This window comes from Homalodisca vitripennis, chromosome 2 (genome assembly GCF_021130785.1).
Source record: "Homalodisca vitripennis isolate AUS2020 chromosome 2, UT_GWSS_2.1, whole genome shotgun sequence".
Taxonomy (NCBI): Eukaryota; Metazoa; Arthropoda; class Insecta; order Hemiptera; family Cicadellidae; genus Homalodisca; species Homalodisca vitripennis.
Window position 1 is genome coordinate 94,312,390 of NC_060208.1, and position 72,089 is coordinate 94,384,478.

A 72,089-nucleotide genomic window follows, 5' to 3' on the forward strand; every position below is an offset into this window, starting at 1 on the left:
AATTAATTAAAGAGTAGGGTATATAATAATCATTAAATAAAAGAGTTTCTTATTCAGGAGTTCATTTGGATGTTTATAAAGTTCATTAAACTTTAAGTGTTGCTTTTAAACTGGAGTAGCTCAAAGCGGAGTTTGTTCCACGCATTGGGAATTTTATGAGAGTACCAAGAAAACTGTAACAACCTCACCTCTATTAATGTCTATTCCTACTTTTTAGTACTTAGATAGTGTGCAGTATAATATTAAAATGAGTAAGATGATATTTGATAATGAAATAATGTTAGTTACTAATGATGGCTTTCAAGTGTAGGATCATCATATTTCGAGATTTTCATGGTGTTAACATAATGCCAATGAGAAACTTATATGATTATACCAACCGAAATGACAAATTGTCGTAAGGCCAAACAAGGATTCATTAACATGACAACATAATTTTTATAGGGCAAATGACACTCGCTGATTGACAGACAAGTCCTTCTTTACATATTTTGTGAAATGTGTAACTGAAGTTTGATATAAACTGTTCCTGTGTAAATACTTTTGTGTAATATTAATTCATTTTGTAGTAATCAGTTTTAATTATTACCATATATGTCCTCATGAATTGCTTCCTTTACAGTTTAGGATATAAAACACACACACACACACACACACACACACACACACACACACACACACACACATTGAGAGATTAAAATTTTACATCCTTTTTTACGGTTTTTTTTTAATATAGGAAGTAATCATCACGGACTACTCGATTGTCGAAAACTATAATTAATTTTACTGATACAGAATTTACTTACCACCCTATCTCATAAATGTTGGCAAGAAATATATGAATACATGTAGGCAGAAAAGCTAGTAAAAGAACTCGAATATGAAAATCCATGTATTTAAGGGGAAAATTGGTTTTATATAAAAATATACAGTTATTGTCTCATGATATGTGAAGATATGTGACAAGGGCAGATATTGTATTTAAATTACGCAAAAACTATAGAAGTAAGGAGATGGACAGTAAGACTTTACAATTTCCTATGATGTGATTACACTAAGGTTAAAGAATATCATATCTTAAAGAATAACGGTCATCTACTCTTAAAAATATGTAAATACACAGTGAACAATGCAGGTCAATTATTAGATTCAAATGGAAACAGTTTACAATACCTTCACGTATGGACACTGGAGTTGCCAGATATACCTGAAAATCAAAAACGAAAATTCTGCGTAAGTTGAAGATGAATTACGGACATAATTCATCTTTAACTTATTTTCACACACATAAATTGCGCATATTCTTTATAAATATACCATAATATACACCTAACACAAAATTGTGTTTTTAGTTTTTTATTATTTTTATATACAACCTAACGAGCAGCCCAACATTTTTTTCTTTTAAAATCTTTTATAATATAGCAAACTTACATATATATTTAAATCTTAATATAACACAAAATATGGAAATCAGGTTTTATAACAAGCTAAACCTTGTGTATACATTCAGTTAATATTTGCATTCAATTGTTCCTCACGGTCCATAGAACATAGTTATAAAAGAACTAAAACTATTGAAACTCTATAATATGAAAGATCATAAAGCAGATCTATGGGAAGCTATACCCTCTTTCAGAAAACATCCTGTACGATATGGTAATCTTTGTATTATATATACTCGTACTAAAATAGAAATTAAAAAATATTCGGACTATTTCCTATAAAAATCGTTTAGAATAGTTTAATAGAATACCACTATTGTAGACTGATGGCCTACTAAAATTAATACCACTCAGGTGGTTAAATATTTCCCATTCTTTGTAATGTTATTTTTATCTTGATAACGCAGAAACCACCATAAGTTCTGTGGTAGTATTTGTGTGTATAATCTTAGCCCGCAATTATTGGATTTACCAACATTGTCAATAAATATTTTCTCAACATATTTTTACTTCTCATTTCCACCAATAATCTTAAAATGAGCCAAACGGAGACAAAGCATGATCGATTCCAATTGCCTCTTACCAGTAATTACATTTAAGACCATAATTATATAAAAGCAAAGTCCTGTAGGAAAGAAAAATAGTTGTTATGATCATAGTATTTTTGGCTCATATTAATTGAATTTATGATCCTTTTAAAAAAAATGTTTAAACTTTAACTGTTACAATTGTCAATTATAGTCAAATCGCAAAATCCTGTTACTATGTAATTACTCCTAAACTAACAAAATGAATTGAAGCGCTTAGTTATCACAAAATAATTCAAACCTATATGGTGGAATACCGAGATTAGCTTTTACAGTTTCGCTAATTTTAATTGAAGCAGATATTAGCGTTAATGTACTGTTGGCATGTAAACGTCGTGATTTGAAATAAAAGTAATAGTTGCTAGATTTAGTCAAATTACATTTACATCCGTTGTATCAATGTATGTCCTTAGTATGTTATGTCATTTAAATATTATGCTATAGTTATGTAAAGACAACATACTTGTATTTATACATCCAAAGTTGGTTACATTTAAATGCTTTTTACGATTTATATTTCGATGTTTAGGATAAACAAATGTGCAAAAACGCTTCTAAAGGCAGACATTTTACCACAATACATCAATAATCTTAAACCACAAACTTTATAGAACGGATTAAAAATAATTTTATAGAGATTAGGAACTCATTTGATATAAACAAAATTTTTGGAACTTCCAATAATTGTAATATCAGACTCCTCAAAGCCTCTAATATTAACGGTACATCTTAAGTATTATGACACCTGAAGAAGATAAGAGATTGCGAACTTTCAAACGTAGTGTTCTTTTTTTGTAAGATCAATGATGGCATGTGCCTAATAATATCTTACTTTTTAAAACCATCCACGGCAGTAATAAAATTTAAACAAAAAACCCTACGTTATTATAAAACACGTTAATACAAAAAATATTTTGTAGGTTTCAACATTTAGAAGCTCATTGGTTGAGTATTAGCAAAGCTTGAAAAATTTAAAGTGTAACGGTCTCTCTCTCCCCCCCTCTCTCACTCTCTCTCTCTCTCTCTCTCTCTCCTCTCTCTCTCTCTCTCTCTCTCTCTCTCTCTCTCTCTCGACGAACTGACTTCAGAATGAATTTTTTCAATGCAATTTTGATTGTGCATGTCACTGCATAGCATTTGGCTTATCGTTAGAGAATACTTAAAAAATGGTATTAAGGATAATATATATATATATATATATATTTTGATATCAGCAACTAGAAAATACTAGAATTAATTATATGTAAATAAAGTTAGTACAGTCATATAAGGAATAACATGTAAATTATTAACTCATGAAGACTAACTGATATGTGATAATTTTTTCATTAGCGTGCGTAGAATTTTATTCATAGATTAAAATAATTTAGTGCAATGTCAATTTTAGATGTAGATAAAATTCAAATTCAGCGCACCCTCCACAGCTCACATAAAACTTTAACATAGAAAAATGCTATGCAATATAACTTAATGAACAATAAAAATAGAATGTATTATGTAATATGATACCTTGAGAAAGATTTTTTAAATTTCCAACCAAACGAAATTTCTACTATTGACGAGAATTACTTCTATGACGATGCATGTCCAACTAAATTGATTGATCAATTGAAACCTATCACTTAATAGGCTGAGTCGATTACTCTTTTGTCTGCGAGGATGTGTAAACATTTCTTTTCTGTACAAAATTTGAACTTGAGCTGTATGATTGTATGCCACTCACTATCTGTACGAAGGAAATTTCAAGAATGAAACGGGGTATAGATTAGACATTTCGCATGCAACCTCAGAGAAGCCTGTTACGCAACACTTACGTACACTTGTTAAGAGAAATAATGTACTGAAATGCCAGCCATATAAAAGTCATTATATATATACCAATGGAGTTTAAACAAATATTATTTCACATAAATGCTATATATTCAGTTTGATATTTTAAGACAAATGTTGAAGTACAAATTCTTGATATGATGACTGTTTTGGAAAAGTTGGTTCATCAGTCTATTAGTATTGCATTTAGCATAGTCGTGTGCGAAAACATGTGTCGCTGATGTGTAACTGAGTTTTTGGTTGGATACATGGTCACAAGCGGTTTGCTCAATACTTGCCGTTAGATGTTAGAGTGGTGCTGGTGAAGAATCTAGATTTGCCTCACTTCAATTACTGTGACGTGGTGATCAATGACATGATTTTTGAGCTTTCTATACAATTCAGCGTGCATAAAATTATTGTATTCGGTTCATTTTCAATTTAATACGTGATGATCTTAAATTGAACATGAGATCAATTATTTGATGATATGAGACTAATCTCTTTATTTTGAGCAATTATCCCTATTAAAATCCAAAGAACATAGAAATCTTCATTTACTTAGTCATGCAATAATCGATAATGGTTGTCCAATCTATTTGGGCCAAAATTTGTTTTCATGTCTGATATTAGTGTTCGTAGAACTCGTAGGGGGCATCTTTATTATCAATTCCAATTCATCAGACAGCCTTATATCATAAATCCTTTACTGTTTCCACATGTCGATTGTGGAACGCTCTCCCAGATAATATCAGAATTATTGACAAGCGCGATCGCTCTGGTGCTGAAGTTAGAGCCTGTCTGCTGAGGACCGGCGGGGAGTGACGGTTGGTGGTTCTTGTGGTCGCATTTTGGGGTAACGGCATGTAACCTGAGTGAATGGAGAATGAAAGAAAATAAGGATGGCATAATTCTATTGGTTGGTTATTGTATTAAAGATATATTTCTTTTAGTTCAATCAATATACTCAATTTTTAAATGTAAATTTTTATCTTGCTATGCATTTAATTATTAAATGTAATTTAGTTTTACATGCCAGTTACGATATTGTAATATATATGATTTTATTTTATTTTCATAATTTGTGTTTAGAGGTTGATTGGAAGAGAGGACTTTATAGTCCCAACTTCGTATCTAGAAATAAAGGCATATTTCATTTCATTTCAGTTGTTCACAAGGTTGGCACAGCTTGGAAGGGCGATCTCGTGGACAAGATGATATGACTAAGTCCTAGGAGTCCCAGGAGAGCCACGTAGAGATCAAGGTGGAGAGTTTTGACAGTTGCGCTTGTGAGGCCAGGCGGGGGTTGGTGAGATGGTTGAGATAGCAGACTTCCGATTAGCAGGCTACCAGGGCTGTCTACGCCACGCCGACGATCAGCGATTTTTGTGTTTACGTAAATCGAATTACGCCTTTATTTATTAACTTACAACTTATTTTTCGTATGTCGTTATTCAAGAGGCATACAATAAATGCTGTCTAGGAATTTCTTTTAACGTCTTTAATGTTGGAATCATGATGAGTTTTGGAGAAAGATTAAATTTTAAACAGAAAACCGTGTTTTCTCTATATTGTTGGTTATATTAATCCACAATAACACAAAACATTTTATTTTTCATGAATACATTGGTGAATATTAGTAAAATATTATTTCCAAGGTAATATATGTGTATATTTTAATGTGGTAGACGTTTCAAGTGAGATGTTTAGCGTTGAGAGAGGTCGCGGGTACACGGCTCCGTCAGGGGTTTACTTTTGAAAAACAAGCTTACTACTAGATATTTGTCTCCAAGACATCTCAGAAATGAAATAAACTTTAGATTTTTAATTTTGCAGGTAACCTCAGCAAGCCCGTTACGTGGCAAGTTTGGCCTACCGATTCCTTGTTATTAAATCCGGAGAATGTGTTTCAAGTTCATGTCTTTGTGAATGTTCTTGCAGGTTTGTACACACATTATCTGAAAAGTATTTGACGTAAAGTAAAGAGATTTAGCGCCAATGTCGGGGCCGGAAATATACAATATTATAGGTGTCTCAGTCTAAAGTGTGCATGTACACATATATAGAAATTCCCTTATTTTATGTAAAACTTTGTTGAAACTTACAAATATTTCACTTATCAGTTGGGGGAATATTGGTCTTTTAGGGTATCTCTCTTTTATAATTGCTGTTGGTTCCTACATAAACCCTGAAAAATACGTATCTAATGTACATGAAATATGTATAATTCAGATCCAAAAATCATAGTACTCAAACGTGTTACATCACAATTTCTTTTAATGAGAATTGCGGGGTTTTACTAGGCTTAATATATTATATATATATATATATATATATATATATATATATAAGTGTTATATCCTTGAAATATATTGAATTACATACATGAAATGTTACAAGGAAACTATTTGTGTCGCTGGTTAGTAAGTGCAAGTTTGAAATATGAATTCAATAATAATCAAAATCGAACTTTCATATAAGTATATTTACCCTAAGACTTTCAACACGAATAAAATAAATCAGTAAACATTTTTATAATGTTCGCAGTAATTTCGTACATTTCTTCTCTAAAACAACATATTTGTTCGTAGCTTCCCATATAAAACAGACATATTGTAATGTAAACCCTATAAAAAAGAACGAGAGATTTTAAAATTACGTAGGCGCGTTATAGTAGTGTGCAGCTCAGCAATGCTGATAAAATTAAAGGATAATCAACATTTCTGAACCTAAACTTCTAAGCCTTTTGCAGTGGGTCTCCCCTCATTTCCTGAGAGGAAATCACGGACGTCGTATGTCGTACAAAAACACCAGTAAGCCTTCACAAAATATATTTTGCAGGACTTTATTAAGTTACATTATTATTAAATATTTTATATGTTTTTTCATAAAAAATGGCAGTAATCAATATACCTCCATCTTCATACAGTTTTAGTTCCCTTACAAATAACTACATGAAGAATAGTATTAATGAAAAATTGCTAAGAAATCTCAAGTACTAGTTAATATGTGTGTATAAAATACTAAAAACATGCATTGTCAAGAATATGTTTACTGAATAAGTAAACAAATACAAAATTATATCCACTAAAGATATATATATATATATATATATATATATATTTATAATAGAATATATACATGTATATATATATATATTCTAACTATAAATTTAAGAAACTAATAAATTTTATCAGTGGGTTCCTGACAACACGTCAGGTAATATTACATGAAGAATAACCATTACTAAAATAGGATTTGCACATTTTAAATCCAGTAAAATAGGAAACAAATAAATAGTTCACATATGTTGGAAATACCAAAATAATATAGGTGTAATGAATGATAAAATATATTCTACCTCATCACTGTAATTAGACAGGTATTTCTTCTAAAATAAATTTTCTATCGGTAGTTTTTTCCTCAGTGTAATACGAATACAATAAATGTTGTTAGTGCAAAGCATATTAGAGCAAATTTATCAAACTATTTCGCTGTCTAAATAAATACTTAACCATCAATAACGTGTACGTATATTATTTGTACAAGATTAAATATAATATTTAAACGGTATCACCAAACATCACACTTCTCCTCCGGATTCATAGGATCTCCTGGTCCACACTGAAACGCCTTACTAAACTCCGGAAAGTTCATCAGAACTCCGTTGATTCGAATCTCCTCTGAAGGATGTTCACCTGTTTGTCTCATGCTGACTCGGTCACGCTTGCACCAAACATTGGCCATACTGATCATGAACATCTGGTCACTATCGTAATGTTCCAAGTAAGGCAACGCTGATTCCGGTTCGATTAACTCATCTGCTATTCGCTTGTACGCACGGTAAGCTAGTTTGAATCCATTAATATTTGCTAAGTTTTCTCCCTGTGTCAAAATGCCGTTGATCTGAAAATGTAAGTAAGCTATTAAAAATTTAGATAGATACTGACAAAATCAGATTTATGTATTTTTTTGTGTTTAAAAATATTAAACCGAATAACTTAACTTATTTTCCATGCTTACATATAACATTGTATAAACCTCTTAAGATACACCTAGATGTATATAGTTTTTATCATAATTTAAATTTATTTCATTTTAGTTTTTATAAGTTCCCTATCTAAAATAATGTTTGTTTTAGTAAATAGTGTTTTGAAAAGTGTATTAACTTGTATTTGTAATTATAGTTCACTGTTATCTACGAATGTAGTAATTAACTTAACATAGTATTCAAGAGATCATATCGTTTTCCTTACCTTACAAGGCGATAAACCACTTAGAGCCAGGTTAACAACTATTTGCATATAGACTTCTAGTAGTCTCTATAGTATGTTTCATAGGTCACATTGCATTGTAAAACAACTCAAACATTTTCAGATGTGAGATTATCCATTATTCTTAAAAAAAAAAACTATGTAATGGTAAAGTGGTTCTACATATAGCAACTGGTCCAAAACATATTTCCTACCTATTTTCCGAGGCAGATTGGTTCAATCAACTTAATAGTCAAAATGTATCGACTCCATACTTAATATTATGTTAAAAATGTTTGGAATATTATAAAATTAAGAATGGGCCAACTTGTGTATAAAATGTTTTTTAATGATTTACTTTTAGGAGATTTTTTCAGAAAAATCATAAAAACACTAAATGCAAAGCTAGCCATCTTTAATAAGAAACGGACTGGCCCCCACAATTTAGAAAGTTGAAAACGAAATTTTTTAAATTTAAATGCAATTTTGCTGTGTAGCCTACATCTGCAAAATTTCATATAACATTTTTAAAGCTCTAGATGTATTTGTCTTGCATGTGCTACAAAGTACTTATCAGAACATCCCTATAATATTAAAGTATAAGTCAAGTTAATATAGCCTTTCCAGTTTTCTCATAAAGTACAACAGAGCTTTTTCATCTAGAGTTTTTATAAAATTGACTATATAAAAATTATTTGAAATCATTTAAATGCAATTGAATATAACTTACCCCCAATCTATTATGTTGATTTATAATGCATTGAATTTTCTTCACGAAATTTTCCTTGCTCTTCTTATCCCACCAATCAATAAAGTTTCCTTGGAAGTCAAATTGAGCCCCCTGTGCAGAAAGAAAGTGTGTATATGAATCAAGTAAACTTCATGATTCTCAATTGAGCTGTTTATAGGGTTTCAGCTAACTTTAAATAGGCCAATCCATTATTAATTTGTCATATTATATATTGGGAAAAAGAAATTAAACCTTTATCCTTTAATACAAATTTGTGCACATAAGGGATTTTAATATTGAAGTTTAAATTATTTTCTACTATAGCACGTTGTCCTTCATGTTGTCCCTTATTATAGCTTTCAATTATACGATAAGCATGCACTAGATAACATGTTAGACTGTGCAGGATTAGAAGGCCGGACATAGACTGGTATTCGCGTCTCCGATATTGACCTTTGTATAACCACTGGACAGGAAATTTAATTCCTAACTGATAACCAAACAATGGTTCCTGTTATGTCACGCATAGTAGTTACCTTCCAGTTATAGTTAAGGTAAGGTCCGTGATGTTAGAGATCTTGTACATTATAAAGTATGTTTTCCCATAACCAGACATGGTGGCAAAATAAGTTCTCGACCATCTAAAAAGTACAGGAGTTCTGTGTTAAAGACTTCCTCCACAATTAGAAGAGCTATCCAATTCTTAAAGTTCAAAGATTACTGGACACAACCACCTAAACCAGACAAAAAAGAATATTACAAAGGACGACAAATCAACCAAGAGGGATCAGAGTGGAACCAGTGATGAATGGATACTGATACCTACTAATTTTGTTAGTAATTTGTAATAACCTAATGATTTTTTTAACGAGTGTTTTCACTAAATAAGTTGCAGCTGTAAAAAGATAAAAGTTAAATGTACGGGATATACGAGTTAGTATCAAAAGTAGTTAGTAAGTATCAAAATCATGTAACATTCTACATCAGACATAAACAATTGTCTATTTTATAAACTTCTTAAATACGTACTAAAGCCCTAATTATCACGATTGGAAGCTATCACCTGTACTAAATGATTTTGTCTAGGTCTTAAAGTTTAGTTTAAATTAGAGTACGCTGATCTTTCCCTGCATTTAAAACTGACGGTATACTTCGCATGTAATAATCTTGGATTTTCTGAACGAATTTTATTTAAATTATTTTATGTAAGTCAAGTTCTTTTTATAAGACTGAAATGTTGTCTCTTTTAATTTTATACAAGAAATTATTTGAGAATTGTTATGCGTTTCTTAATTTCTAAATTAAATCCTAAAACATAAATTTATACTACTCCCGTATATTTTATAATAGTCAAAGTAAATATATCATACTTCCAGAAAAATAAAATTACTTAATTCGTAAATGATTAAATAATATTTATTATCACATACTTTTACATCTGTGTGTCAAATTTGTACGACGTAATGTCCTTAACAATACTGATGTAATTCAGTCTTCAGTTTTGTGCTACCTATAAAAAGGCACATCGTAAAATACCGAAAGATCTGTGAAATTTATTTTCCAATTCATAAGTAACATTATTATTTTAGTAAATAATTAAATCTCTGTCATTATTACGTCACATTACTACAGGGAAACACCAGAACTATGGCCTAAGGAGACTGAGTTCCTAAATATTATTTAAGAAACCAAGAGTCCTCTAAAGTTTGGCCACGAAATAGATTTAGTAGTCTACGATTAGTTATAATCAAAGTTGATTTCAAACAAGGAAAAAGAATATAGTTATTTTTGTACTTGAAATGTGAATTGTGAACAATTTTACATAGAGCCTTAAAAAGGATTCACCTGTTTTGTATAAATACATTTTTCACTTAAAATAAAAAAAAAATTAGCTAACTTCGCAAAATCATGTAGAAGACCGAAACATTAGATGCACAAATTGTTTTATTATTTAAAACTAATGGGCAGAGGTATTACAATATAAAAATATTTTAATTGTCTGTTTTTTGTGCACGCCATTGTGAAGCCGCTCTTAAAATTGAAATAAACAAGCAAAACTACACTGGTTTATAATAGTTTATTTCACTACACCATTACCTGATCATCAAAACCATGAGTGATTTCGTGACCGATGATCGACCCTATCCTGGCGTAATTCACATACTGTGGTACATGGGTGCTGATAAACGGCTGTTGGAGAATTCCAGCAGGGATTACTGCAACAGACAGAGTAGGATTTACCATTGCAGCAATAGATTTATGATATAATAATATAATGTAATAATTAACCAGCTTATTGTTGTAACTCCGTAGCACTGCAGTCATATAATGACAGTTGGTATTGTTTGAAGTCAGTTTAAAATTCTCGTTACATATGGTTTATATATCTAAGTTTAAAACCTTTCGGCCAAGGTCTGACATATTGATCATACTTACAATAAGGCTGCAACCGGTGCATACGCGTTGAGAGTATTGTTAAATATTGCGCAGAGAATTTAATGACAATGGCATATATTGGCTTAATTTATCTTAACTTGAATTATAGATACATATCGTGGGGCTCCTGCACGAAAAATTATTTCATGAGGCCGTTTAGCGGCTAGGATTGTGGGCAGACTTAAAATTAGAGAGTCTTGTAAAAATGGTTTCAGGAAGTTAAACCTGCCAACTGTGGCCTGCTTGTACATTACAGAAAATATCCTTTTCTGTAAATTTAAATGCCCTACAAATGCCATCGTAGTAGGACCAGGTTAGCAGAAATCTTGCCTTCGAAAATTGTTATCAGTTTCCAAACAAACTCCCTTAAAGTAGTACAAATTAAAATAATAAAAACATTCGAAGGATTAAGTAAGGAACTTTATAAATCCAAGAATGTTTTTACTTCATGGACGAGTCACGTGATTGGCTGCATGAGCTATGCCCCTTGCTCATTATTTTTATTTTTTGCCTTTTACAATTTAACTAATTATGTTTTTACAAATGCCATTGTCGTATTGACGGTATATAGCGGTGCAAACACATGTGTAAAGTAATTTGTTCTGTTTCTGACGTTTGTTATGCAATGTGCATTGTTGCACATGTACAATTTATTTGTGGCACCAAAAATGTATTATTATTATTATATAATAACTAAAAGAGAAAGTGTTACAACACTGAGATCGGTGTGCTAACAGCAAAAGGTAATAGTGCCCACCAACCTGTGGCACGAGTATGGCCGAAGCAGAAATATAGAATCATAGCTCAGCGTAATCTGGTAACCAAAATGTGTACTTTTAATTTTTCTGTGCATACTAAACTGAATTTAGTCAAAATTTAATTTTAACTTTTTAAAATGATTTCGGAAAATTATAATTTGGAAATAAAAAATAAAACGTTGTGACGTTTTAACTTTTTGTACAGTTATGCTGATGCAATGATGTATACAATTTTACATGTACATCATTCTTAAGCTACATTATGCACAAGAAAATAATAATATACTAATAGATAATAATAACAATAGACTACTATAATAGTAGATTATAATAGTACACCTAAAATACCGCGCAGATACACGCCAGTTCTGATTATACAAAACACTGTAATTTGTCTATAGACTGTTCTGTAACAAGATTGCCAAGGATTTTGCTATCTTTGTTGTAAAGTATAAACTGTCCTCTAGATACAAGTATGTCAATGAGTACTCACTCATTGAATTCTCTTCGCCACTATAGAAGGCGTTGACCTCAATCACATTTCCATGGGACCTCCAATCCGTCCTGTTAACTTCCTTTCGTAGTTTGGAGAATTTGTAGTTGTTGAACCAACTAGTCAGATCGCCCATTGCCTCAAAAAAATTGTTTTTATTGATTTTGAGCTGAAAAAAGTTTAATAAACTTAACGAGTTTTGTATATCTACAAACTGTAGCCGATGAGAGGTTAGAGAATTTACTAAACTACAGTAAAATCTTGAATGGAAAACTAAAAACTTGTCATTAATATTTTTCGTTGTAGAAACAAAATCATAAATATTTTTTTAATTTTTAAATATGATTTAAAAATCTTATCCTACAAATTATATACAGCAAATATATATTTGTTAAGATACTCGTATTGATTCATGCGATCATTAGAAAAGAGTGGTATATTAATTTATAAGTTTAAAAAGTTTGAAATAAAACTCCCTATATGAAAAAGGCAAAGCCCTCATTCACTCTCTCATTCATTACTAACTCTCCAACTTCTAATTGTTTCAGAAAGTTAAAATTTGGCAAACGTATGGCGTATGAGTTAAAGATAAAAAAATGTATGTGTAAAAATTGAAATGTGATTGTAACTCATAGAAAAACTATATTTAGTTGTTAACTCAGTACTCTCTCTCTCTCTCTCTCTCTCTCTCTCTCACACACACACACACACACACACACACACACACACACACACACACGCGCGCGCGCGCACACATCAGGGTCTGGAGATTGGAATATTTTTCTTTGACTATCATGCATTTTTAAAGAGTGTATTGTAACGTTAAAAAAGATATGTATGTGAGGTATTTGTTATTCAATGGGAATGCCGCGGGTAACTATAGTAATGATAAAAACTCTACGTATTTTTATATAATGATAATGCCAATTGTACTATGAATTGCGTTTGTATTAATTTCTTTGTATTTGAATACAATAATTAGACTAGTTTTTATGTGTTGTTTTTGACACATTCACTTCATGTAATGAATGATTATAGTGTGTACAATCTGGTAATTGAAAACACCTTCTAATGCTTATCAGCCGAAGCTCTCTCAAGCAATGTTGATTAAATATCTTGTAAAAATCTCTTCTAATACTTTATTTAACAAGTAGTTTATTAGGGGTAACATGTATATTAGCAAAATAAATTGAATTTGAATATTTAAAAATAACACTTTGTTACTAAACAAAGTTTTATATAATTTAAATCTCAACTACAAATAAATAAAATACAGGATAGATAAATATCCTTAAAGTTTTGTTTAAAATAAAAATAATTGCAAAGTTTGGTGGTTTTAAAATTATTTTGGATTAATTATATAGGGTGACAGAAAATTAAGTTGCATGCCTTTAAATTATTTTAAATTATCTAAATTTTATCTCCATAAAGTTATATCATGTAAAATGTTAGATATGTTAAACCTGTTTGCAGCATTCTTACAAACTACAAATAGAAACTAATAATGATGAGTTTCAACATGTTACCGTCATATGCGGGGTAACTAAAAATGTTTAAGTAGTATTTATAGTCTTGTAAAATAATTTTGAAGGTTTTGGTAATTAAATTAAATATGTACAACAATTAGCAGCCTCCAACGTGATTAAGTTTAATTGTTAATCATAAGTTTGAGAATAATACGTAATTTAACAAATAATAAAAAATCAATTAGGACAAAACATATCTGGGTAATTGCAAATACGGATTGGGGTTAGGGGTGGGGGAGTAGTTTGGGAAACGAGTAACCTTTTTTTTATCTAATTCTTAACTTATGCAATGCACTTATCCAAAAATCTATGACATGTTTTTCCCAAACTGTTAACAGTTTGCTTGATAGTTCAGGCTTATTCAGTTAACAAGTGCCTAATGAGTTTCGTAGTAGTTTTTATTCAGAGTAGTGGGTACACTTTTAGTAATGATTTTGTCGGATGATTAAAACATTATTTTTTAAATTGAAGAAAGTGAGGAACTAGTCTTACTATATGAACAAGTGGGAACCTATGTCAAGTGTTAAAGAAGCCTTTGTTTAATGCCACCTTGCCCATACTATTATTAGAATAGCAGTCACTGAATTAATTTAGAAGTTGAAGTGAACTGGGGTGTTGCATTTGAGCCAGGAACCGATCGAGCTAGTATAGCCGATTCAGTTGAAGAAGAAGTTTTAGCAAAATATTTTATCACCCCACAACAGTCAGCTAGAAGTGTTGCGCGTAACCATAACTTAACTTCGTGGTCAGTGAACAAGGCATTATAGGTGCATAAGTTTTACCCTTATAAAATCGCACCAGTACAATAACATGAAGATGCTTTTGATAGAAGGCTACAGTTTTGTGAGAACATGACGCAGAGGCTTGAATCAAGGGAAGTATCTTCTTTTAATATTATTTTTACTGACGAAGCATTATTTAAATTTAATGGACAAGTTAACCGACATACCTGTAGGTATTTGGATACAACAGAACCCTCACTGGTGCCAGGAAATCATACCCAACACTACCATAAATTAAACATGTATGCCGGTATGATTGTTAGGTTTATCATAGGATCCTTTGTTATTGATGCCAACTTAAATGATGTAAACATGCTAAATACGTAGATAGTTCCAGCTCTCAACAACTTAATATAAACAACTATACCAATAGACGGTAATCAGGTTTTTAATAGAGATGACGTATTTCTTCAAGAAGATAAAGCTTAAACAAAAGTACGGCCTTAGAGGAAGTATCGAGTGGCCAGTAAGGTTACCTCACAGCCAATATGTACAATAAAATTCAATAGATTTTTTGTGGGGCCATTAAAATCAGTGGTATACAGTTCAAAGCTAGAATCTATTGATCTAATTAAGAGAACGAATGCAGAATGAATGGAGAAGAGTTAGAAATTAAACATTTCAAAATCCAAAGAACATGATTGAACAAAGGCTGTATTAATGCATGAAGATCTACAAAGTGCAATTTGAATACTTAATATGACGTATAGAAGAGATTATTTCTTAATTTAATTAATATTTACTGATTATTTTCAGTTTCTAGTACTCATAACTAATTTATTTAAAAAGAAGGTTTTTTAATTATTTTATTTTTTTCTTAATTTCAAAGTATAATAAAATAAATAAGTTCACTTCATACTCAAAAAGACTGCCGTAAGATTTCAAGCAGTATCTGCAAAAAAGTTAAGGAGATGCAAATTAGTTTTTAACATTACACGTTTGGGGCTCCCATTTCTCGTAGAGTGGTGTGATTTCAATTATTTAAGTGTATTTCCATTGACTAACCAATTCCTTTATAATGATGTTACATGACTATAAGTGCCATTTGAAAATGTTTAGTTAACCCTACCACCCATTCCCCTGAGCGTCAAACATTTGAAAATAATGAATATTAGTGTAGCTTTTTCTAGCTAATAAGAGTGCCGCAAACAGAGTTCACATATATAAGGCTACAAAAAAGTTGCAACTTCTTTTTCAGTCACCCTGCATAAAGTTCTATCTAGTAAGTAACCTGTCCTGCAATTACTGTTAAAATGTTTGTAATGGTGCATAAATGAAATAGTATAGCTCATTAAATTAATGTAGTAAATAAAATAAACAATAAACAAACACGATAAATCAACCGTCTATGATCATCATTGAAAAGCAATTAAGGCTGAATCTAATGTCTATTGTCATTAGCATGACATCGATAACAAATACCTTTTATTTTCATATTTCAATAAAGAATACTTACCATTGAAGAAAGAATTACCGTTATCATGAGTGGACTGTGATGGTAGAATTACGAACTAATCCTAGTAGATGTCTTAATGAAATATGAAGAATCAGAATCATCTAAGCAGTTTACAAAATATTTAGTTACCAAGTGCCTTAGCACGTGTGGCAGACACATGGGTTTAAAGTTATGAAACCTGAGTATCACCTTTACTAATAGTAGGTGTCAGCACACAGCAACAGGAGTAACCATCTTGACAGTGCGGATTCTGGACTTAATATGCACTTTCCGTGAACGTACATCTTCTAAACGTAAAGTCGTCTGTAAGACTTATATCTCCATTCCATCTCCTTGTTGATTCGTTTGGATTGTGGTTTCCTTTGCAGCTTTAGAGATCTCTGATGTTGTTACCCCCCTCGAAAAACGTGCTTCATTAGCCATCATTTCTGCTATTAGAGGTTTGTGAACAAAATCTCGGATAGCTAGTCGAGATATATCTGATTTTCTAATTTTAGTATTTATCGTAGGCGTTCTCTCATAATCTACCATTAGAATGTTTTATTACATTATTTTGTTACATTATTAACGTGTCTTAACTGAAACTGAAAATAAAAGATACTCGATAGTAATTTAAAGGCAGTTTGAGCCTTATGTATTTATAGAATAACCATTTTAATGTATGAAAGCGATAGAACTAATATAACTGTATTCCTGTGGATATTAGCTAAAGTATCTAACTGGCAGCCCTGCCGGCACTCCAAATTTTAAGGTTTTATTGAAAAGAGAAGTATATTGGAATGTTGATAGCTGGATATTATAAAGCAATATGGAGGCAGCTAGAACTCAAGATTCGTAATACATGCACAACTGGCGGAGTCACTGTTAATACAAATTGAACAGCTTAGTACCCTATTACTTACACCTTTGTAGAAGTCTTCAATACTGTTTTTATTCATAAACTCATCAGGATATCCAATATGTTGACCCATTCGAGATAACTTGTACTCGGCTTGTTGTCTGAAAAAATTTCCATGAATAATAAGTTAAGGCATTATTAATTATTATAATATCAATAAACTTTCATATATCAGCATACAGTTGCGTACAGATAGCGCTTCAGAGATATTTTCTGAGACAACCGAAAATTTATGAATATACTGTCTAATTTATCATAAATATTCCACCAATTTAGAGTAGAAAATATAAAATTTATTAAATACAAATCTTTTAAAAATAAACTAAAGTTGTATTAGATTGTAATCGACTAAAAATCTCGTAAAATACTGAAAAAGTTATATAAGAAAAAGATGTTAAAAATATTCTGTCTTCAATAAGAAGGATAAATAATTGAAAAGTATTTAATGCACAAAATTAGTTAATATACATCTTTATATTTAATTATAAATTTTGAAATTACCATTAAATGTAAATTATCTTAAATTTATATTTCTCGAATATTTTTATCATCCCAAACATTTAAATATTAGTTTAGAAAATACCCTGTCACATTTTCTAATCTTACAATTATTGTTAAACCAATTTAGTTTTATCTCTCAAATAAAAATTTTATATTTTATTTTCATTAATTAAAATTCTTGTATTCTTCAAACTTCGTTTCACTAACATTCACTTACATCGTTCAATTCTGCTAAGAACTCCATTTAACAGAAAAATAATTAGTTTATAAAGAAGCAATTCGAAATTACCATCTTTAATTCGAAGGCACAATGAATTGTTGAGAACTTTGTGTAGTGTGTGTCCATTCTGGGGTCTTTCCATTTATCACATTAAACTTCTACTAGATTATGCAATGATAATTTCCTACGTATATAGTTAAAAGCATTATTCAGGTGTTTGCACAACGCAGCTATTGTCCAACGTAAATAGTTGGGGGGCATTATTTACGACTTTTTTGTAAAATTTGATGGAGAGATATTTTTATGAAATAGTCTGGGGTGCTTGTAAGTTTATTGGTAAATAAATGAGATTGAAATTGTGCATCAACTAATTAGAATAAAGTGAATGATGATTTGGATGACAATGATTGAAGAATTAAGGAATATGGGAAGGGTTCGGCAAATAGTGCACCAACCACAGTTGTCAATACTTGGCTTGTTCTATAGTCATTTACACTATGGCCTCTTGTGTAAAGACTTGTCCTCAACCACTCAATTACAACTAACTGTGTCCTCAATATAAAGCACTCTTGAATCTTAAGATTTAAACCCAGAACCTCGTGCTTAAAAGACGAGTACTCTTCCACTGAGTTATCCAGACTTCCAATAGTTTAATAATAATTAGTAACTATAACTCAGTGCATGTCATTACAAATTTACATATATTTATTTCTAAATTATCATTAAATTAATTTCTCTAAATAATTAAGACTATATTTTATAAATATTATTTTTTGTTTTTTGTACGCCAAATACACGCTTGTGTAAAATTATAGAACTATGATATTTTTTCAACTGCATTATATTTTATAAGTGGATTTGGTATGAGTATTAACATAGAGATAAGCGTGACCACTACAAAACGAAGATCGTAAACCCAACATATTCGAAATTTCCTTATGTATGCGTGGTGAAAGGTCAAGCTAAATATCATTTAGAACATCTACTATTAAGACTGATCATGCATCACAAACTTTACGTGAGGTCCAGAAGGAGTGGGAAAATCCCCAAAGAAACCATACAAAATGTCATTCGAAGGATGCGTAGAAAGCTTTAAGCAGTAATTCGTGATAGAGGGAGTAATACCACGTATTGATCATATCCCACAACAGAACTGGCTACAAAGATATAATGAATACATAATTAACTTGTAACTCTGTATTATAAAAATTCTTTTGCACAATTTTTATTAATAAAACTTGTTTAGTCACACACGAATTTTCCTTTTGTATATTTAATTTCACACTAAACAAGCTAAATTTAAATAAATATAAACTATTTCCTTTTAAATAAACATATAATTTAAGTTAATAACCAATAATTTTGCATTGAAGTGTGTATGAACAATATTTTGTGAATCCCATATTTTATTAAATAATAATTTATTTACAACTCCTTAACAATTTCTTGCAAGTTCATTTGAAACAAAAACAAATATACGTCTGCAAATTCAAAAATCTCCTAATTATCATAATACTATAGGTTTTGTTTTATTTTTCTAAAGTTTTTATTTAAAATAATTTACAATTTTTGTCATGTACAGAACGAGTAAACTCTTATAATTGTTTATCAAACCAATAAAAAATATTCCTTTTTATAAGAATCACATCTTTTGTATAATTGGAGCAGCCTTTTTAAAGTAAGGTACAACAAATCTATAATATCTTCCTCAATACTTAACAAAACTTTCAATAATCCACAATTTATTTCTAATGATTATAAGAAAATCCAATTAAATTTCCTTTATATTTTGTGTGGACACTATTTGTTGAAAATATGTCGTTTTTACCATTTATGAATTGATGTACATTTAATTGAATACAATAGAAATTTAATTTGAAGGGAGATTTAGCTTAGCTCCCAATTTTTCTTAATGAATATTGTTCCAGCTGTTGAAAATGTAATACATCTTTCACCTATAGAAGTATCGTTTTCATAAAAAATCTATCCATTGCTTCATTTTGTAAAATTGTGTCTACAAAATGTCTAGAATCTATAACTTTATGTTTTGTAAAAATCAAATCCTATTCCATGAAGAGTTAACTCATTTATTTCCTCTAGGATCTTTATTTCGTTTTTAAAGCTTTGTTTCAGGTTCTAGATACTGGTAGCCTTGCACGTGCAGCTCAAATGCAAAATTCCGTCTGGTTTTTCAGTAACGCAATCAAGTCTATTAAAAATCTTTAATTGCTTTATTTTGCAAAAAAATATTGTATATACAAACATCTCTGCTTTGTTTAGTTTACTTAGTCGATCGAATCATTAAATTTTCAGCAATATCAATATATTTTTAAGTCTTACTTAGAATACAAGCACGTTATTTTTTATACATCGTTATCTTTTAACAATTTCCACATACCCTATTTCATTCATATTTAAAATTATCAATAGTTATGTCATTATGGTCAAATTTCACTAGTACATTTCCAATTCTAAAACTTTTCTTTTTGTATCACAATAAAAACCAAATTTGTCATCTTTTGCTCTAGGAAGACATTATTTTTTAATTTAACCAATTAATACATAGGTTGTTCCAGGACTTATTGAAACAATTACTGTAGATTCTTAAAAAATTCTAGGTCTAAATGGTGAAGAAGATAGTAATTTTGGTGATTGAAACTCTTCAGATAGTGGTATCGAAATATCAGCAATTATTCAATAAACTGGAACCAAATTCATAATATTTGGATTTTTATTTAAAAAATTGCCAGTTTTATATACATTATTTGTAATAGCAAATCTTCAGGATGATTTAATTTTGTAATACAATATTTTTCTTTGTCTTAAAATCTAAATAGTTCGCTAAATTCTTTAATTAACTTATTCTTTAAATTTGATCGACAGGTTTTGCTTTTTCCAATGCTTTTTTGATAATTTATTCAAGAATTTTAACACTATTTACCTATTTTCAGATATTTCAAGGATTATAATAAATATATGATCACTTGTTTATATTAGAAAGTCTATTAATATAATTTACATTAATGGGGGTTTGAAAGTTAGATTAGTATCAAAAAATTCATAATCTGCTTTCTAAATCTTATAAAATATTTAAATAAGTATACCAAAACTAACATCAAAACCAACATAATTGTTATAAATTATTCTTGTATAGTGATCACCTTGCTTAGAAATACAAATAATAATCAAATTATTTATTATAACTTATTTATAAAGTCTAGAGAAACATTCAGAAAGATAAATGGAACGTTTAATGGTTACATGTAGATTTTCTAAAATAAAAGCATAAAAAATTATTAACAACTTTAGTTTACATTCGCTTAAAGGAACTAAATCTTCTGAACAATAAAAATGTGATTTCTTTTTGCTTAAGCGATTCTCAATTTCGAAATATTTCTATTAATTTTTATATGTATCCTGTTCCAAATATGTACCAAAATGTATGGATTCGACTAAGAAATAATTCCATTGTAGATGAAATTAAAAAATAAAGGTGTTTTCCACAATCACTGGAAAAAAACATTAGTAATATTATAGATTGATCACTATTTATTCTCCAAAAAATTGAAGATTATATAATATTATTGTTTTAAACATTTCTCAATTTATTTAGCAAAATTTAAATCATTCATGCAAATTTCTGAAAATTCTAAATTAGTTTTAACTATAGGACATCTAATTCATTTAGATGGTCATTCTAATTATTTTATAAGTTTGAGCGGATTTAATTTTTATTGAATATTTTTAGGATAATGTTATTAGTTTTTAATGTTTATAAAAGTCATAAATACTATGAATTATAAAATGGATATTAAACATTTGATACGTATAAGTTTTTGAAAATTACTTGGAGATGTTGAAGCAATCAGATTAAACTTTAAAATTTATTTAAAACAATTTTAAATCATAATTAATCAAATTCAATTAAAATCTTCTGTTGAATTCTATATTTTGTTACGTTGAATCATTTATTAGAGTTTGAAGGAGAAATTTTCGTGACTAATGTATTTTCCTAATGAGAGTCATTCTCAAAGAGACCCATAACTTTGCAAGCCACTTCATGGTATTATAAGTTGTAACTTGTATAGTATTTAAGTATGTAAAAGAAGTTGGACATTTTAATTACAATCATTGGTTTATACATATCCCTAAATGATTCTTTGTTTGAAGGTTATTTTTGACGATGGAAGGGTTGTGAAGGAAACAGGATTTTTCCGGACATTTGCCATCGTTCAGTGAAACAAGAAAACAGTAACACTACGTTTCGAGATCTGCAATCTGATCTCTTCTTCAGGTAAAGAACTAACCTAATACATCTCGAAACGCAGATCTCGAAACGTAGTGTTACTGTTTTCTTGTTTCACTGAACGATGGCAAATGTCCGGAAAAATCCTAAATGATTGCTCAATATTTTTTTTTACAAATTTGAATCCCTTCTAAATTTTCTCTGTTCTAATTCGTTGAAGTTTTATCATTTCAGGTGACTTTAACATCGATGTTTTGGACCACACCAACCCCCTGACCCAGCGGCTACGCGATATTCTCACCTCTTTCGGCTTAGTTTGGTCCGTGAACACGCCAACACGAGTGAGTGCTACATCGAGTACGGTACGGCAATCGACAACGTCATTACAAACGTATTAGACGTTTCGGTTTCCGTTCTGGACGCGGCTATCTCCGACCACTTCGCGCAGGAGGCCGTGATCGGGAATCTCAGTCCGAAGATCGAACCTCTTTCAATAAATATAAGAAGAGATCTTAAAATTCAAAATATCCAAATTCTTAACAGATTTCTTCAAGAAGAATCCTGGTTTTTTATTGATGGTTTTGATCATGCGGAGGAAGCGTTTTCTGCGTTTACAGACCGTTTTAACTTTTATTTGAACATCACTTGCCCTTATAAGTCATTCAAAGAGCGATCAGACAAAATGCACAACACTTCGATTAATCAAAACATTCTCAACTTAAGAAAAACATTAAAATTGTAATTGTAAAATTGAAACGACAAATGAAGAACTAAAAAAATTCTTTCGAGCATACAAGCTAAATTACCGCAAAGAAATAAAAGCCGCTAAGGCTCGGGATATCGAAAATAGACTAATGAATATTGAAAATTTTTCAAAAAGTGCGTGGAATATAATTAAAAATACAACTCAAACACAAGTCCTAAAACATTTCAAACCTAACCTTAAAATGAACGGTAAAATAACAAAAAATCCGCTTGAATTGGTAAGTGAGTTTAATAACTTTTTCTCCATGGTTGTTGGGCCGGACCCATGTTTTAATGGGAACAACACCCGAGAGGACTCATTGATGGGACCGGTCTCGTCCATGGTCCTGTCTCCTGTGAGCGGGGCGGAGTTGGTCCGTATAGTGCGGGAGCTGAAGCCGAAAAAGTCTGGTGACATCAACGGGATGTCTGTGTGGTTACTTAAGCACTGCTTTAAGCACATTTCAGTACCACTCACAAAATTGATTAACCTGTCGTTCGCCTATGGCGTCTTCCCGTCCACTTTGAAGACAGCAAACGTAATTCCAATTTTTAAAAAGGACGATTCTTATGTCGCAAGTAACTATCGTCCAATTTCCATCCTTCCGGTCCTCAGCAAAATTTTCGAAAAAGCCTTCCTTCGACGATTAGAAGATTTCTTCAATCGCTTTGAAGTTATTTGTCATGAACAATTTGGATTTAGAACAAACAAATCGACTATTGATGCTGTCACGAGTCTCATTGATTCTGTTGTCGGTGGTTTGGAGAGGCGGGAACATGTGCTTATCATATTTCTCGACCTCTCAAAGGCCTTTGAATGTGTGCATCATGAAATACTGTTGCACCAGTTATGGTTAAGCGGTGTTCGTGGTTTGCCTCACACATGGCTCTCGTCATACCTAAATGATAGAGAGCAGTGTGTGCTGATCGCGAATACCCTCTCAGGAAAAGTTAAAATGCCCTATGGAGTCCCACAAGGATCGATTCTAGGGCCTGTCCTATTTCTCGTCTACGTCAACAGATTGAGTTCAACAATCCATAATGGAAAGATGATTCAGTATGCTGACGATACGACTCTCTGCATTAGATAAAAAACCAAACCAGATCTTGAAATCAAAGCCTTTAAAGAACTCAACTCATGCATTGATAATTTTTTCAATATCAATTTGAAAACAAATTGTTCAAAAACAAGCGTGATCAATTTCTGTTTCCGGTAACATGAAAACGAAATCCGACGAATTGTGATGGTGGATGAAACCATAATAGAAGAAGAAGAATCCACCAAGTTTCGTGGGATGCACCTTGATCGAGGGCTGACATGGGACGATCACATTGGGTGTCTGTTCAAAGGTTGCTTCTGGCATTTATGCCTTACGCAATTTGGCAAAATTCTGTTCATTGGACATTCTGAAGACAGCTTACTTTGGCCTAATACATCCACATTTAGCTTATGGTCTAAGATTGTGGGGTGGCTGTTCTAGATAAATTTAATTTAGTGTTAAGAATGCAAAAGAAAGCTGTCAGAATCATTTACAAATTAAATCAAAGAGAGTCGTGTAAAGTAGCCTTCGGGGAGCTTGGATTACTGACTTTGCCTAGCCTCTACATTCTAGACGTCGTGCTATACTGCCGATTCAAGTGCGTCTCACTTCGGGGTAGCGAAGTACACCAATACGGAACTAGAGGCCGGGACAACTTTCGTATGGCACAGCACAGAACTACTGTTTTTGAACGCTTGCCATCTCAGGTTGGTGTAAGGCTTATCAATAGGCTCCCTGAAGAGATCAAACGCGTCAATAACCACAAACAATTTAAATCTCGATAAAACACTTCTTAGTGTCTAAAGCATTTTAGTCATTTGACGAGTTTGTGATGGGTCGATGGGATAGTCTTCACTAACATTAAAAGAAATTCCAACTCCCCTTCTGATATCCAAGAAAATTTGGCCACTATCGACGAAACGTCGCGTCGACAGGTGGCACGTACCCAAAAAGTAATTTTTGTTTTAAATTTACTTATCTATAATTTTTATTCAGAATTAAAATTAATTGTGTTAGTTATTAGATTAGGACTTTTATTTCTATATGACGCTTGCAATACAAGTATTGTTAATTGTTTCCTGCAATAAAGAATATTATTATTATTATTATTATTTAATGCATGAAGTGGCATTCTCAAGTAGTAAAATTTGCCATTATTTAGATGAAATACATACACCCTAACAAGAGAATCTGTTTTTTTACACCAGGATACTCGTTCAAAGGAGCACTTTGCTTTCTACTCTGGGAAGTTTGGGAAAATTTATTCCATATATAATAGTTTGGAACTTTATTGTATGTTTTTGGAGAAAAATCTTCAGCACAGACTTGTGGTAGGTTGTTAGTGTTGTATCTCGTGTATTAGTTGCCACATCGTGAATATTGTTTTCTGTGAAATAAACCCTTTACCCATTTTCCACGATAAGGTAAAAAATAGTAGGGGCTCGGTCGTGCACATTGAATGAGAAAATGAAAGTAACGATTTATAGGATACAACCCATCGGGTATTAAATTCATGGTTTATTACGATAGCTGTTTGTCGATTGTCGATACCCCTTCGTCTGTCGATTGTCGATGATATTTTGGTAGATGTTTGGGTCTGAAATGATTTTGTCATTTATGGTGCTCTTGCTTTCTCGTATACATGGAGAATTAGAATTCAATCTACCGCAAGGACCATGGACAATGTGTATCGTTACGATTTAGTAACGATATGGATCTTCTTGTTTATTTGAAAACTCTGCTGAAATGATGATGTAAATTTAATTCGTCCTAATGTTATCGACCAAACATACCAATATATGAAAATGTGGTAAGCCACGTTTTTGCCATTCAATGGTGTACATATGACATAGAGATGTACATTCTAGTATTGGATTCAGTCATTTTCTAGAAATTCTGAAACTCCATTAATGTTTGCATAATATTTTATCGCTTTTCCATATATTTTTTTTTCTTTACAGCCCACACAATATATGAGCGCCATTTATTTAGGGAAAATCAAAACATTCTGCTTGTTCAAGAAAAATATCTATAAAACAATTTATATAAAATATTAAAAGTTCGTTTTCAAATAACTAAAAAATATGTGTTGAATTATGTCCATAACCACAACATGCATTTTTTTGTTTATTCTATATCAGACTTTCCTTTTTTTATTAAAAATTTTGGATTCCTCTCAATTATTACCAATGAAAATACTCCATACTCGTCATAATGTGACCAAAAAATGTCATTTTAACCTGAACCTCCTCAATGTTGTATATTATATTATGTTACATTGCTCGCACCCACGCACAGGCTTCAGCCTATGTTTAAATTTCCTTGAATGTTTGTAAAGTTTATTTTGTAAATTTTTGGAAATAAATCTTTTTGAATTGAATTGAATTGAACTTAAAGGTTGTTAATTTTTTTTTAAATATTCTAAAAAATTTGGTGGCATCTAAACTAAAGTTATCTAAATATGCCTCTAATTTATTCCATTTGTTGCCATGTGAAGAAAATCTTCTATTAATAGTTTTACCGCTACTTTGAAAGGTTTTATACTTATACAGTATCTTGAAATGTATTGAAATTTTGAACAACTTTGTAACTTTTCAATGTTTTGCCTGTCAACTGATCTTTTACTTCTACCTTCTAACTTTTCATAGACTTCTGTTGTAAAATCTTTAACATGTTCCTTATGATTCTTATAACTTTTTTATAATTCATCAAACATTTTAACATAGTTACCTAATTGTTCAAAAACATAAACACACTAGGTTTTACTCCAACAATTATTTTTACTGGCCAAACCTATATAATTTCTCTGTACTACAGATTATCAGTTATTTTATCAGCTTTTTAGATATGGGATATTAAATTGATAAACACTTTCTTCGCTCCAGAATCAAAATCTTTATCCAAATTCACAATATTTCTTTCAAATTCATCTATTAAATCTTCTAATTTTACCTCGAGTATATCTGATTGTAAAATATTTTAAATCTTACCTTCAAATCAGTTTTATAAATCTTCTATGTTTACGTAAAACACATCTGATTTTGTAAAAGAAACTTAATTATTTCATTTCTCAACGTGTCCATATTTTGTTTGTAAATTTCCTCTCTTGATTAATGAGCAAAATACATCAAAAATATTTTGTGAATCCATATTTACTAAATAATAATTTGTTGACAACCTGTTTAAAATCAATGTTTTAAAGCTCTTTCAATACAAATATACATAAACGTCTACAAATTGAAAGATCTTTATAGTAAAAAATTTGAGAACCATTGTAATATAATTTAGTATTTCTGAAATATTTTATTTATTCTGTAGGAGTTTTGTCTTCAATTATTCCATTTGAGTCAAAATAGCAAGCTATTTTATCTTTTATTTGTAACAGAAAATCCACTGAGTACCGCTTCCCAAAACAGAGTCCAAATTTACATTTCTACACTCAAAACCTATCTTTAGGCATGAACTATTCTCTGGAATGCCTAATATATTTGTACAAATGTCTTCTAAATCTCCAAAGATTAATAGTTTTAAATTTAGTTTAACGTTTGATTTCACATAAGTTGTTTCATCTAATCCAGATCCAGTAACATCCTCATTATCTTATTAATTGAAAATATTCTTAACTATTGGAATCAAATTTTTTTGCAATTAAAGCACCCTTTCTAACGTAAAGTTCAACATTTCTAACAACTGGGAAATTTTCTCTAAAATGTAACAAATATTTCAATAATCCACAGTTTTTAAGTTCTATAAACCGATCGTAAGAAAATTCTCTTTTTATTCAATTTATTGTTTTTCTTTTGTTTTTTCCAGTTTATTGTATTGTCCATTAGTTAAAAATATATAATTTTAACCCTTTCTTAAACTTATCTGTATTGTACTGAATACTGACAGGAATTCTTTTTAAAAGAGATATTATCTTGACTTTTTAATTTCCTCTAAAATTTACGTTCACAGATTTTACCTCCATTTATTAAGCGAAAATTTCAAATTTTCCTCTATTCCCGTTCCTAATTTTCTCTTTTAAAAAACATTGCTCCAGCTGTTGGAAGAGCAGTAAATCTTTCACTTTAACTAGCATATTTCGATAAAAATCCATTAATTGCTTAACCTAATGTGGACAAAATTAAAAAAAAGTAGTTTTTCTACAACCAATCTAACAAAAAAAATCAGTAATCTGATTGGTTGACCTTTCTCGTTTTCTTCAATGTTGTAGTTTTATCTGATCTTTTTCTTTAAAAAAGTTCTGTATTTAATTACCAAGATATTTTGGAAATCGCTTAGCGACAATGGAACTGTTTAAATTGTCATCAGAAAACTCTAGACTAGTTCTCAATTTAGAGTATCCAATTCACTTATGGGAAAATTCCAACTATTTTATCGATTTGAAATACTTTTATTTTGATAAACTTTTATGAATATTGCTGGATATGCAATTATTAATTTTTTAATGATAGCAAAACATTTTATCAATTGTAACAAAAATATATATCTTTGTTCGTGTCAAGGTTGTTTATAAGTCGAAGTAAGATAGTTCTTCTTTTCACAGCCATACATGTGCGTATACATAATAAATAAAAAGCACCGGTCTAACAAAAGTAACCTGTGTGACGACCTCTATATATACATGGGTTTTAATTAAACTCATGGTAGTAAATACTCCTGGGACAAACTTAATCAACATTTTAACAAGAACTAAGTAAGTATTTTTATGTGAACAATTGGAAACGATGTAAGCTATCATGCAATACTAATCTCGGAATCAATGCACAATAATATGCAGAGGCCGTGGAGCAACCGTAGTCCTGAACTACACAATCTCATCTGCCAGCTTTGATAACTATATTTCTACATGAACTAAAAATGAAATAATGCAGTGTAAATCCTAATAATATTAAACAGGACAGATATATATATATATATATATATATATATATATATATATATATATATATATATATATATATATATATATATAATTTTTCAATAAACATTGAATCACAAAAATTACTTGCTCCGCCGGGATTCGAACCCGGATCTCTCACTTGCCAGGTGAATGTCCTACCATTAAACCACATAGCCCTTACTTTTTACGATTCAGTTATATTGTATTTGGCCGTATCTGTCACATATGTGTTTAAATAACTAAACTAACATATGATCGAAAGGCCAAATACCTGTCAAACGACTTTTGTTTACATTAATCAAATTTGTATAAATGGCAATAGCCTTATTTAATTTTTTAATAAACATTGAATCAAAAAAAGTATTTGCTCCGCCGGGACCTCGAACCCGGATCTCTCACTTGCCGAGTGAATGTGCTACCATTTTGGCCGTATCTGTCATACTATATATGTTTAAATAACTAAACTAACATATGATATATATATATATATATATATATATATATATATATATATATATATATTATATATATGTAAAACACAACGACACTCAACGATCTCCAACCACGCTCAAACGGGTACTAGATATTAGAATTCGAAAACTAATCGTCCCTTCAAATTTATAGGACCTACCTTCCCTCCTGTTTATTTATTTATTTCGTAATAAATTATTTATCGAGTAAAAATAATATAAATCTCGCTAATTTACATTTTGGAATTCTTCACTTTAACCTTGTTATTGCATACTCAGTCAACTTTGGAGTTGGTTCCCTGATATCTGTGATGTTTATCCACCATAAAAGCATAATAAAATATGTGCTTACCTTGTTCCTGCTTCCATCCAGTCTAATTCTTGAATCCTACGGGACATCTCTTCAAATATCATTTTGGTTATATTCAGAGCTGCAGTTTTAGTAGTGTCATTGAAGTATCTTTTGACATAGAGTGAAGAGAGAGCTGCTGAAAGCCTAAAATGTAATATTGTCAGCTAAGGTCATTCTTTTACTACTCTGTCTAGAATAATATATTTCTTAGCAATGTTTAGTAAGATCAAACATAAAGCTTAAAACAAATATTTGATAAATCATTCAAAGGGTTTACTATAATATTCAAAATGTATATACGTTATGTATAAATCAATAGTTTTTACAGTTTATAAACATATGTAAGTGTATGGTACGCACGGACTGGAGGTGACGATTCCCATACAGAACATCCATCGGGGTACATCCGAGTTCGGGCATTGTACTTTGTAAGCCAGATGTTTCATCCTTATATCTAACATCTCACTGGTCAGTCTAATCACCATATTACTGGCTGCTTTCCACATCATGTAGTTGGCTAGGACTCTGTTCATAATAAAAATAACACCTATATTATATTTTATTTGATTACACCAACATACAGTATTTATTGATGAAGAATAGGTTAATTACAAAATATATGAAATTTATTTTATCAAAACATTTAATAAATTATTTATCGTATACTATTTACGTCTGTTTGTTTATTTGAAATGTATAATAATTAATGTATAATAATTTATAAAAGCTATAAGTAGCAACTTGACAACGCTACCAGGAATAAGAACCGTTATAGATTAATATGTAAAACACTGTAACAATTAAAGGTATAAAGTAAAAAAATATCTAATGAATAATTTGATGAAATAATATAATAGCAAATATTAAAAAGGATAGCAATAATATAGTTGACAAGGAATATGCTAAATAATAATGCTGTGACTTTATAGAAAGAACATAAGTTATTAATAAAAATACAAACTACAAAATAAATAACTAGGATAGACCAAAACAGTAATACCAAAATGTTATATGTTGAAAGATAAAGTTAGAGCGTTATAACTTTAGTGGTAGTGCACAGCAAGAGATTAATCAAAATCATGGAGGGAGGTTGGTTAACTTCTTTTGGTAATATGTTGACCCCAGGCGAGAAAAGTCCGCAGAGAGTTACTTTTCAAGGTGTTTAACACGCTATCGGCTTTCAAAGACGCAAGATAATCAGCTTTTGTGTAATTTATTGTAAAATGGTTTGTCCGTTAATAAATAAATAAATAAATAAATAAATAATCTTATTCAGCTATATACACGAACGTTCAGCTCTTAAAAATTCCTGGGCATGTATTTCCCCAATTGGTAGTATTAGGCAAGAACAAGAGGTCACGGATCTTCTTGCGTCCATGAAGAGAATAATGTCGGCTGAGCTTCATCACCGGCATTTCCATGTTTGGTAACACAATCTTCAACCAACGAGCCTTATGAAGTTGTTTAAAAACCTCAAAGTGATCCCCTGAGGCCACTGGTGACTGATCTGGTTTTATGAGGACTATAAAATTTTATCGCTATGTCTTACTTGTCCATGTAATTTTCTCTCTCTTCCTATTTCCTGCACGGGAGTGGGACGTGGGCGCCTTCAGAATACTCCTGACGTATCACTTTCGTGCGGTACACTCCCTACACTGCATTACAAGGGAACCCAGAATATTTTCTTTCCTGGATATTTATCTTTCAACAGATGCATTAATTCTTAGCGGTGGTTCTTTTGAAAGCTATGCCTTATCTATTATACTAACTCTGTCTTCCATTGAAAAACTCTTGGTACTAGGCATCTAGTAATACCACTCGACAGCACGATCCCGTGGCGTTCACCTCTCAGAAGAAAGATTCTCTCTATAGCTCTAAAAGTGGTTACCTGTGATTTTGGGTTACCTCTAACGGAAATACTCAGGTTTTCCGCTCTTTACTTGACCTCGGCAGCATTTGAGACTATCAGCCGCTTAGCTGTTAGTCACGCGTCGTCTGTGCTCTCATTTGGCTGCTGCCGGTCGCTGCGAAACTTCGGTCCATACTAAGGGCTTATTGCAAGTTCACGTGTAATCTATCTCTGGCAGTTTATTGGCCTATAATTACTCTATCGGTATTTTGGAAAATATATTGGTGGATTTACCACGCACTCAACTCTCACCGAAGGCCTACTGGCAGGTGAAGCCTTACATCCTGAACATGATCATGAACAGCTCTCTCTCTATCTTGCCATCAAAAGTTTGAGGCAATTAGCCCAACTAGAACGTGCAAGCTTCCCTCATGCAGTCGAGGTCCTCACACATATAATTAATGTGGATGACATCATCACTGGTGCTAACAGTGTCAGAGAATCACTACATCAGAATCAGACCAACTTACCCAACTTCTGAAGCGTTGAACTTAAGAATCGGGGTACCAACTGTCCCAATCTTCTATAGGGACATCCTTAAGATCACTGTGAGACTCACGTGTTTTTACTGCAATCAGATGAACTCCACTTCTCTATATTAGGCCTACATTGGTCATCTCAAAGTGACTAGTTCACTTAAAACATTGATTTCTCCTTTGAGACCCATACTAATCTTCAAGTTCTTAGCTTCATAGCCAAAATTTATAATCTTAATGGCTCTCTACCTGCACAATGACCGCTAATGTTGTATGCAGTTGCTGTGGACCTCTGGGAGTGGTTGGAATGAATCAATCCCCTCTGAAATTGCCTAAAAGTGTAACTCTTTTGTATAAGAATTTAAAAGTGTGGCGGGCATCTCTACCTCGTCCTCTACAGTTGAGTGACCCAATAAACTTTGAAATACATAAGTTTTCTGACGCATCAGTAAATTGTTGTGTGGTTTTAGTATATTTGAGGTGCACAAGCAGTGAAGGAGAAATGCCAAATTATATAAGAAAATTATATGTTGCCCCTTTTAAGCGTTTTATACTAACAAGACTGGAATTGTGTTCCGCGTACCCGTAGCTGGTTACCTATTGCGCTGAGTAATTAGTTAAACGCTTTACCATTGACTCAATATCTCTGTGGCGTGATTATTGTAATCCTTTCTTGGCTACTAACCCCCCCCCCACAACCGTTCCAAGACTGATGTGGTGAACCGTGTAGCGCTAGCAGATGGAGGCACACTATGTCAGCTGTACCAGAACACCGCGCCTCGGCAGCCGGCCACCCTCCCCACCACACCACCAGTGCCGTGCCTTCCACAGGCGGCACCCTGGCCAGACCTGCGATCAAGATGTTTCCACTTCCCCTTGCCTAGCTGCTCTACGGCCCCCTCTTGTTTAGCGCTTAAAAAAAGAACTCTTAAGTGTGTTTGGTTTGTATTGTTGAACGCCTGCGTAAGTCAAGGAGGCCGGTGTATAATTGCTTAATATTTACAATATATCTAGTAGAGTAAGTTATAGTTTTTAATATTCAGCAAAAAACTCCTGGATATCTTTGAAATAGTTGAAAATCAATACTGTTACCTTATCATGTACCCATTTGATCCATCGTCCGATTTTACAGTCGCCTCTCATTGGTGAAGACATCGTGTGGTCCTGTCTATCCTCGGACGCCCGAGCAGTCAGTTTTTCTTTGGTATCGTTGGAGATGACCTGGTCCGGTCGCAATCACTCACAGTCTCGCGCTTTGTTCTCTGCCCTATGCCCTATTTTCTCGTACTCGTTGTGGTAAATTTTCTTGATATTTTATTAGTGAAATGTTTTAAAAACTATGATAGTTTGGTGAAAGGTTCGAGGGTGAGTGTTAGCAAATACGATGTGTAATTAGGTTCAAGGACGCGTTCCTCGAGGAATACCTACGTCAGAAGTGTAGAGTTGTTTGAAAACATATGTTATCGCGGCAGTATCGATGACTGTCAGCCAAATCCAAGGACGCGTTCCACGCTGGACGCCTACGTCCCAAATAGATTGAAGTAGATTGAAATAAAACACATTTCTTCCTTTCTTCTTCTCCTATTCCCAGATTTTATTCAGCAAAATCAAAACAGTTGTAATGAGAATATATTTGTATCCATATCAATCCATAGCAGTTTGAAAAAAAGATTTGTCACAAATTAATATTTTTAATTTTTCATCCATATATAAAAATTATAAGCACACATGAACAGCTATAGATTCAATTATTTCACATTCGAGATTTACTGTTTGATTTTACAGACTCGTTTATTATGCTCTTTCCAAAATTATTGACATCAATTTTCTGTGTGTCCCAAAAATGGTCTAGACACCCCATATTCATATCTACTTATATGCTTATACTTATATGCATGCTTTATTATAAAAAACCGTTACTGTATAAAATATACTAAGAGTAACATTGAATAAATATACATTACATAAGGCTATAAAACGTTAAACTAAATAATACAAAAGAAATACGACAAAGGGGCTAATATAGAAATAGCAAAACGCACATAACTAAAATTACAAAGATAAGCTTATGAGTTGGAATGAAGCTGGCGTAATATATGGATATCCTAAGTTATTTAAAAGGAAATTAATCAAGGCTCCTTAAGTTAAATTGGAAGAAAAACAGTTCAGCTGTCAATTGAAATTAGAGCACTTTAGTGTAACGATACATTTGTACAATTAAGTAATATTTAGCATTATAAAGCAAACCCTTGTTTAACTTCATTTACCGATTTGAGAGGTCAAATGTCCATAAACGAAGCAATAATGAAGAAATAATACCATATTATCCATAATTTACATGAATTTTATCCGATTAAACAATAACAATTAATACATTGACCTCAATTCTCTGCCGTCCGCAATGAACTTGATATTTCATCAGGCAAAATAATTATAAAGTAATAATTGTAATATAATTTTGAGGTAAAATAAATAAGTTTAACCTATACTGATTTAAAAAAACAACGCACGTAATAAACTGCATGAAACAGCTGCTAGTAAACTGGTCTATAGATGCGTGCAGGTCTCGAAACTTGATCGATACACCATCATGGTTTCATACCCTTTCTATACTTACTCATGAGAAGTCTTTTTTAAGAGCACTTCAAGCTTTTTAAGGAACTCAAGTTCCCTGACGAAAATCATATCGTCCTTCCTGACAGACGTATGTAGCGTGTCTTCTATAAGTACTTTCCAGTTGATCCATCCAAACTCCGACATCAGATCCTCCAGTCTGTATGGGTTATAAAAGCGGTCAATGTCACGGTTCTCTTCATCCGACTCTGTTATCTAAAAAATAAAACTTGTAATTATTATTATTATATCTAAAATTTTGTAATTATCAGTAAAATATTACCTCGTTTTTTACTCTACAAAATTAACCAAAAAAGCCAAAATATTATACTTTTTAAACAATAAAAATATATAATAATGAAAGTAGTCTATACCATGTGTGGCATAATAGGCTTCACTGAGATTGGATGGAAACGATCATATTTATAGCTTATTTACTTCTCGAGTTGTCCTGTGGACATATAGAATAACGGACGATCATAAGTAAATCTTTACATCCCCTCCGGAAACAAAAAGATAAACTGTGTCACAGCCTTCGATGGCATTTTTTATGGAAATGGCATGTCTAGAAATGGAGTTTCATGCAAAAGTTAAAGTCAAGAGATAAAGTCCATCTCCACATCAAGGTATATTGTCTCATAATGCATTCACATTTTTATTAAATATATTATGTTTTATAGCAGTGTTCAAATAATAAAGGTTCCGGTGAGCTAAGGTGGGTGTACACAAGGTAAGAGTGCTTAAATTAAACCTTCTCACTTATTTTGAACATTTACTTTCCATTATTTTTATTTTTAATTTATGAATAAAAGTCTCATATTGACATCTCAAAAGATGGATTCAGTTCGTTTACAAATTTAATTTTTCAGACTTTTCTTGTTGCCAATATGGTTATCTTAAAGACTAATATAAAAATGTTCGCTAACGCTCACACAAATCCCATATAGTGATATACAAGGTTATTAAACCCAGTGTAGCTAATGTACAAATTATGTATACAAAATGTTAAATCTGTTTAAATGTTAGATATTGTCCCGAAAGACAGACGTATAGACGTAACAGTCAAACAAATAAAAATGTTCCATTTTCTCGAGTGATAGGATTCGCTAAAGGTCGGTCAGTAACGGACATACAAGATTAAACGGCCGTCATATTGACACGACATGGCGAACCATGCTGGCCAATGAACTGAACCGAGATATCTATGTTTCCGATTTCATAGTTTCAACTGTTTTGGGTTTTTAACAGGACTGGTATCCTTGGATGGGTTGGTTTCGGGGTTTCGGATCACGTTCGGTGAAGTTATATAAAAGTTTCGCTAAATGCTACCATGAGGACAGTTGTATTACGCTGATTGTCTATAGCAAAGTATACTTACATTCATCATATAAAACTTTGTGTAAGGGGGGTTAACAAACTCTTAAATAATGAAAAAAATTCACTTAAATGTTTATACTTTTATTTAAGGTCCATAATGTATATATTTAGATATTACATAAAAGAGTATAGAATTTTCTGAGTAGCGCAAGTCCTTCAGAATTACTAGGTCTCTATGTTCCTTTTACTAAGGTTTTCAAATAATTCAAATAATTTCTGCTTACATTGTAACTATATACTTCAAATGTTAGTTAATGGAATACATCAGATTAATTTAAGACAATGGACTAGCTTAAAACTGTTTCTGTTACAATACAATTACTATTACGAGGTGTATTAAAATCTTGTAGCCCTCTGTTACATAGTTTGATTAAAATGACTTAAATTTAAAAAAATGAGGAAATACAAAATATAAAAAAACAGTAAGGAAATAAAACAATGGGATATGGAAGCAAGTTCTATAGTCGTAAGGTAGAATTGTATGGACACATTTAAAATATGTAGTGCTATCCTTACGGTGAGTGTCGGGATTGAGGTCAAGAATAAAGTATAAACAAAGCGATGTTGACAAAGTGATGAGTTATAGACAACCTTACCTGAAAGGCTGGGTTCTAGACAGATCAGAGGGATTTATATCGAATACATTTAACTTCTAAGCAGCTTTAGAGTGTACTAACAGTTAATAATGAACAAATGTATTATAATATGTAATTAAGAATTAGAATTTAAAATTTTTTGTAAAGAACAATTTAGAGTTTTCATTATTAATTTTAATTCCAAAGTGTCATAAAACAATTACAGTATGACGGTGGAAGTTATTCTGATCTGAGGATGAATGAAAATATGAGTTATTGGAGTCGGAAGACTTAGAGACATCTTACATGTCACCCAGCGCGTGTGCCCAGAGCCATCCACCCTTGCTAAAGCTGACTGATCGGGAAATGTTATTCTAACAGGTTAGAGGCCTTAATTTTGTCTCTAGAGTTTCAAACATTTGTTTAATATTCATTCGAATTAAATAATTTTCAACAGTGTAACATCAAGCAACAGCATGCAAAAAATGCATATTCTAGGTTCTTAAGTGATAAATGTAATACATTAATATTATGGCAATGCAAGCTTATGAATGAAAAAAAATATATATCTAATCAAATATTTATAAAATAAAAGTGGATTTTTTGTGTTTTACACTTTTCCAAATCTAAATACGATATTAAAAGATATAGGTTTGTTCTATTCGAGGATAAAAAATATAGATAACCGAGATGAAATATTCACCACAAACCAGTGAGTAGAGCTAAAATTACGGGAGTTAAATTACTGCAATAAGACGTATTAAGGAAATTATTTAAAGGCATACAGTAAAATCTTAATGGGGTTCGGTACGGCCTATCGTTTTATTGCTAATTTTTGAAACTTTGTGTACCGTTTTCTCAGGAACCTCTTGGCATATTATAATGAAGCTTTAGGACAATATTAGATGGGCATTCTTTAAAAATTGAAGTGGAAAAGATGTAAATATGTTTTTAAAAATATTACAATTTTTTAATTATTTTGACAAAACAATATAATTTTTTTTACAAAAGTTTGTTATATATATATATTTTTCTTTTAATCTATTGCACTCTAAATGTGTGTACTAGTTTAAAGTACAACTGCAATTTTTTAAATCCTAATCTGATAATTAGATCCAGAGAAAAGGTGTATATATATATATATATATATATATATATATATATATATATATATATATATGTGTGTGTGTGTGTGTGTGTGTGTGTGTGTGTGTGTGTGTGTGTGTGTGTGTGTGTGTGTGTGTGTGTGTGTGTGTGTGTGTGTGTGTGTGTGTGTGTGTGTGTGTGTGTGTGTGTGTGTGTGTGTGTGTGTGTGTGTGTGTGTGTGTGTGTGTGTGTGTGTGTGTGTGGGAAATACAGATAAAGACCATGCATAGGCTTATAAGTTTAATGACATACTTCTCCATAACTGGGGTTATCAGGATCCTCTAACTCTTACCACCAGTCTAACAGCTTTCTTTTAGTACTTGATCGAACTTGCCTAGCTGTTTTGGCTACATCGGAAACCATGCGCTGGACTTTTAATAAGTGAGTAATATCCTGATTTTTCATTGCTTCACTAAAGTTACGTCTAATTATAATTCCAAGGCGTTATAACACCACGCATCTTGCAGTATTTCCTTTGTTGAAGGGATTTATAGCATCATACACTCCCTTGGTGTAAATACTTTTTGGAAATGTTTTGAGTGGTCGTACGGTTCATTTGAAGCCATGGGCTCTTGGTACTTACCAAATATCGCTTTCTTTGTGCAAAGACCGTGTTGATAATCGGCGTTGCTTGACAATAAGTGATGGTATTCTGTCCATACTGTTTGCTGAATCTCTCTCAAATTACCAGTATTTCTACGTATTGCTAGACCGTAGTATTTTTGAATAGATAATAATATAGCAGCTTCAGTCAGTGTATTCATACAACCTATTTTTTCCGTTAGTTTGTGTGGCTTTCCCCACCTTCAGCTAAACATTCTTTAGACGGAATCCCATGCGCTTCTGCACGTGTCCAATGCACTCTAATTTCTTCACTGAACAATCATTGCCACGAGGCTTACCTCCACAACACTAGTACTCTAATAAGTACGCACGTTTCCCTAGTCATTTAAAATATTCGATTTGTAGTATATTTTTCAAAATTAAAATAAAATAGTTACCGACATCGGATTAACAATATATTTGCAAGAAACTCTTAAAAATATAACCTCAAATATTAAAATGAAATAAATAAAAATTGAAAATATTTTATATTTTGCCCTACTGAAAGCTAATAATAACGATACTGGTTATGACGCTTTTCAATCAAATTGCAAATCTGCAAGTTATAACTAGAGAACATGTGACATTATAAACACCACATTTTACATGAAGTAGTTATAACAGTACATGTGCACTTTTTTGAGCATGTAGTTTATATTAAAAAGTTGTTATCAAATCACCATGTAATTTTATTATGAACCGATAGCTTGTTACTTTATCTACTCAAAACTACTGTAAATTAAGTATTTTGATACAATATAATCAAAAATACATTTTGTTATATAATGTGAATTTTCTCCAATTGTATTTTCTCCACACATTTTATTCGGATACTTCCTCCTGTTTGGTAATTACAGTAAGGCATTACATATTTGAATAGTCCAAGGTACGTAATCCTATAACCTTAATCACTTAATAGACTCTTACCCTTGCCAGCTCAATCTCGAACAGCAAGCTCTCGTAGAGTTGAATTTCTGCTAATTGCCTATCTGCCCCGTACATCACTGCTATGTACACCATATACCAGTAGTAAGATTCCACTACGGGGTGCCCTACTCCCTCGACTAAAGCCCATCGAGGCTGATCTAAATATACTTGGACTACCTGCATAAACAAACAAGTATGTTAAAATCGTGACGAATACTTTATCTCTTCTTATTTCAAACAATTAATTACATTTTCTTAATAACTTTGATTTACCTCTTACTTATAATAGAAACTCCTTAAGTTTCGTTGTTTATAATTTGAAGTTATTAAACAGGCATAACAGTTATAAAAGAGCAATTAAATATTAGTGTTCCTTTTCTTTTGCACAACTATTATTGCGAACTGTGATGGTGGGTTTGTGTATTTCATCATAAATGTATTGTTAGTTTCAGATAAATGATTTTTGATGCAATTTCCTTTAGCGAACTTTTAATTCATCGTCAATGTAATTATTGTTAGCTTAAATTTACTCCAGAATGTTTAATTACACTGGTTTTTCTTAAATAATTAAGAACTTTGTATCCTACTATGCATAAGTTTCAAGTGCTCAAGGGCTCAACAACTAATATTTAGTCTCGAAGAATAAATTATTTTTAATAATTTCCGCATACAACTAGTTGGCTTAAAAAAATAAAATTAAGCTTTAGAGCACTAGTGTAGTTTATATAAAAATCTAATGGTGTCTGTGTTCTTGGCGTGAAAACTACTCCATTACGTGAAAACTACTGGACTAATTCTATTGAAATTTTACATGGATATTCTTAGGGTACCTAGTTAAAATATAGGCCTGTTTGTATCTCCAAAATCCCTTCGGGCTACACTCCCTGGTCTTTACATGTTTAGTCAATTTAGATACCAAGTAAAATTTCTTTGCATACGCAGGTTGAAAGCATGGATTAACCTTAAAAGTAACATCACTTCTTATTCTAACTAACTCAGTAATCGCTGTTGAGCACTGAGGTTGAGACAAATTAACCATCTAACGTTTGGTACAGATTTAAAGACTGATTGGAGTAACAGAGCAAACACAATTATGAAAGCAGAAATAACTTACTCCGGAGAACTTCAAAATAAATTTGCTGTTAAGTCCTGTAAAAATTCAAGTCCTTAATCCTATGTCTAGATTAAGGTTTAAAAAAAAGTGTAATAAATTGAGAACTAATATAGTACTTTCTAACATTTATAAGATACATTAATGCGTTCGAGGATACTAAAATCATGGAAAGTACTAAGTAGTATTGCAAAATTAATCTACTGTTTCGGCTTCAGATGGACATGGACTCCAGACGCACAGATCTAGGTCTGTCACAGTGTCACATTTAGGTCTTCAATGCTATACTAATAGGAAGGTATAATGGAGTTAAATTTAAAATTTACATTGCATCAATCCAACATTATATGTTACTGGTAATTTAATTTCAAATTAGTGCCGTAATGTCTAATATTTTAACATCATAAAAAATATTACAGGGTCATTAAATAAAAACATAATTATAAAAGGTTGTTTAGCAGAGATGAATGACAACAAACTCCTTTTAGACCATCTTCCATTGTACGTGAAGGGTCACTAACTACTTAAAAAATATTTTTTAAGTCCAGTATTCATTTACTACGTTTAACCTTCACAACTTGAGCCAAGACAAGAATATTAAACCACCTAGAACAGGATCTTCTTTGTATGTTTCAAGCTTTAAACCAGCGTAATGTTTTGAGTGAACCTTTTCAGGTCGGATTTATGGCATTGTAATCTACTAATAAAACCCTTTAATTCGATGTACTACTCAACCTATGCTCTAATTTAAGATTTCCTTCTGAGCTTTTGGGGGCTATCTCCTGACATGAAAATAATTAAAGTCACTATTAAATGTAGATTTATAGGTGCAGTAATTACCAAGTTTTATTGATTTTATCAAGAATTATCAAGCCCGTGCGGGACATCCAATTTCCTGATGGCATATTTACAAATATATCTGACCAACCACTTTCATCCATGTAAGTGCTCTAAATATCGGAATTGATTACTCATATTTTACGCATTTCACAGGTTATATACTTTTAATTTCTAGTTTAAAAAATATTCTACTACTATAATTAGTGGTTATGTAAAGGGAAAAACGCACCGTTATGACCATTCTACTGGTGTTCTTAGGATGTGCACCAATGCTTACTTTGAAGAGACTGTAACCCCCAATAGTAAGGTTTATCAATCGAATTTCGGTTTCCAGTAAGTTCCAACTGAACTTGTTCCAGTTGCCCAGAACTGGCCAACCTCCAGCATCCTTCAGTCTGGAGATAGCGTGGTCCACGCCTCTGGCATTTATCTTTTCTGAACACCAAGATATGAATATTAGTAGTGGTTTTCAATACAAAAATGTTTACTTACCCACCTTAAGTAGAAATGAGGAAATATCATTCATCAAACTAAGAACAACTAGAGCAGCTGATAATAGTAATAATATTTGTATTTTGCGTAATTATGATTATAACTAATATTTTGGTTTTAGCGTACTTAAATTCAATATTTTGAAGACAGGAAATGAGTGAAAAATAAAAAAACCTGAAGCATATTTAAATTCTCACCAAAGGCGTGTTAAAATACGTTCCATTTATGTTTTATTCAAATGTGATATTCTATTTATATCCTTAAAATACTATTCCATTATAGATAAGAAACATATTTTAAAACGTTTTTTTGGGATCCTGTCTCCAGATTTTCTAATTCTCATGGTTTGGAAACAATCATTATAATTTCTTAATACATTTTGCAAAACTTTATATATTCTTCCATCTTAAAAAAAAATAATTTTACAGATAACGATTTTTCTAAAGTTTAGATTGTTAATATGAATAGGACACTTTTAAATCTGTTTAAATTTAGTATTGAAAACCTTACTAGGGAGGATTTATGGACTGATACCTACAATTATGAACGATAATTTTTTTAGATTTAATCACTGTGATGTGAATTTTGTTACTCTATAAGTATTAAAGAGAAATAAACATATTTATACCTAAACAATTGAAACTTACTTAAATAGATTTTTAAAACTTTTGGAAAGGATTGGATTTTGGATTATTTGGGAGTAATTTTGAGAAGTCCAAGATGACTGTGAAATTGAATACTTGAAAATAGGTAACAATATTGATGGATTGTTTGGGGGATAAAGGATTTTAACATCGTTAACAGTTTTCCTCCGTTTATACAAACTACACATTATCAATTAAAAGTATCTATATTTGGTTCAGCAAATAGGAATTGTTGACAGAGCCGTCAGATATTTGGAAGGTATCAAAACATAAAATGATTTACGGAGTAGAAATTTGACGTACATAGCATACATATGCTTTTGGTCTGAGATAGCTAGTAAAGATGGACCCTCCGATAGACAGATCTACTTCAGTATCTTAATGAAAAAATGTTTTCACAAAATTCCAGCTGCTTTTAAGAATTAATGCCTTTTTTATATGTTATGGTTATAATCATGAACGTTATCACTGCTTTACAGCTGAAAAATGTCTTTACCTAACACAACATGGATATTTAAAGATAGAAATGTATTATTATTGTTTAGAAGCAGGGCATATGAGTAAGCGTTGAATGGATAATTTTAACATGTCGTCTTAGTGACGTAACCAAGTGTTTGTGAGGACTCAAAAAATGAGTCTGGGCGCATTATTGTAAATGACACTTTAAAAGGCGTAGCTGTTTTAAATAAAGTTGTCTTAGCCTACAGTTTTACCACTGAAACTCCAAATATGTTCATGGACTTGGTGATAGATAAGCTCCAAAGTTATAAACACGTTTGTCCTGAATCTCCTTTTACACTTTTTTAATCTGGATCAAAATGCTCATATCCCATATAGTTCAGGTATTAAAATGCTTCAGAAGACCTTAGCACGTATGGAAACCATCACGTGTCACTATGGTGTTTGCTTGTACAGTAAAAGCTATTATCCTTAAATGTGAGTCTTTATGAAATGTATCCATAAATGACCACACCATAAAACCCAAGACACTATGAAATAGGAACACATATTGCAGATAACCTAATCACAAATAGATTAAATGAAATAATTTCTGTACTTTGGAAGAGGTGTTAACCAAGGAAACGAAAGTGGTCTTACGTATCTATTAACGTCTATATTTATTATTAAACCTTAGGTTTTGGAGGAAGGAAACAAAAGTTATTATAGGGCCTGGTAAATACTTTTACAAAGAACCAAACATAGTTACTGCGAAAGAAATGTCATGGTACTAAACAGTTTTAATATTTGGATAACCTATCTAGTTATTGCTCTGAAATGTACCTGTTATTGATACAATGTACCTAATTCTTATTTTGTTGTTTCAACATCCCGTGAATTAATCAACCTCGAAACAATGTTAAAAATGAAAGAAAATATAGGGCCTTAATAAGAGAGTAGCCTAATCAGGACACGAATTCAGTAAGCGGTCAACTGTCTTATTACAACATGCAGTATGAAAACTGAGACGATGAGATTGACAAAGCATTTGTATAGTTTTTATTCGCACAAGATTACCTTCATCCATACAAAGAGAATACAGATGTTTCATTGTCCGATATGGGATAGGTTCGTCTGGTCTTGACTCTTCGGAAAGTAAACTTGTTAACTGATCGTCCAATATAATTTGAACTTGCGTAAATGAAGAGTTATCAACCTGAAATCATGTTTTATAAAAAAATAAACAATGAGTAATTTTTTGTGTAATCATACAGCTAAAATATCACATTGAAGTGTATTTCCTAATATATCGTATAATACACATAATAGAACATCACAATATTTAAATTTTTAAGTCATTAAGGTACTTTTAACTTGATAGCAGGTAATAACTATATGAATAAAAATATCTTACTAAATTAAAATATTACATTAATAACTTCAAGTGCACGTATATATTTTTGCAATTTATACTGGTAAACTTTGTGACAGTTCCAAAGGTGATGGAATATTTAAATATTACGTCAAATGTATAACAAAAGAAACAGGAGTTCTGAGAACTAATACAGCTACTCAGATTTAAGTACAATTTTCTTAAACGATAACCGAAAGAGATAAATTATTTTGCCGTGTTTTATCATACTTCATAGTTAACTAAATATACCATTGCAGAAATAAGAATACAAAAACGTGCATTCGGTGTATATGATTTGTTAATAGCCAAGATTTACCTGAGTATCACGTATTTCTGCAGATTTTATAAATTTCCCGCAAGCAAATTTGTAGAAGTCATCACAGGGCCTGACAGAAGGATCCATATAGCTCAGGATTCTCGCCGCTTGTAAAACATAGGATAATTGAGAAAAGGCGTAGGTATGAAAGTGCATAACACGAGTAGAGGTTTATTGCTAAACGAAATATGTTTTCTACACTACGTGCTGTAAATATAATTTTAGTTATTAGTTAGATCTATAATCTAGCTAATTAATGTCCAAATGTTCCTATCTATGTTTTGTTCCTATCACGGAACAAAACAGTATGGCCGAAACTGTTGACACTTTTATTAAATCTGATATGAAAATTCTGTAACGAAATGGCAAGTTCAGTTTCCATGATAAGCAAGTCAAGCCTAGAGTATGAAACTCCAGGCTCATATATGTTCTTAAAGCGCATTGGAAAACAAGTAGGTGGATGCTTAGGACCAATTACATGATATGCACTGTTACTCTTAACACCTTGTAAATAAGTCAGTCTGAACTAAAATTTGTGGGTAATATGATAAATTTGAATCAACTACTGATTTCTGGTGATATTTGGGACAAAGGGACGGAGTCCTAGAATAAATTATATCCCAAATTGATTCTAAACGCTTTGTGGTGGGCATGTTTTAACCACAACATGTACGAACGGCATATGGGTGGAGTTAACCATTTCAAACAATCATTATTTAAAAAAAAGACGAGAGCAGATTTAAAAAAACTTTCTTTGCAGTTCCTGGGAACACTCAGCCTCTTCGACTTCCATGCCTCTGACAAGTCCGGGCCTCTTGTACGCCATGGCTTCTGCTAGGTTCTGACTTCTGGAGGCTTCCTACCTCTGGTAGTTTTATCTTTTGTGAGGTGTCAGCCACTAGGACCTCCCGGCTTCTCATACATCTAGGTCTTATGGAATTCTCAACCACTACAAACTTCTTCTTCGGTAGGCGTAGCCTTTTGGTAGCTCGATGCCTCTGGCAAATCTTGGACTCTGCGTTAGTTTAGCCGTTAGGGCCTCTCAACCTTTTCGAGTTTCCAGCCTCAAGCGTACCTAGTCTCTTAGCAGTACCCTCTCTGGACAATTCCTAGTCTCTGGAAGCGCTCACAATCTATATACCGCCGTGTAGGATTTTTAAATTGTCTAGATATTTAAAGCTTTGCTTTGCTCTTCTTGAAAATATACCGATATTATGTTATTATCAGATCACAAAGCGTTACGAATAAAATGCTTGTCTCAGAGAGCAGATAATATCTATTCTTGGTTAATATTTATTAATAGCCTATAAAAACTTACATTATACACTTATTTGTACTATAGAATATTGAAATAAATGTTGGCTAGAATCCACCTAATCACACGTTTTTCAGAGTTATCGTTAATATTATGGATCCAACACTAGGGCTCCAACCCTTAGTCTCTACGGGCGCTTCAGTTAAGAATAACGTTTAATTTTTGTTAAAATACATCAAACCTCAACGAATCTCTAGCTGCACGTTAAACGGCCAGAAACTTATAACTACAAATTATCTACATTAATTATGTATGAAACGTGTTTAACCATAGAGCTCCAACAGTGTGTGTCAAAAAGTACCAACAGCCCGCTCAAGATAAACATTTATAATGTGGAATGTTAATTTAAATTCCATTAAAATCCATCCAACCACAATTTGTTTATGGTAATTATATTTGAAAAGGTTTTCAACCTGGGGCTCAGTCTTCCTTCATCCGCTATTCCCTACCATCCCTACCAACTAACTTAACCTTGGTGTTCATACCTGGTTTCGTAAAGACGAGTGAGTAATTGCGGCCATAATCGTGATTATACATAGGTACAGAATATTTAATTTTACAAATTGCAATAGGTATATTACATATCTACTTATTACATCCTTATCGACAATTTATGAATAAATATGACACTAAGATTAAAATTTTAAAACAGGTTTCATTAACTTATAACGAAATGACCGAATAGGTGATCATTAGGACAACATGGTTAGAATGAAAGAAACTACATAGCTACATGCAATGAAAGATGCAAGCTAAGCGCCACTAGCATTAACTATATTTCAGTGCACGAATGGCATGGTATAACTAAGATGTAACCATTAAGCTCGGAAACTGTTGATATATTCTAAAAAAAACTAATTAGCTGTTCATAAACTATTCCAAAACATAAATTCCTAGTACTTATCAAAATAGCACTTAGAGTAAGTTATCAAATTTAAAAATTTAAATAAATTATAAACTTTATTACATCTAAAATAAACAGATATGAAAGACCTTACCAGTTTCCTTACACGCTTCCGTCTCACATATCCTTCGTTTCGGTTGACCTGAAAAATATCAAGTGAACAGTATTGAAAAGCTGACTAGCCTAGCTCATTTATTGACTATCTTATTTTATAGCAAACTGACATTCATGTACTGACTCGCTCATAAACATTTCCAATATTGCATCTACAACAGCAGCATTAAAAATCCAAACATGTATTGCTCAGAAAATTATTTGCCTATTACCTCGTGTTACTATCTTTCCACGATTATTGTTACAAACACATGTAAAAAGAGAGTTATCAGCTGTTTTTTGCTCCTGCATTCTACATGAGTGTCTTATGAAGGGTCGAGCTCGCTTAAGCATTTACGGATTTCATATAAATAAGTACCATTGGAGCTGTAATAACATTTTATAAATAGTGGGTATCATATAAATTATTTTACAACTGATGTAATACAGCTTATGCCAATCAGAAGACAAATCGTTTGCTACTTCTGGCTTAAGCAAGCGTACCTTTAAAATGATAGTGCTCGCTTATGCCTTGACGGATTATGTTGAAATTAGATCGCTTGAAATTGGTTTAACGTTTTTCATAGTTTCATATTTTCAATGGTATAGTTCTATAACTATACTGTTTGTTTTGTTATTTGAATTAAAACATGTTTAACAGACACCATTTTGTTAATATTAAAGAAAATAACACGAGGTAAGAGAAAAATAATCATTTTTCTCTTACCTATTCAAACCTATGTAGCAATTTTGGTTTCTTCAACTTTATTCGTTTTAGAGATAATAATTTGTTAAATTTGTTTAAAAAATTACAAAATGGTGGCTAACAGCTAAACGAAGTGGAAATTTAAAATAATTGATTGTTCTTAATTTTAAGCTTAGAATCACATGCATAATTTGAAAATGCATAGCCACGCCAACCTTTAAGTAAAGTAAATTACTGATACGTCTGGATATATTCCAAATAGATAGAGATATCGATGTACAATTTTCACCATACCTATTAAAATACTTTTTGGACTTTTTGAAGGATAATCACTTTCCTCCTCCTTTCTCAAAAGGGGATAGAGAGGTGTCACTTTACATAAAAAAATTTTAACCCCTATCTTGTAACATAACATTTTAAATGTCTCTTCAAGTGAAACACAATTAAATGAACAAAACATCTATACGACGATCCTATTAAAAGTTATGGGCAAATAATCCCTTACATTGTAATGCCGCATAGTAAAATATACCTCTTATCAAAATTAAGCACACCAGAAACATTAGATACTATGTAAAGGGATAAGTTTACTGCTTATTTCGGTATAAGGAAAATCCTCACGCGCGTCATTTGATATTTTTAGAGCTCCTGAACTCACAAAGGGCATTTATGAGTGGTATAAATATTGAGTTCGACGTCAAATATTTAAAAAAGTAACCAACACTAAAGTTTGTATTTTTTAATTATCAGAGTTAGTTGACAGAAAATGGAAAAACATATATTTATAGACCATGTGGCTTCATAGCCAAATATACAAAATGTAATCGATATCTTGTGACGGTAGTGGACACCTTTTCCAGATACGCTACTCTTATTCCTGTGAAATATACAACTGCAGTATTTCAGCCTTACAGAAAAGTGTTTTTGCCCACTTTCGTTTTCAAAAATTCCAAAGTTTCCGACAACGTATCGCAGTTCCGACCGAAAGCACTTGCACAAATGTGTCTTAAGTTTAATATTCAGCACATATGTACAACGCCTTTTTACCCCGATCCTTCACATTGAAAAAAGGTGAATACAAGGTTTCCACAAGGATTTACCAAAAAAAAAAAAAAAAAAAAAAAACCAGAAATGTCATCAACATAATTATTCTTTGGTTACAGCTGGCATTTATTTTAGCAGTTCAAGAAAGCATTAAAACAACAACAGTAACGCTATTCTTGGGTCGTGATATATTGCTATCGTTAGAGTTGAATTGCAATGGGAGCGGAAATTACCGTAGAGACAATCCTTTGGAAATGTGCTGTAGAGAGGAGAATGCAAAAGCTAATGCAAAATTATATGTGCAAAAGCTACTGTGCAAAAACACACTGCGGTGATGGTGCTACTGCTGTCACTGGTAAATACAGCGGAAAAATTGAAAACTATCATGCTTCATGCTTAATGGGTCACTGTTTTTTATAGACAAGATTTGGGATCAAAACAAATGCAAATGTAATTTAGTTTGGTGATGGGGGATGCAGCGAAAGTTTTTAATTTGTTGAAGCTCGTTCATTACAAAAACGTCTTTTTTCGCTTAGCTATATAAAAATCCTTTGCTTCGCACAGAAGTACGAGGAACTGACGAAGAAACATGTTGAGTAGACAGTTTGAGTTAAGTTCAGAAATGTTCATGTTCTTTCAGGATGCTAATTCCCAGCTTGTAGAACATGTTACTTGTAAAGATCTTACTTGCTTACTTAGTGACTTACGAGTAGTGTGGTTTGTAACATTCATACATACAGTAATATTTTTTCCAGAAATATGCTATTAAGGCGAAAAGAATGCACTTAGTCTCCAATCTAGTCCAGTAGTTTGAAAAGGGGGTAGTTTTCGGTAGATATTTCAATGCAGCAGTCATATCGGAGAAAGAGCAGAGTGGCAGCGAGACGACTCAGACACCGTAAGCCCATTCCATCTGCACTCCCTTACAGTTACATGCGTAGGGACTTTCCACTTGTTGCTTGAACTGTACTTTTATCTTTGGTTTAAAGTTTTATTAATTACTTTACAGATATATTTATAGTAATTAATGCAAATAAGATTAACTGAGTAGTGTTACACTTAAAAAATATTATCTTACGAAATTTGGGCTTAAACTGTATGAAAAACGTAGCTTTAACTTCTTTCACGACCACTAACGTGGCCTTTGGAGTGGTTGCGAACCCAGGTTGGGTAATCCTGCTATAGTCTACATAAGACCAACATGGTCCGCTAGAACTATGAGACATAGATGACTTTCCATTATAGTATAAGTAACTATCAGAATTATTTTGAATATCGCTGGCATATAGTTAACTGTAGCTTAACTCAACACGAATATATGGTATTACAGGACAATATTATCTGAATATTTAGTACGGGATACGGTGACTTTAATATGTTCCAAATAAAGCTTTCTTTGATTCAAATTAAAATAATTTAACGTAAAAAACCATTAGAAAAATAAATTGCATTTTTGAACGAAATAAATAGTTTTCAGCCTTTACACGGCTCAATCTCTAACACTTCACATGTAAAAGCCACTTAAAACTATAAAGATCAAAATACTGTGTTATGGCTTAAACTATGGCTTAAGCCATTTTGTAAACAATTAGTTATACTGACCAGTTACTTTAAGAAAAATCTGTTTTGTCTTAATGAATACTTCAGTATTGGACACCATACATTGGTAGAGGCCTTCGTCTCTGTGGGTGACAGAGGCAATCCTCAGACGGAAGTTGTTTGGATGCTGGAAGCTCAAGGTAATTCTGCTGTCATGACTCAAAGATAATTTTTTGAATGTTAGTGTACGAGTTTTGGATTGGTCTGACTGCGGACTCCGGTACACCCAGGATACCTGCCAGGACCATACGACATTATTTCAAACAACAAAAACATACAAACAGACAGACATTTTATAGGTATGACAAACATATAACAGAAGCGTCAAAGGCCAGTTACAAGTTTGTAAAATCTGAACTAAATTAAATTTTTATAAATGTTTCCCTCTACCACAAGGAGTATCCCAAGTACCTGGGAGGTTCACGTAATCGCTGATGTTTAAAAGCTACCTAGAAATGACTGTGTAAAGTCAGAAACAGAGCCATCCTAATACAGAATTTAGCATGATTATGTTGGGGAGACAAAGTACAATAATTTACAATTAATCTCTTCTCTTTCTAAAACGTAAAAGAAATGTTCCAAAATATATAAAAACAATGCTTTTGTTTATAAATAACTTTGAAAGAGTACTACAAAATTACCGGTAACTGTGAAATTAAACGCTATATTTAAAAGAGATATTTAGTATACAACGTTTACAACGTCATTCATCAACAATACTTTATTTGTCATGTTATGTAATGATAACATCTAGAGTGTTGTACATTTTTGCAATCTGCATATTCCGATGAATCGGCCACTTAAAATTTATTCAGATTAAATATTTTGAATAGTTTATGTTTAAACCTAAGAAACGTTTCTTACGTTAGAATTATATGGCCATAAAAACAGTTAAATTTTGTAAATTTAAAACCAAAATATAAAATAGTTTTAAAATGTATTTATATATATATATATATATATAAACTTTGTTTACTATATTGATATTATTTTAAAGATTATAACATTATGAAAAATGTACCTTTTATTTTACATATCCGTAGAAAATCTTAAATCATGTATATTGCTTATACACAACTTATTTATATGTGAAAAATAAAAAGTAAAACAAGTTAACGTAATTTCCACTAAAAACGTACTTGAAAATAAAATCTGAAAAAGCACAGATTTTATCAAAGCCCTATAAGTATGAAGACAGTTATAATTGATTTAATTATTCTAAAGTCCGCTTGAATCTGTAGATTGCTACTTAATTGGCCCTCCTGGCTATGTTTATGAGCTTAAAATAAGATAAATAAATAAGATGATTACAAGATAATCTCTGAGATATAAATGAAATAAAATTAACAAACAAATAAAATGTAAAGAACAAAAGCCGGCCAGACAATAATCAATATTATATTTAAAAATAATGTAAATATGTCTTAAAAATATGTTTTTCACGCACAAATACGTGCTATAATAAAATAAAGTGGCCTATTAGTGTTCCCAACGTCAACAAGCGCGCCAAAAAATAAACAATGATTGGTCTTTCGTTAAGTAACCTGTAAACTGTTTTATATAGTATGTAAAATTCAAACAATTTCAGTCAGTTTTTACTATTGAAATATTTTTTTTGTGATTTCTCAAATAAAGGCATAATTTCGAAAGTATGTTGCATGGAAACAATAACTCCTACACAAAAACACATATTTTGCCATAATTCCTTCATAAATTAAACTTGAATTAGAGTAGTTTTTAAGTTGAAAAATAATAATAACGCATTTGGAATATTTTATCTTTACTAATTTTGGTTGATCAACTGCCACGAACCAGACTTTTGCAAATGGTTGTACTTTTTCTTTTACGTTTTATATACGAAAATGAAAGTTAAAAATCTCGATTTTTATTTGGCTATATTATACTTAGATTAAGTGAAATTACGAGATAAACGAAAATAATATAAGATATGCCAAAAAGCAACGCCAGCCACTTGACATTCAACAAAAAATCGCCAAAAATCCTCATTCTATTTATTTTGCAATGTACACGATATGTTACTCTTATGTTCTCTTATGTTTTACAATGTATTATTTACAATGTTATGTGGAAGCACGTTCATAACACAGTCAAATATTGCAATGGAGCCGGCACGATACGTGAAGTTGACAGGATCATCACTGGACACAGTGGGTTCAAGCGATCGCTTGGTCACTGGCAACTGTCGACTCGTCTCCTTCGATGAGTCTGGCTGTAGCAGGACAGTGTCTCTCTCTGTAACAACTCAAGGGATCATTTCTCTGTTGGGTTTATTGTCTCAAAGCATTGTTATAATGGTTTGTTATGGGAATAGGGCAATTTATGAACAGTTTGCTGTGAACAATGAAAGTTTAATGGGTTTAAAACGCAACTCAATAATTTAAATTTAGTTCCTCAGTTTATTCATTTATAAATTACACTTTTTAAAAATTGAATGAAATAATAATGAAAGGATGCTTTATAGAGCTTAATTTGTAAGTTGAGTGCAAGTAAAATCTGACATTTTGTGTTTGCCTGCTATATATGTGGAATAGCATAGCAAAATAAAAAAAACATCCTTGCGCACGTGGATATTTAGTTTGTTTATTTGCTTACTATAATTATTGGCCTACTATATTATTCTATATATATATATATATATATATATATATATATATATATGTATATATATATATAGAATAATAAGTTAACTGTGTTGTTTATGTGCTGTCCTGTATGGAAATTATAAATTGTCTTGTGTGCTTATGTAAGAGAACAATCTGGAATAAGGCTAAATAAGTGCTATTATTGTGTACAATTTCAGACTGCTTTGAAGACAAATTCTTTAATTTAAATGAATCATGTGAGAAATAATTTTATATGTTCGTTTACCGTTGTGATACAACTTTGCTCTTCAGTATTGTAAAAGGACAATGAGCTAGAAAGAATGAGAAATATCAGTGGAATATTCTAGAGATTCATATCAATGCTATAAAGATTGAGTAAGCCATAATTTATTATTTTACTATACTTCATCTCATTATTTCATTCCTTTATACTTTATGCATTGTAATTTTAATAATTTGCTAGAATAGTGAGTTGAATGAGTTAAAGGACCAGCTATCAACCAGTAAACCCGTTTAAATTTCCTCAATATTTCAATTAAAGCCTTTAGTATTTACTAAGTACCCTTATACCAAAATCTTTGGCGTATATATATATATATATATATATATATATATATTATATTGTTATATATATATATATATATAAAACAATATAATAATATTGTTTTAAGGATTTGTTTTTAATCTAAATAAAATAATCATTAAATAAGTTTACTGTATTTAATTTACACAATTTAAATTACCTAAAATTATTTGCTGGACACATTTCTTCATGCGTCTCCCAAATATCGGGAAAGGATCCAAGTATTTGTGAAGGTCCATTTGAACAACGGTTTGACTACTATACTGGTCAGTCGTAGGATGCAGAACTATTGTTAGTAAAGTTGACAAACATACGACATAGTGGTTGTGATTCCTGACTTAAGTGTTTTTCATCGCTCTGGTATGATTTGTTTATTTTAATTTAGTTGTTGGAATTATGTTTAACGTTAGTTATTTACCTGGAGAAGAGATCATATTGCAGATCTCGAATTGTAGTATTACTGAGATATTTTTATGACTGAGAGATGGCAAATATCCGGAAACAATCCTGTTACATTCACAACCCTTTAATCATCAAAAACAAACTTCAAGGAAAGAAATTACTATACAATATATAAATTTAGCATATGTATACGTTAACCTCGTAGTTGTATCAGAAAATCCCTCTGAACCTTCATCAATTGCAAACATCACTGCGTTATAATACTTCACAATATTTTTATTTGGATTATAAATGTTACTTACAAAGTAGGATATGGTCTTCAAATATAATTTTACATTTAACCCCTCGGGATATTTGTAGAAACAATTAGTTTTTAATAAAATTTTTTTGATGACAAAAGTAGTGAGAGATATATGTTCCAACAATATACAATGTTATACTGACTAGGTAATCCCTTGCCTGCCTCGTAAAATATCTCGAGACACGAATTCTGTTTGGGATAATATATTCAAATTATTATGTATCTTAAAAATTTAAATATTTAATTTATCTGTTTTTATTTTCGTGTTATATTCTATATGGCCTTTTTTATTATTAATTTAATATCAACCTAAACGTTTTCGTGAAATAAAATCTTTATATAATATACGCTTTTGTGAATTTATAATATAATTTAATGGAATACTTTCTAGTGCTAATGTTTACAGTAAGTAACGAAGATATGTATGAATTTAATCAACCACGCAACGTATTCACTTGACTATATACTAAGTTACCTTGAATACCTCTCACTTTTAATCTGTGCCGTAATGCGTCTGTCACATTCAACTTGTATATGAATCTGTAGGGTGAATATAGACACAGACATATGCACAAAACTCACACGCTGGCACGTGTATATAAAGGAAGAACAGAGAAAGGGAGAAGGAGAGAATTAATGAATTTGCACTGACCAGCAGCCACCAAGCAGATCATGATAAGCCACAATGAGGCTGCAGTCTTAAAGGACGTCATCTGGCCCAACCCGTGCGATCCATCGTACCTCCTGAAGCAAGCAGATAACATAATATGTAGTTAACTATTTATTGATATTGAATTAAAAAAGGATTATATTTCAATTAAGAGTTATTTGTTTCTTTATACAAACAATAATGCTTTAAATTTATATAGATGGTACATAGAGGGCGTGAATTAAATCCCGGAAAAAATAATATTCTTTTATATTAACATTATAATCTTTAAAAATGAACTACTAAAGCTTAATATGTTGCTAGTGCATGTGAAACACTACTTTCATCCTTATTCAGAGGACCGTAACGCTCCCACGGGGGCGGGCCCGCAGGGAGTCGGAGGGAAAGTTTGAATAGGAGCATAGGTCGAGTAACGTGTCAAATTATAAGTATTTATAAATATCATAATTGTTTTCTTGTCGTACAGTAAATGTAGGTTTACCATACAAAGGGGATTGAAAGGAATATGTGACGAAAATTTGAAGGAAATAAATTAAACACTTATTAACAGTTAAAAAGTTTACCTATGATTTAAATTTTAAAGTTTTTCGTGAAATAAAGCAAAAGAAGAAAATACTGTCTTTATTCATACAACAGCATCAATTCCAGGCCCATAAAGCTCTTCTCTTTCTCCTATATCTTCGAGCTTCCTCATCTTTTTTCTTGCTGCTACTCTGGCCATTTTTATCACCTCCTTAAATTTTTTATCGGCTTTTATTTATCGTGTTCAATCAAGCTTCTTTAGCCCAAGTACACGGCTTGCTTCAGCCTCACCAAAGAGTTCTTGAAACACCCTACCTAAGTATCCGGAGTTGTAAGTAAAAAATCCTAAACAATTATTTTTAGTATTTTAAGTGCAAAAACCTCGTTTTGGTGTCCGTAACCATAGAGCATTATTGAAAGAATCATCTGGGCTAGAGGAGTTTCTGGAGTAGAGTCTGATGTGAAACATCTCGGTAGATAGGCTTGATTTCGTTCATAACTTCCAAAGGGATTGCAGAGTAATACAGCCAACATATAATATAGAGCTAAAAATAAATGTTTCAAAAGTAATATTAGTAAAAGAATTGAAAATTGAAAAATCGACAATGTGCCATATGACGTTGTAAAATGTATATCAGCAGCTAAGTACATTGAAATATACGTATTGCGTATCTAACTATTCATAAAATAATATAAAAACGAATATACAAACAATAAAACATTTACTTCCTACCTCCTGGTTTTAAAATAAATAAAACAATTTAAAAAAGTGTTGATCTAAAAAAGTAGTTGTTTTCATACATTATTATAAAATATAATATTGCGCACACTTATTACATTGCATGTAACACGAAATTTAATCTGCTTACATATATAACAAAATTGTTTGAACTATTATGATTAACAGAATATATAATTAGGCTTACCAACATTGAATATATTTGAGCAAATATACAAGATTACATAGCAGTTTTAAAGCGGCATAGTAACGTGCTTGACAGGGCTTGTTTCTTGTGCTTAGTAGGGGAGAGCAGTGAAGAGCTGGACCGCAGTACTCTCGCCCCGCGAGCAAACCATATTGTTTATATAATGACGCTTACCTCATGTTGATGTCCTAAGGAGCCGTGAGTAAGGCACGTTGATGTATACAGTGACACTAGCAGTGAGGGAGCACTGACCATAGACTAAAGCATTACAGTAACTGGCTCAATTGGATCACGACCTCTGGATAATTTTTGTCACGTCGACCTCGCGTGTCATCAGTAACACGTAACGGTAAACAATATCGTGTAACAACCAATGTTGAGAACAAATATTTCTTTCAATATTGTACTGATATTGAATATATACTATATACTAAACGAATACATTCTTTCTTAATGAGTTTAACGTAGGGTTCTTAGAATTGGTTTATTGATATATTGATAACCATGACCTTTATAATTGCACAAGTGATACTCTTTAAAACTCCGGTAACGGTTATTCTTATAGGAAATTTTAAACGATTATACACATAATTGTTACTATTATAGAAGTAGTTATTTTTATTAATTTGTTAAATTTTCAAGCTTACGTGTTAAACATTACATCAATTTCTCCCCATTGTTTAAATATACTTATTTCTTTAATTGTTATTCTTAAGTTAGTATTTATATATTTTTCTAAAATTAACGTTGTTACTGCTTTAGTGTAAGAAAGGGCCATACGGCCCTAACTTTGCCTGTATAAATTCAGAATTTTTCATTTAATTTTATTTTCAAATATTATGCATAGAATTTACAAATAAGCTATAAATTTTCAATTCTTACTATAATCAATGTAGCAGATGATCTCGATTAGACAAGTAATGTTGGTTTTAATGGGATATATAATATTTTAACTATGTTAACCCTGTTAAATTATTTAAATTATAATACCTGTGTCTCAATATATTTTACGAGGCGGACGAGGGATTTCCCTGTCACATGTTACAGAGTTGGAATATACCTGACTGATATTGTTTGTGAGTAGTGCTGAGTAACGTTGTGCTTAACATAATTTCCATCGCATAGAAAACGAATTGTTTCCCCCATATAGCCAGAGTTTAGACGTATATACAACATTGTAAACAAATTTAAAAAAATAAAAATATATAGTATAATAAATTGTCATTTCATTTATCAAAGGAGTCCTAGACGGTTTTTTTACGGAATCATTTAAAACTATTAATATGCTGCTAAGTCACAGACTATGCAAAAACGTGGGTCAAATTTAATCGTAGACATAAGAAATAATAAAATCGATGTTTCAGAGACCTTTAAAACTGCTTGCTAAGATGCGGGTGGCGTTGTCGATTCGACTAAATAATTTAGGTCATTCTATTGTTTGTTGGTGGAATTTTTTTAGCCATTCACTTCAATGATTGGACCACTAAAAGTTATCTCCGGGCCCAAGTTGTATTGTATAGTGTCTCCACTTGATAATACTAGTCTTAATATCCGTTTTTACAAACAAACTTTAGGTTTTCTATATATTTGTTTCTTATCCACCATACTGAATTTCTCAGCACCATTGTTAAATTAATGTTTACTAAATTAATATGGCCGAACTTTTCAGTTATTTTTAGTGTTTAACTTACAGGTTTACTATTATGTACATTTTGATTTTTAGACTGTACCTCTGAAAGGTTATACTATCACAAGACTACATATGCCACGTAGTTATTTCAGTATTCATTCTTAATAGTTTTAGAGTTGAACCTCTTATTCCATGTTTTGCACGTGTAGGAGTATTTACGGTTCGGATTGATTATATTTCACACGCATTGTATGAGTCAGCATTGTTGTCTCGATCAAACATACAAATAATTGGGTTTTGGAAACCTAATTCGGTCAAAAAGCGTTTACTTACATCCTTGTCATTTATCTCCGATCTTAAATATTCTAGTATCATCATACACTTTGCCCTTTTGTCTCGAGGAAGTAACCTACTTCGGTCAAAATGTGTCTACTTTAGACAGTATAAGATCAATTACGTTGCCACAATTGAATTTTCCCTATTAGCCGGAAGAAACTAAGACGTATGAATCTCTCGAAAATATATTGTAGACAAAAAACGACTACTTCCGCTCTTATCATTTACTTTTTTCTAAGCTGTACCCAATGCCATATTAGAATTTACCTAGTTGTTCTACTGAAGAAAATATAAATAGATAGGTAGGAATGAGAAGCCTATATCTAGTGGGAAATGTTACCTAATTCCAACCTACTTTTGGTATAAAGAAGAATTTAAAGTTTATGCAAACTTAAAACTAATCGTTCATATGGTTTTACGTTATGAAGACACTTTCTTAACTTTCTCTTATTATCGACATTCCTCGGGTTTAACGAATATTTTAAAACAAGAACTTTCCTAATTGTCCAGCAGGTTATATTGTCTAATTTTGTAGGCTTCAATATTTCAGAGTTCAAAATAATAAAATGTTTTATATTGAATATTCAAAATTATTGTAAAAGAGTACAGTTAAAATAGACAAGTAGTTATCATCTGCGTGGTCTGATTAGGTAGAGAAAATTAATGAAATATTATAAGATATAAAAACTTCTACTGAGGTATGTATTAACCCTTTACACAAGAGTCATTGTGAACAATATAATGTAAACAATCCAAGTCAGAGTAACAATAAATCCAAGAATATGTTCCTACTGTAGACAACCAAACATAAGCACAGATTCAAATTAGAATTTATGAAGGAATGCAGCCTATTACTTGGGGGGATTTAATAAGGGTTGGTTATAATTGAAATCATGAAGAGAGAGATACAGAGATTGCAATACCCTATTTCATTTGTAATAACCACAAAGCAATATAATGTTTTTTACAATTAAAAAACAAAATGTACGTTTGAAATAAACAATATTGTAATGTAAAACTGATTTGAATATAGTGCAATATAAAGAAGTAGGGAATGATACAAATTAACTCTTAAAAAGTGAAGTGTGTTAGCTGGATATTAACTACTCAACCGAAATATATTTATTATGAGCAGCATTGATAAATATTTAAAGAGACAAGTCATTGTTTACATTGTATAAACAATAAAAATTGGAATTTAGACAAATTGACATAAAAATAAGAATTAATATGCAATAAAAGCTTTAAAATAGAGGTTCGATTTACTTTTTTAGAATATAATATTTAGAATAAGTGTAGAATTTTTTAAGTCACAAGGTAACAACAACATTACGTTTTTAACTTTGAGTATTTACATTGGGCCGAGTTGCACAAAGAGACACGTAAATAACCAGTCTGGGAATGGAATGTGTCCAGGTCCATATTACAGATTGAGATTAGAACAACGCCAGTGGACGGGTGTTTAGGTCGATAGTGTAAACAGAGTGGGTTTCTTATTACAATAATATATGCTACGGACACAAAACACACGGTAAAATGAGAGCCTGTATTTTCAACGGTGTTTCGTAATGTTATGATAAAAAAATTATGGTTGCCTGTAAAGTCGGTTTTACGGGCGAAGATTTTACGTGACAACGTCTTTTTCTCGGTAGAATATTTATTGATATGAATATTATTAAATTGCACAATAGGAACAAGGAATTGAATGAAAATAAGAATTGCACAAATTTTAACTATAGAAATATATTTTGTTTACTAAAAAATTGTACATAATTTGAAATTAATTAAAATTTGTTATTGTAAATGGTAAAGTTGAATAAAACATTTACTAAAATTGGAATTTGAAATTCTTGCTAAACACAGTTAAATTCTAACTCCGCGCGTGGTGATTGGTCGGTTTAGTTCGTTTGTTTGGTCGCACTGTTATGACAGGTTAGAGGTTATAATTTGTTATTTTAAATGTTTGACTAGCAATACGCGCTGTTTCTTCTCAATCGACTGAATTACGATTGATTGCAGAGTGATTTAAACTAATAATTTACTTAACACTATCAACATTTGTCAATAGTATGACATAACCTATAAACTCAGTTTCTCAACTTTTGTGTCAATCTAACAATTAATCAATCAATCATAGTTTACGATAATGAAATATCAGTGTACAATTATTTACCTTTATTGTTGTAGTTGTTGTAAATGACGAATCGAAGCACTCCACATTTTCACGAATAAACATAGTTATCTGCTTTATCCCGTGCGGCGGACCCACAGTTATCTGCTTTATCCCGTGCGGCGGACCCACTGGACGGGCATCGTAACGTTACCGGGCGTTACACTTTTTCATGAGTGACTCCGAGCCGCAACCTAATTTAAGACGTTGTCACGTCAAAATTACAGTAACAAAGTTAATGGACAAAATTAACAACAAAGTTTATGAACCACTTTAATAAAATGTGCGTCAGGCATAAGATCAAAAGGACTAAGAACTATATCCGATTCGGACAGAACCGTTTGGTACGAAATAATTAAATTAAAAGAGTTACATAGGTGCCATAAGATTACTCAATATTGTTGTAATAGAGAAATAAAAAAAGCAAACAGATATTAGTGGGAAGTTTTGTAAGGAACCATAGCACTCACCGACGTCGTTTTTCTGCGTTCAAACACGACTGACGTCACATCGTTTCTAGAAGTCGAATTACGGGGTCTACTTGGTGTCCATAGATGGGCAATTAGAGTCAGAGGTAACATTGTCCAAACACCTCACAACATCTGTCAAATGAATGACGGTGAGTGGGAGGAGGGACAAGTGGTAAAAAAGGAACTCATATCTGTACAGGACCCAAAGAAACTCCATGAAGTCTAACAGGATTTACAAGGGAATGTTTCGAGATAACCCTCACCTTGTCATTTGTGTAATAATATATTACAAAGAGACACGATACAAGCGAGAAGCCCATCACATATCGAAGTACATTTTAGAGTCTACGGCTAGAGAAACAGACCGCTCGCGGGCTGACATTTGAATGACTGGGAACGACTGCCTCGAGATAGAGAGTTACATAGATAGATCCACAGCCCCCGGGACCATGTCTTGAACAACTACTAATCGGGAAACATACAATGGACGCTACGTCGACTGATCAGATGATCACGTGATCTCAGTTGATGATAAATAAAATTGTCTCGGCTAATGGGAAGAAATCACCTGATTCCACAGGTAGCTCCAACTCAAGCTAACTTGTCGGTTACTTAGATAGAGAATACAAATACAAACCAAATTATTGTAAACAATAACATTTGTATCTTACGTTAACAAATAAAAATGTAAATATTCAACAATTAAAAAAAAAAAAAAAAAAACAGGGGCAACTACTGATTTCAGAGTCATCAACATAGCTTCTTAACGTTTGTTTGTACTAGTTGGGCTCCCTGGGGGTATTACACTTTTCTTCTCAGGTAATGAACTCATGATTAACCAACAGAGGTTTTGTAGTAACTTAAAACATTAAAATTAAACAAATCTTATAGTAAGGCTTTTAAATTAGGTTTTATAATACGTGGGAAAGGGAATTTTACTGTATTAAAATGTTATTGCAAGTGTGTTATTGGGTAGCTTAAAAGTAAAATAAGTGACATTCAATAGAGTATTGCTTATGGAAAATGCAGTGCAATTTTCTGTTTTGTTACTCTATGCTAATAATATTATTAAATATACTTGGATAACTCATACATATGTAATAACGTAATATTATCAATACTGTAATAACTTTATTATCGCATATTAGAAATGTTGCCTCGAAAAGGGTTTCATATACAGTAATTATACAATAATAAACTTTTTAATATTTTTTTATAGAATTTATTTGTACAGTGTAAATTTTTAATTCAACGAATCCATAATCAGGTACTTGTAGGTTGTAGTTGAACCCACAAGTATCTGATGATAGATTGGTTGAATTCGAAATGTGGCATGCCCATCGTCAACGGGTTTAGTGTCAGTTTATCACTGATGAATCATATGATAATGATTAGGGATATACAGCCCCGATGAGAAAGAAAGCACTGTCTACATAAAACATGTTTTGAGTAAACATTAAAATAAATTTTAGTTATACAATTCTGACAATTTTAGTTTTTGCGTAGCTAATGCATAGCCGTGACCTATTTTAAAATTATTAGTCAATTAGGCAGTATGTACCTACTGCTTTTTTAGTAGTAAAGATTCGAAATAGTTTGATGATGAAAACATCTATATTATAATACAACATATTCATTATATTCTATTTGATATGACACTAAAAATGGTATGTTTAATCATTAGTTTAGTTATAAATTACACATACTAACCACTTAAAATAATCGAATCAACTTTTATTGGCGTTTCTGCTAATAGTCTAATACTAGGTATTATTTTCCAGCAGCTATACTAAACTAACTAATTCAAGTATTCTTAATGGTTTTTACTGGTGAAACCTGCCAAACAATAGCCTATTACTAGCTTATATTTCCGCAAACTATTTTAGGAGTTTATCCTTTTTTCATAACTGAAAGCCGTTAGGGACTGACAAAGGTTTTGGTGGTTTTATTATAGTTTTTCTATTTATAGTTCTTTTGCAATAAGTCCATGTCTTTGTATGGTTCAGTACTTTTAGGAAAACATTTGTATTTTAAAACAAACTGTCCTATTATCGCTTTTACGTATCCAATATCGGCCAACTTTACTCTTCCTGGCACTTTCAGTTTAAATGTTGATGACTGATCCAGCCCCAGAAAAAAATCACCAATTTTCATTTTGTAGACATTAATGTTTCCTTTGCACGGTGTATTATGCTCGACCTTTCCCTGCACACTGAACTTCGTACGAAAGGTTGGAAATCGTATGTCTTTCCCTATCGTTAAAATGATAATTTAATTTAGTGGTGTACGGAGTCGGCATACATGAAACCATAACTTGGTTCAAATGATAAGGATCCATTGGTGTTGATATTAAAAAATAATACAAACACGAATTTTATTCTGTCGTCTGCAGTTATTAGGCCATATATTGATGGTGTCTTGTAGGTTTAAAAATACGGTAGAAGGTACTGGCAAGCTTCTTTTTGATTCTAATACATCTCCTTTTTGTGCTGTCTACAGCAGTTATCAAGCCATATAATATTGTTGATGTCGTGTATGTGTTAAAACTTTGTAGAAGGTACGTACTGGCAAAGTTCCCTTCAACTCTAATTCGTATTGCCTCATGCCATAGACAGAGAAATGGCCTAAAACATAATTGGATCCTCTTTGCTCCTCTTTGATTCTAATACAGCGTCTTTTTGTTCTGTTCGCTGCAGTTATCAAGCCATATATTGATGATGTCTTGTGTTTTAAAATACTGCAGAAGGTACTGGTATAACACCTCTTTAATTCTAATACGGATTGCCTCGTGTCATAGACAGAGAAATGGGCTAAACCATAATTGGATCCTCTTTGCTCCTCTTTGATTCTAATACAGCGTCTCTTTGTTCTGTTCGCTGCAGTTATAAAGCCATATATTGATGATGTCTTATGTTTTAAAATACTGCAGAAGGTACTGGTATAACACCTCTTTAATTCTAATACGGATTGCCTCGTGTCATAGACAGAGAAATGGGCTAAACCATAATTGGATCCTCTTTGTTCATCTTTGATTCTAATACAGCGTCTTTTTGTTCTGTTCGCTGCAGTTACCAAGCCATATATTGATAATGTCTTGTGTTTTAAAATACTGTAGAAGGTACTGGTATAACACCTCTTTAATTCTAATACGGATTGCCTCGTGTCATAGACAGAGAAATGGGCTAAAACAGAATTTGGTCCAACTAGTGTGAATGTTTCGTTATATTCAACTAGCCTTACAAGGAATAATACTTTTTAAACTGTCAACACGAGGAAGTTTTATAAAAGTTTGCAGATCTATTGTAAAACATGTTATGTCCTTTATTTTTTATCCAGTATATATTTTTTATTAAACTACTGGTACAGTTTTCTTTTCAAGTGAAATTTGTCATTGTCGTTTTTCACTCCATACAATTACTGCAATCATCGATTAGGGTTTTTTTGAACTGAGGATTTATAAAAAAATTCTCATATGTCACACTGCCCGTGATCTAGTTGTGGAAAAAGATATTATTATCTCTTTGACAGTTCCTAAAATTTTGAGACTCTACCTGTGTACTCAGAGAAATTTTAAAGACATTTTTCATGCATGATTGATATCGATAAATCTCTTGGCTGATAGCGAGTGTTCGGGACGTGTTCCCTTTCGGTTTCGGTGTGTGAAATCTCAGCATTGTAAAGTTTTAAATATGGTTTTAAATAAGGGTCAAAGAACCCTTATTGTTTGCTGAGGATTTTCCACGTTTGTCTTGAGATGGACTGATGGCTCCTTGTGGATTTGTACAGACTCAAAATAGTGTATCGTACCTAAGAGTAAGCGTTTTTTAAAAATACTTTACAAACAACAAAATGAACATCATAATCATATTATAGAATATACTTAAAACTCTGAAATTTCTGACAGTTTGTGTTTTGACTTAGATTTTTGAGCAGGTATCAAATATAAATGAGCGCCTCTTCTTAGGACCAAGGTTCAAATATGACTCATTAATTATTCACATACTTTGCTGTAATAAATATTAGTTGAGTAAATTTTCTAAAAAAAATGGTAATGGTGGCAAATATTAAGATTAAGATAAAGTTCATCAATTTGAGTTTAGCTCTTTCTTTTACGAAAATACAATTTTTCTTCTTTTATGGAGGTTGGTATTACAATGACTGGAACTTTCGAAGTTCCTCATCAGTTTTACAATGTAAATCTGCCTTTTGGCTGGTGTGGAAATGATTTTGATTATATCATCTGAGTTCGTAACCTCTATAGAATTTAGTTCAATCCGCTCATTAATCTTTTGTTTATTATTCTTTATAGAATATGGTAAGTTTCCTCCTTTGTGAAGATTTATTGGCACATTAGTTTATCCTAAACACCTGAGATATAAAAAGTTAAACAATTAAATTTTACCAACTTTTCATCTACTACTACGAGTATTTACTGTTGTGTTGAAATAATCAAGGCTTAAAATTAAGTTACATTACATAATAATAAAATAAAGCTAATAATGTAATAATAGGGTTCATGAACAGACGCCTACATCATATATTGATACAACGGATGCTAATATTTCACATAAAGTTTAATTAAACTAAATCGAGCAAATATTACGTTTATTTAAAATCTCGACATTTGCTTACTAAGAGTACATAAATACTAATATATACTTTAATTAAAACTAGCGAAACCGTAATTAATTGTTAATCGTGGTATTGCACAAAATTGGTTTGAATTACTTTGTGATTACTCAGCGCTTCGGCCCATTTAGTTAGTTTAGAAGTCATTATGAAGCAACAGAATTTTGCGATTTAACTATAAATGACAATTTTAAGGGTTCAATAAACAACATTTAACATAATCACAAATTCAATTAATATGGGGGAAAACAAACATTTTCCTTTCCAACAGGATGTTGCTTTCATATATTATTTTGAATGTCGGTACTGGTTAGAGAAAATGCAAAAAAACCTCATTTTATCTCCTGTTTGACTCATTTTAAGTTAGCTGCTGCAAGTAAGGAATAAAAATATGGTGAGAACATATTTAATGACAGTATTAAATTTGTACACTAATTATTGCAGGCTGGGAAGGGACACGGAGATTCTATTACACACAATATAGTGGTTGCTGTGATATAAACAACACGTGAATTAATTGGAAATTAATCAGAACGGTATGACTTTTAATATTTGTGGAAAATTATTTCTATAATAATGGTGTTTTATTTAACTATTCTAAACGCTTTTGAGGGCAAATAAATTAAACATTTTAAAATTCTAATTGACCTTCTCTGAATAAAAACGCTTTACTCTCGACTTCTACTTGACTTTCTCTTGATTAGAACCAGATTTCTCTCGGCTAGAGAGCTACAGCATTACGTATGAACTACACAAATACCTCATTAAAGATTGTAGAATTACTTTGTAGTACTAGTTTTCTTGTCGAGTTTTCTTTAAAAAAAAAGTGTAACTTCCCATAATTTTTCTGTATGATCTGCCATAGTATGTAGTATGTGTTAATAGTTTTAGGTATTTCATAACTATTATCTACTGAAGGTGAGGATGGAATGCAAGTATTCAATAAACATATACCCAAGGTTCAGGTTGTTGTAAGGTTCGTAGTGTAATATTAGGATTGAAATATGGATAAGATTAATAGATTATACAATAGTTCTAATAGTAGAATAAACGTTAGGTCACTTGTTCTGTAGCCTTGAGCAATTATAACAAGTGTAAATATATACAATTGACTTTTTAATATTTGTACATCTGTTGGCAAATAATGTTTATATTACTTATACACCTATACATTTTATATATACACGTGTATTAAGCCATTATATACATAATATTATTTTTCAAAATTATCTTGTGGTGTTATTTTCAGAGTAAGTGAAAATAGCCATCCTTGGTTAGAACTCTAGGGTTCGAGGATTTTACTATTATTTTACTATTAACTATTATTTATTGTTAGGAAACGAATCAGATAGCCCTGCAGAAGAAACCGATAGTTCCACAAAAAATATTGGGCTTACCTCATAACGCCAACTCCAATAACATTTTGAAAATGAAAAAATAATCTTATTTAGTAAAATAAAAATTATCCTGTTTAATTAAGAAAGGTTTTGTTCCAGCGATTTCGATTTTAGAAAACAAATTGATCTTGTAATTTCCAAAACTTTACCAGTATACTGTACTATTAATTGATGTGTCGGGCAATAAGTAGTTAAGCGTTAAGTGGTGGGGTTACATTTATAGTATTGTACACTAATAACTTAATCGGGGAAGACGTGTGCAGTAATAATAGTAAGAGTCCTGGTTGGAATGATTAATTGGTTAAATTAATTAAATAATGCAGAATATACGGAAAATAAAAAAATTAGAGCAAAAATGTAAACAACCAATGGTAAAAGTCTTAGAGATTAAATTCTCTCCATGCATCAGTATCTCAGTGCAACTACTATATTCAAAAATCAAACACGAAATCCTTTACATTAAAAGCAATATTTTTAATAGATGCAAAAGCTGGAAGAGTATTAATATTTAAAAGTAGAAAAAATGTTATATATATTTTTTAGAAAAATGTATGAGTCCTAAATAAAATATCAAGTATTTACGAGACTTTGTAAGTTAAGCAAATATTTTTTGAAACTGGCTAATTAATCACTTATCACACAACTTGTTTTACTATATAGCTAAGAAAATGGCAAATCCTTTAAACATGAACTAAGGATACAAAGCTAATTTATTATGAACACCAAGGCTCTATAAGTATACAAAATGTCAATAATTACTCTATATCCGCAATTCATGAATTAGTAAAAAAGGATTTGATTAAATCTTTAAATTTAAGGAAAAAATTACTTATTCCAGATGGTTAAGAAAAAATTTTAATAATTAGACAAAATAATTACAGTCGAAAAAAATGTTGTATTAAATTTATTTAAAAAATAAAATCGACTAAAAATAAGATTTATTTTATCAGGAAGGGATCGCAGGGAAGAAAGTATTTGTAAAAGGAAGTCGTAAGGATAGGATGCCAGTACAATCACCGGAAAAAGAAAACAGTGGTAAGGCGAGTCCCGACTGTTGTTTTTTCGGGCAGGAGATAAATGGCAGGAAAGAGATACTCGTAAAAGGAAACTCGTTTAGGATGAGGTGCCAAGGCAATCACCAAGAGGAAAAAATACCTAAAATTTGCGAGTTCTAAAAAAGGTTAGGAGGACAAAATTTAAACACATTTCATTTATGATATATTTGAGGTGACAAATATAATTTGAGTAGTAAGTAGTCCAAAATTAAGTTGGATTGATAAAAAAATAGGGTAATTTAAGTTTTAAGTTAATTTAGGATGTAGTATTGATTTACTTCAATAACAAATGAAATATTAAGAGTATATTTTAAATCACTTAATGGTCTTAACATACTAATCATCAACGTTTTCAAAATATATTTTAAATCAATTAATTCTCTTTAATAACAAAAAACATTAAGTTGGTTTCAAATTAAAATTGTAATAATTAAAGATGGTTGAAATAAATACTTTAGTAAGGAACAGAGTCGCCGTGTCTTACCTGATGCAGTCAAATCAGCGAGCGTGTTCGTTCGGCCGTGATGTGGGTGGGCCTTCCCCTCACGCTGTGGTTGACGGGGAAGCGGCAATACTTCGTACAGGCATGGACCTGTCAGTTAGTGTTAGTAAAAATAATAATTTCGTTACTTTTAATTCAGATCACTACGAAACTCAACAGTATTAACAATAAAAAAAAAGTTTATGGTGTAATTTTGCAGTTGAGGTACTCAGAATTTAATTTCGCATTTTCAGAAAAAGTTACAATGTTACAATCTACATAATTGTAGAAAAGTATATTTTAGCTCCTCACATGCCCAATATTGGTCACAGTTTCGAAGAGAATATTGGATTATAAACAGTTTCGATTTGATAAATTTAATTTCCGTCAGTAGAGAATCAGCTCCTGTTCTCAGTTATATTGAATTTACGTGCTTTTATAGTCCATATATATTTCTCAATACTTAATATTTATTTTTGAGTTTTTTTAATCTGTCAGAGGCAGGATTATGCCCGTAATCGATCTCTTACTACATAATGTGAATCACGTGTCTTTCAAATCGATCTTGCAGAATCATCTTTTTGATTCTCGTGTATATGAAAACCCCAACGGCCATTACTCAAAAGAATTGAAAATTGTTTCCATTTGTGTCCAAAAACGTACTGACATTGTTCACTGTGCATGGATATTATGCTTCTCGTGACTCCCAATCTGTTTTACTTACTTTTTAATAGATAGTTTAAATATTTTCTTATTACTTAATACTAAATTAGCTTTTAAGAGTAGATGACCTTTATTCTTGAAAACAAACCCTGTTCTGTAATCGTATAGTAGTAAATTGGAAATTTGTACTGTTCATGTTCTAACTTGTATGGTTCCGTGTAATCAATATGCAATATCTGCCTTGTCATAGTCATAAATCTTCACATATCATCAGAAAAATGGTTCCTTTTCCATAAGCAAAATAATTTTCCTTACAATATGTGGTAGATAATGTTTCGCATAAAGTTCATACTCGAAGTCTTTTACTGGCCTTTCTGCCAATTCATATATTTCGAGGCAACATTGAAGGGATCCGTTATTACTTTCTGTATAGTGCCAAAAAAGGCATTATAGAAGTTAGGCCCCGTAGTGCGCCACCTTTTTTAGGAATTCATGGTGAATATCATTTATCATAATAACAATTATATTCTCATATTACTGAATCCTTATTGGCCGTTTTACAAAACTGTTATTTCTGTTGGTATATCATATAAGTTTCTGGTTGGCACTATGTTAGTATTATTAAATTTTGCGTAGTGAAAATCTCGAAGTATTTTGGTTTCACACTTGAGTAATCATTACCCACAATTGTCAACCAAAACTGCCAATAAGAATCATACGGTTGAACACATGAGTTGAAGTGGGCAGTTCTGTATTAAATTTCCAGGCTGATTTCTATAATTTAAAGTTACCTTATTTGTTAAAGTTATTTTCTTTCTTGATAATGATGAAGAACGAAATGTGGAAAGTGATTTTATCCTTTTATTATTGAACAGTAGAAAAAATACGGAGATGTGCAAGAACACAGTTTTAGTCTTCATAGTGACGTGTTGTGTGCCTAATGTGTACAGACTTAGCAACTCTTATGGGTTGTAACGTTTAGTCTCTCTATCGAAGGACTAGAGCCACAACCGTATGGCATGTCATAGAGCCGAAGTAAAGAACCACGATCTTTAAAGGTCTAAAACATTTCTTAAATGTATTTAAACAACTTGATACATAAAAAAAAATATTCTATTTATATCTGTCACAGTTTATTATATAAAATGAAGATAGGAAAGTTTTAGACGTTCTATGTTGTTCCAGTAAAAATATACAGTAAAAAAGAGAGTTAGTTCCTATAAAACCTTAATATTTCTTAGTTCCTTCATAACATTATTAATTTTCCCACCGCGCAGAAGTAACCCCGCTTCCAGCTACTCAAATAACACTTAAAAGTTTAATACACTTTATACAACAACTATTTCAAAGTACTTTCTAAATAAGAAATTCCTTTCATTTAGTTTTGATTATATAAATCCTCTCTTTAATTAACTTTAAAATATGAAACTAGTACACCAGTAGTTCTTTCTAAAGTAGTTACGAATTGGTTTAATGTTTACTTTATCATTTTAAACTTCACCTAAAGTATCAGCAGGTTAGTAGACAGTGTTTAAGTTGAAATAATTACATAAACTTAGTTAAGTAATCCAGTTTACCTCGAATACATTTCATAAGTAAAGCTACAAAATTGCAAGAATTACTTTGTTTTTTATTATAGTTATACATAGGGTTGGCTTTTTTAATTGGCACAACATTTTGATCTTGGAAAATTTACATCTGACAACAAACTGTAATAGGTGACCCTTTCTTTGCACTTAAGAACATTTAGAAATATTGACATTACATTTTAAAAAACTACCGCTGTTTTCCAATATGGTGGTCAATTTTAATATTTTACTATGGTATACCCAGGACATTGTTATTGTTTTATATACAAAGATAATTTAAAGACTTTTGTTCTAGTTCCTTCTTTATAATTCCTTTAATATTGAAAATGTGAGAGCTAAAAGTATTGAGATTCCATATGGAGTTAACCAATGAGAATATGTATCTTCAAATAGGCTTCAATTTGATTACTCATAATTGTAACATAAATGTAACTGAAGTCATTATTTGTAGAAAATTTAGTACACGATTTATTACGTCAAAACTAAGTGAGTTCTAGGAAGTGGAGTTCCAATCATTAGGACATAAAAGTTAGACGATTAAACTACAACGTCTTCTTACAAAGAATTGATAAAATGTTCCAACAATCGATATGAACAATTTCGAATAACAGCCGGATAAAGGGATTATGGTAACCACTTTTATCTGGATAATCCCAATAACCCAAGACAGGACGTTTGAACAGGATCGTGTTTCTCTTGGATGTTGCTGGGAAAATATTACTACTTGTTTACTTAATGTCAATCTCAGGCCACTTATTTTTTGTACATAGAAACATTACGTGAAGATTTTCACTGAACAGGAATACAATCTTCATACATAACTAAAAGATTGTTACAATATATTGCAAAGTATTTTCTATTTATAAAATGAATATTAAATATATCTTTATTTAAACCACCGTAAAAAGTCTAGGTTTGAACTTTGAAGACATTACTTTATATCAATGATTCCATTTTTATTTGTATTCCAATGCGTCTTTTGTAATACTATAATTAGTAACATTATGTTTTGACCATAGTTACAGTAACCTCTTAACAGCTTCATATGAAAACTGAATTGATAATAATACCTTATATAAATTTATAAGCAGATCTCACTCCATGAAACCATGAAAGGTTTAAAAATGGCTGATGTTCAGTTTTATGATTCTAATATTCTTCGCGCTTCTATGTGGGAAGGGTTGATTCAATGTGAACTTTGAGTTTATCTCAGTTCACATTCCCTTACGTGCAGCTCCTACAATCTGATCATTTCACAAACTGGAATCAGACGCACATGACTTCAGATTTCCGGAGTCAAGTCTGTAGTCTTGTCAAGGTGAACTGTAGCTAAACTCAACATTTGCATTACTCAACATTTCCTACCGTGTAGAAGACTCGGTTTGCACAATCGTGCTTTGGCATCGTGTCATTAAACATCGTAGTGTACTCAATTGTGCACCTGAGG

General features: G+C 31.5%; 1 protein-coding gene across 1 annotated transcript; it reads right to left on the bottom strand.

Annotated features, from left to right (window-relative positions):
• Positions 1–7,023: 7,023 nt before the first annotated feature.
• On the bottom strand, positions 7,024–56,468 carry LOC124354370 (neprilysin-2-like). The gene is made up of 17 exons (XM_046804773.1): positions 56,397–56,468; positions 54,757–54,848; positions 52,272–52,447; positions 50,198–50,429; positions 46,847–46,894; positions 44,534–44,640; positions 43,881–44,019; positions 41,459–41,664; positions 39,279–39,455; positions 34,655–34,866; positions 30,013–30,177; positions 29,653–29,796; positions 17,178–17,274; positions 12,512–12,680; positions 10,922–11,040; positions 8,825–8,935; positions 7,024–7,747 (listed from the first exon to the last, which is right to left on the bottom strand). The coding sequence occupies exons 1-17, from the start codon at positions 56,399–56,401 to the stop codon at positions 7,415–7,417; spliced, it is 2,532 nt and encodes an 843-aa protein (XP_046660729.1). The 5' UTR covers positions 56,402–56,468; the 3' UTR covers positions 7,024–7,414.
• Between the last annotated feature and the right edge of the window lie 15,621 nt (positions 56,469–72,089).

Bases quoted from the DNA above. Each gene is read 5' to 3' on its own strand.
- LOC124354370 (XM_046804773.1), bottom strand. The intron at 44,641-46,846 runs GTAAGGTCTTTC...ATGTTTTACAAG, and splicing joins GGAAGCGTGTAAGGAAACTG to CGGCGAGAATCCTGAGCTAT. The intron at 12,681-17,177 runs GTAAGTAATAGG...AACTTTTTTCAG, and splicing joins TTGAAGACTTCTACAAAGGT to CTCAAAATCAATAAAAACAA.